The sequence below is a fragment of the Elephantulus edwardii genome, unplaced genomic scaffold (genome assembly GCF_000299155.1).
Source record: "Elephantulus edwardii isolate Elephantulus edwardi_28Jun2011 unplaced genomic scaffold, EleEdw1.0 scaffold00032, whole genome shotgun sequence".
In the NCBI taxonomy this organism is placed as follows: Eukaryota; Metazoa; Chordata; class Mammalia; order Macroscelidea; family Macroscelididae; genus Elephantulus; species Elephantulus edwardii.
This window is the reverse complement of record NW_006399782.1, coordinates 7,990,130-8,061,925: the sequence shown is the minus strand read 5'-3', so window position 1 is coordinate 8,061,925 and position 71,796 is coordinate 7,990,130. Positions and strand designations below refer to the sequence as shown.

Below are 71,796 nucleotides of genomic sequence, written 5' to 3'. Positions count from 1 at the left end.
ATATCTGTGTATTTTTTTGAGGGGAAGTTTAGAAAAATCACATGAAATCAACCATATCAGAAAAGCCTCTTTTTTATTTACTTGTTTTTCTTTGAGTCTATATCTAACTTTTCCCATGCCCCCAGTAGTATCATAAAAGAAATCTACACAATATTTTATGAAACCTGCCAATACATTGATTTCATCCTTTCCTGGAGGCGTTCCTGTGTGTGTTTCATCTGTGCTCATCTGCAGTGGTTGCTCTCACAGAAGGCTCCATGGCTGTCAGCCTGACACCTCTCTTCAACCCCTTCTGTATTAGAATTCCTCTTTCCTGAGTCTACATTTTCTTTCTTTGAATCTTCATCTTATAGAAATAAATACATATATGATTTATATTTTTCAGACTTTGTATATAAGTCATATGAGGATAAAGATCTAAAAGTACCTTAAGATCTTTACCCTCACGTGGCTGATAGTTTGGCTAGGTATAAAATCAACAAGTAAACACTTTAACATCAGACTTTTGAGGACATTTTCCCAATGAATCTTACATTAAAATCTTGTTAGTAAGAAGTCTTATGCCATTTACATACCAGTATTTTATTTCATTTTTTTATTTGTTTAATGTTGCATTCCCTGTCTTTATTTTTTATTTAATAATTTTTAATTGTGATTTTAATGAAAGTTTACAGAAAAGTTGGATTTTTTCATTCATTCACTGTTGCACATTTTCCTCCCTACCCCCAGTTTGCTTTTTTTTTAAAAAAAGATAATAGTCATTCATTATTACATTATTTCCTCCCTTCCCCCCCCTTAACAAATAGGTGCCTAATCTTTTCTTACCCTCTACTGTTTATGGAATCTTCTTTCCAAGCCTTTTTTTTAAAGAATAATTTCTATTTTAGAATTTTCAGCTGGACTCAGTTTTGTTGTTGTTATGTGCCATCGAGTTGCTTGCGACTCATAGATACCCTATGTACAAGAGCTCTAAATGCCGCTCTGTCCTGTGCCAATGTCTCCGTCTCAAACACACTCATTCTCACCACTCCACTCACAGAATCAATCCATTTCATCGAAGGTCTTCCTCTCCTATGCCTCCCCTCTACTCTGCCAAATATGATGTCCCTCTCCAAGGACCAGTTCCTCCTTGCAACATGCCCAAAGTATGTCAGACGAAGCTTCAGGATCCTTGACTCCAAGGAGCATTCCAGCTTCACCTTCTCCAGGACAAACCTGTTTGTTCTAGCAGTCCACGGTATATTCAACACTCTTCTCCAGCACCACAGCTCAAAGGCATCAATTCTCTTTCTATCATCCCTGTTCACTGTCCAACTCTCTGATGCATAGCACGTAATTGCGAAGACTATAGCCCTGATCAGGTGCACCTTAGTCTCCAGCCTGATGTCATTGTTCTTCAGTACTCTTGAGAGGTCACTCAAAGCTGACATTCCCAGTGCAATTTGTCTCCTCATTTCCTGGCTGCTGTTACCAGGAGTGTTGACTGTGGAGACAAGTAAACTAGCACTGTTAACTATCTCAATCTCTTCACCATCCATATTGATGCTGCCAATTGGCCCAGTGGTGAGAATCTTTGTTTTCTTGATGTTGAGCTTCAATCCATATTGAAGACTGCAGCAAGCACTTCAGGTCCTCCTCAGTTTCAGCAAGCAGGGTTGTGTCATCTGCATAACGCAGGTTGTTGATGACTCTTCACCAATCCCAATGCCACATTCCTCTTTGTACAGCCCAGCATCTCAAATGATCTGTTCTGCATACAGAGTGAAAAGTTATGGAGACAGAATACATCCCTGATGGACCCCCTTCTTGATTTTGAACCATGTAGTGTCTCCCTGCTCTGTCCTGATGATTGCCTCTTGGTCTAAGTATAGGTTTCACATTAGCACAACCAAATGTTCTGGGATTCCCATTCTTCTAAGAGTCAACCACAGCTTGTTGTGATCCACACAGTCAAAAGCCTTTGCATAGCCAATGAGGCACAGATTTAGAAGACCTCAATGTTGTTGGCAACATCAAAAGCATTATAGTCAGGATCAAGGCAAACATAGGCCTTCTTCTCTTCATCAGGTCTAATCAAGGTGTTGACCTTAGCCACATCAATGTCGTAAAGCTTCTTTATAGCTTGTTTGCTTTGTTGCTTACTGGCCTTGACATCAACAATGAACACAAGTGTGTTGTGATCTTCTGTCTTCTTCATGGCTGACTCAGTTGTCAGGGGAAACTTGATGATGGCACAGTGGTCAAGCTTATTTCTCCTGGGGGTGCTCTTTTGTGGGTGTTTGGGCTGCCTTCAGAGTTTCATCATCTTAGGCCACTGGAAGGTACATGGCATGCAGATCTTTTTTATTTCTGTGGCTCTGGATTCCCTCAGGACTGTATTCTTGGCCGTTAAGACCTTTGTTTCGGCTTCAGTTTGGGGAGGGACAAGGGGTCCCTTCTTAACTATTGGCTCCATTTCCACAGACAAGACAAACCATTTTTTTTAACCAGGGCAGTTAAGATTATGTGCCTCAAGAGACCTCGAATAAGCAAAACACTTTTGAGAAACAAAAATGAGGTGGGAGGCATAGCACTCCCTGACCTGAAAACCCACTACACAGCAATAGTAACTAAAACAGCATGGTACTGGTACAACGACAGGCACATAAATCAGTGGAACAGATTGAGAACCCAGAAATAGACCCAGCTATCTATGGTCAACTGATATTCAACAAGAAAATAAACCTTTTCAACAAATGGTGCTGGCAAAACTTGACTTCCACTTGCAGAAAGTTGAAACAGGATCCACATCTCACACTATACACAAAAATCAACTCAAGGTGGATCAGAGACCTGGGAGTAAAGCCCAAAACCATAAAGTTCATAAGAGACAAACTGGGATCAAGCTTAGAATGGTTAGTCCATGGTATAAAGAGACTGCCAAATATAACCAGAAACGTACAATCTGAAAAAGATAAAGTTGATGAATGGGCAAAAGACATGGAAAGAATTTTCACAGAGGAAGATACTTGGATGGCAAACAGACACATGAAGAAATGCTCCAAATCACTGGCAATAAGAGAGATGCAAATTAAAACCATGATGAGGTACCATCTCATTCCAGTAAGAGTGGAAAAGTTTAACAGGACAGCAAGTAATAAATGTTGGAGAGGATGTGGTGAGATAGGAACACTTATACATTGTTGGTGGAATTGTAAAATGGTACAATCATTCTAGAAGGCAGTTTGGCGCTTCCTTAAAAAGCTGAACACAGAAATTCCATATGACCCAGCTATCCCACTACTTGGAATATACTCTGAGAAAATGAGAACTGAGACACAAATGGAGATTTATACACCAATGTTCATAGCAGCATTATTCACCATTGTAAGAACATGGAAACAGCCTAAATACCAACCACAAATGAATGGATTGAGAAATTATGGTACATCCACACAATGGAATACTACGCAGCATGCAAGAGCAATGATTTTGTAAATTATTACCTAACTTGGGAGGGACGGAGAGCATTATGCTGAGTGAACTAATTCTGTCCCACAAGGGTAAATATTGTATAAAACCATTATTGTAGAATGATTACAAGTCTCCAAAGGTGGGGAAAAGCAGAGGGATGAGGATGTGTGGTGAGGGGGAGACAATTAATCATGGACTTGTAAAATTTGATGGGTGGGGGTGAGGGAAATTGGAAGATTCTGTTCTCAAAAACAATGTATTCAAATTTTGTAAATCAACTAGTATGAAAAAAAGTCAACTTGAGGAGGGGAAAGGGAGGGAGAGGGGTAAAATGTACAACAATGAATGAATGAAAGTTTACTTTTGTGTAAACTTTTGTTAAAACCACAATTAAAATAAAAATTTTTATTTAAAAATAAAAAAGGTTGTATGCCTCAGTGTCTTTTTCAAGAATAATTACAACCCAGGTGGGTTTTTAAAAATATGAATAAGCCAAATTTTTTTTGTCCTAGAAAATTTTTCTGTATTCCCATTGAACATTTAATTGTGTTTTAGGTGAAGGTTTGCATAGCAAATTAGTTTCCTATTCAGTAACTAATGCCCAATTGTCAAGACACTGGTTGCTTCTCCTACAATGAGCCAGCACTCTCTCCATTTCTACCTTGCCTTTCTCATTTGCAATTCTCTAATTTCTCTGCCTCTCTTTGCCGTCTCTTCTTTCGGGAAAATGTTGCCCATTTGGTCTCCTATAGCTGAGTGCACATTCTTCATGGGTGTAACTGTTTCTTTTTCAAGCTAATTATTTTAATTATTTTGTTCAAACATTCTTCTAGGTGGTATAGCCCTGGTGTGTCCACTTGCCATACAGCAGTAACTTGCAGTTGCTGTGAAGCTGAACACTGTTACACTGATGTGTCAAATGCGTTAATGGTTACCCATGGTGGACAGTGTTGGGTGGAGCTCCCCAATTAAAACAAGCTTGGAAGCAGGAGTGGCATCCACTTCCATAATAGCTTGTCTTTGGAAACCCTATGAACCTGGAGAAAGTGTTACACAAGTGTTGAGGACTACAATTCGATGGTACTTAAGAACAACAACAACAATTATTCAAACGAAAAGTGACCTTTGGGAGTGGCTTCAGTTCCAGGTTAAAAGTGTGTTTTAGGGAAATATTCTCAGGGTTTCTCCAGTCTCTGTCAGTCCACTCAATTTGGTCATTTTTATGAATTTTAGGTTGTTTTTCTACATTTTTATCCTGTTATACACGATTTTCATGATGTACTTGGTTCCTGGATTCTTTTTTTAAATTATTTTTCTTCTGAGTTTATAAATGAGTTGTTAGACCTCATGAATTGAATCACTAATTTTATTTTCTCCCCTATTTTCCATCTCTTTGTCTGCTTTTTCAATTACCTGGGAAAATCCCTTATTATTCATTCCCTTTACTAGTTTTTCCTGCTGTCGTATTTTTAATTTTTAAGAGCATGGCTATGTTATTTTTTTTTTTATAGTATCTTGTTATTTTGGGGATGTAACTTGTTCACTTTTCTCATGAATATACTATCTTAAAATGTTCCTCTTCTCTAATCTGTTTTCACTGAATTCCTCTTAAACTGTTTGTTTGATCTCTCTTTCATGTTAAAGCTTTTCCTCTGATGTCTGTGATTCTTGGCTGTCCATTCATATTTAAGAGGAAGGCACTAAAAATCCTAATTGCGAACTCTTTGTCCATGGACACAGCTTGCTAATGAGTGTGCTTCACTGTAGGACGGTTGCATGGATGGCCAGCTGGCTTATCCTTTCATAATCCATATATCTTTGCTCTTGTTTAGTTTTGTTTCTTCAAAGACTCATCTTCTGATCTCTTGCCTGAGAGTTATAAACCTGTGCCAGTCTCGGAGTAAACTGGAAAAAGCAACTTGTGAACTTTCAATGTTACTGTTCAACATTGTAGTAGAACGTGTAACCAGAGAAATTAGGCAAGAAGTAGAAATAAAACGGCATCGAAACTGCAAAGGAAGAAATACGCTATCCCTATTTGTAGATTGTGTAATATTATATGTAGAAAACCCCTAAGGATAGACAAATGAACAAACAACACAAAACAAAAAACCCACTAGAGCTAATAAATTAGTTCAGCAGAGTTTCAGGGTATAGGATCAAGACAAAGATCCATTTTGTGTCTATAGAATAGCAATGAATATTTGAAAAGGAAATTAAGAAAACAATTCCTTTTATAGTAGCATCTAAAATAATATCTAGGAATAAAATTGGCCAAGGACGTGAAAGACTTGTACACTTAAAAGTATATTACATAGACGAAAGAAATGAAAGATCTAAAAAGATGGATGAACATTTTGTATTCATGAAGTAAAAGTCTACCATGTTACAAAAAGTAATCCACAGCTTCAGTGAAATCCCTATCAAAATTCCAGTGGTATTTTTCCTCCAGAAATTGAAAAGCCTATTCACAGAATCTTATGTGACTAATTTAAAAAACTTCAAACTCATTGCCATCAAGTTGAAACAGATTCATAGCTGACCCTCCATTGGGTCTCCAAGGCTGCAATCACACAGGGGGGATTACTTGTCTTTATACCATGAAGGCTCCGATCGATTAAAACTACAATGCAATCCCCTACAGACTAGGTCACCAGAGCTCCCTATGAAACTAAAAGGGGTTCTGAATCACTGAAAGAGTCTTGGCAAAGATGAACAACATTGAGGGACTCTAACTTTCCAACTTTAAAACTTATTTCAAAGTTAAAGTGATCAAAATCACAGAAGTGGAAGTAGCATAAAGATAGATATATAGATCAATAGAATAGACTCAGAAATAAAACCTTGAGCGTATGGTCAATTAATTTTCAACAAGGTTGCTGGTTCTGTTTAATGAAGAAATAGTAGTTTCTTCAATACTTAGTGCTGGAATAAGTGAACAGTTATGCATTAAAGAAAGAAATTGGACTTATAGAGCTAAAACTATAAAACTCTTAGAACAAAGTAGTAAATAATGACTTTGGCAATAGATTCTTTGATAAACATGAGCAACAAAACATAAAATAGATAAATCTGACTTAATAAAAATAAAAAAAGTTGCATTGTTATTAAGGAAATGAAAAGACACTCTACAGGAGAACATATTTGCGAGTCATACATCTGATAATGATCTACTACTCAGAATTAATAAAGAATTCTTAAAATTCAACAATGAATAAAAAGATGCTAATCCAATAAAAAAATTAAAGAATTTGAATGAACATTTCTACAAAGAAGATACATAATAATGGCCAACAAGCACATGAAAAGATCTCAACAGCATTAGTCATAAGAGAAATGTGGATGAAAACCTGAATGAAGTACCATGTCATGTCCTCCCAACAGGATAACTATAACAAAAAAGGAGCTATGTGTTGGCAAAGATGTAGAGAAACTGGAGCTATCATGCGTTGCTGATGAGAATTGAGAGATGACAGTTTCATGGTCTCTCAAAAAGTTCAGCACAATGACCATATAACCAAGTAATCCAACTTGAAGGTATACACCCAAAAGAATCTGAAAAAGTCACTCTAACAAATACATATATATAAATATTCACAGCTGTAGTATTCACAATAACCAAGAGGCAGAAACAGCCACATATCTACCAATGTTGTTGTGTTGTTAAGTGTCATGGAGTCATAGATGACTCATAGTGACCCTACAAATGAAATATATGAACATTTGTATAACTTTCATAATTTCTCCATGGTCATAGAGTTTCCAGAGGCAAGCCATTTCTGAAGTGGATGCCACTCCTGCTTCCAAGTCTACCAATAGATGAGTGAATCTTTGAAAGTGCTGTGTATTGTACACAAGGTTGCTAGGAGTCGCAGGTGACTCGACGGCAGATAACCACAATATGTAAGTAATTAAATAAAATTTAACCATAAAAAGGAATGAAGTACTGATCCGTGCTACCATATAAATGAGCCTCAAACACATAGACTAAGTGAAATAAGCCAAATGCAAAGGCCACATGTTATATATAACTCCATTTATAAGAAATATCCAGAAATGGTAAATTTTAGAGACAGAAAAGGAATTGGTGATCACCAGGAACAGGAAGGAAGGGGAAAACAGTAACTGATTGCTGAGAGGCACGGGGTTTTCTTATGAGGTCATGGAATATTCTGGAATTAGGAGTGATGGATGAACAACATTGTAATGTTCTAAATGCCAAGAATTGTATACTTTATAAATAATTTCATGAGAATATCAATTTAAAAAAGAGCCAAGTAGTAAAGCTCCATCTCACATTCTTTGAGCACGTAGGCAGGAGGGACTAGTCCTTGGAGAAGGACATCATGCTTGGAAGGGTGGAGGGGGACAGTGAAGGAGAGGAAGACCCCAGATGAGATGGATTGACACGGTAACTGGGGCAATGGGGGTAGGTGTGTCAGAGACAGAGAGACTAGCTCTGGATAAGGCAGGGTTCAGAGCTACTGCACACAGGGTCACTATGGGTCGCAGGCGACTGGATGGCATGTAAAAACAACACATGAAACCCACTGATGATCACATACCTTGTCACTTAATGTGTCAGCAGTCACTGACTCAGCACACACTCTCCTCGAGCCTCGGCTACATCATTTCTTGGGCTGTCTCAAAGGAGTATGTTATTCACTCCTGTGGGCCTGGAGTGGAGGCTGACAGAGTGAAGTTTACGCACTGATTTTTAATCAACCATCTTGTTCAAGTTCCCACCTTTCCGATAGCTGCTTCTTCACAATTTCTAACTTTTCCTCTAATTGCTTTTGGTAGCTGCTCCTGTGTGGGTGCGTGTATCACTTACTCTTCCTCCATCTGCTTTCTGTCGTCCTGCCATGTGGTTTGGGATTTTGCTGATTTATACTAGCCTTATTGAAAAAGGTGATGGAGTTTTCCTGGTGTGCTGGGTTTTGTTTATTTGTTTTGGTTTGTTTGGTTTTTTTAACTCTTAGGGTAATTTTAAGAGAAGGGGCAGAAACGTCTTCATGCCAACAGAAGTCTCTACATTTCTTTGTATTTCTGGTTTCTGTTTCCTCTAAATTTTATGCAATGGATGTAATGCATACACACACAACAGAGATTATGTAAAGTCAAGGCAGCAGCCCAACCCTGCCTCTACCTCTCCTGTGGAGCCCGGTGGGGACAGGATGCTCCAAGGATTTCCTCCCCTCAGCTCCTTGACTCAGTCAGCTCTCTGAGTGGCTTACGACTCATTGCTAGAGACTCCATTCCCACTCGTCACAACCCTGTGGGACACAGCAGAACTATCCCATAGTGTTTCTAAGGCTGCAATCTTCACAGAAGTAGATTATCACATCTTTCTCCCACAAAGTGACTTGAAACACTAACCTTTTCGTCAGCAGCAAAGTGCTTACCCAGTTCACCACGAAGGGTCCTTCCCCATGTGACTCACCCATTTTACTAAAGAGCTCCACATTCTTTGCAGAAAGGCACATTCTTGAGTTCCCTATCTAACCATACCCACTCTTCTGCATGCAGTATGGATTCTCTCGTGCCATTCCCAATGACCATGCTTCCAAAATCACAACCGTTTTATGAAGATAATTCAGAGTATGTGTGTTACCATGGCACCCACATATTTCTAAGGCTATTGATACCATTTCAGACAACAGGGAGTTAGGAGGCCATGACCCCTTTCTACAGATCTGCCTAGCTCCTCCACTCGGGTGCATGAGTGACCATCTCAGGCAGGCATTCTAGGCCCTGCAACACTCCTTAACTTCACAACGTCCATTAGATCCAAGAGAATCTGAGACCCCAGAATTTAACATTTACTGTAGACCCCTGAAGCTCTGAGCTCACGGAGGTAACAGTAACTTAGGCAGGGATGCCATAGGTGTATCAACTTCCACCCATTCCCTGGGCCTGAGTATTAAGCTCCACCTTGATCTGTGTGCACTGACATTTAAGCTGTCTCAGTAATCATGGATTTCAGGACCAGTGGTCCAGGAAAGTTCTTTGCTGTTTCTTCTCTTTACTTCTGGGTTCCTGAGTGCTAGTCCTCCATTCCCTAAGATCCTCCACCATCCCTCCCACCGGCTTCACTGTATTGACCCACAATTAGATTCTGCTGGGAATCTCATGAGAGTTGAGCCAAACAATTAAGTCAGGAAACTGCTCGCTAGGTTTAACACATCCGTCAGCCTCACAATGGCAGCCTGATTTGGTGGGCTGAGGCTCTGAGGACGTTTTAATCCAGCAGAAATGACACTGTTCCACCCCCCGCCCCACAGGCTTGCATGCATCTCCATTTTTTTGAATTCAGCCTCTCAGACACTTCACAAAATAACCCTTATCAATGCCCCCTTGCTGAACTCGCCCAACAATCTTCTATGTAGCTGCAGCGATTTCCTGGATGAGCTACTAATGAGGCTGGCACGCATCTCTCCTGTTGTTCGCAGCATTCTCTGTGTCTCTACTTATGAATGTTCATTCCCGACCTCTTTCAAGAAGAGTTTAGGGTAATAATATATGTCTGCATGAATGTGTGTGTGTGCGCGCACGTATGTCCACAAACAGAAAGACATCCGTTCTCTAGTAAAGTCAAACTCTCCTTGGGTCATTTCCTCCACCCTGAGAAGACCATCTGCTACCACAGTGCGTTGCTAGGACTTAATATGCCAGGCCAAGAAGAGTTCCCCCTGCACAGACAGACATTCACAAAGACAATGTGACTTCTGGAGATTGAATATCATCTTTAATTGGTAAGGCTCAGCATCCACTTTGTTGCTGTAGCAAACTCTGATGTACGTGTCCGTGTGTGTGTGTGCGCGTGTGTGTGATTTGTATCTGTATGTGCCTGAACCAATGAGGGGCCAACAGAGACTCCCGAGAAAGTCTCAACAAACGACTTTGTCAAGCAGCAACTGGAAGACGGTCTCCCGGGAGACATGAAGGCCAGACGCCTGCCTCCTATGATCTCGAGCCTCCATTTCTCCCGGGCCACCTCTTGTGCACTCTGAGGAGGGCAAGGCTAAGCCTGTGCCAGCCCAGATGAAAGGGCTCCTCGGCAAAGGTCAGCTGCCAATCTCAGTTCTCACTGCCTCCGGCAGGAGTGACATCCCTGGGCATAATGCAGACTGCTGGGCAGGGGTGGACAACCTGGGCCAGCCTCGATGCCCTGTGTCACACTGGGGCAGCACCGCCATGGCCCAGCCCTGGACAGAGAATCCAGAGCCACGAGGGCCATTTATTAGTTCATTTCTGAGATAATCAGGACATAGACCAGGCCCTTCCAGGGGGCAGACCTGGCTTGTGATGGCCACACAGGAAGTAACTTCCAAGTTACTTCCAAGTTACAAGAGCCTGCCCTCCCCACTGCCATCTCTACTCTCCAACTCCTCACGTGCCCAGTAGGTCTGCAGCCTAGATATGACAGGGAAGTAGGTCAGCATGATGGTGGGTCACAAGGAGGCCATGAGAGACTTAGGTGAGCTGTAACAGCAGCCACGTACCGGTTTGTAGCCAGCCCTCTCCCCCATGGTCACCGCCAGCCACAGCTTTCTGAAACCAGATGGGACCTCCACAAAGTAAGGCAGCAAGTTCGTGGACTACTATGGAGAGAGAGGACCAAAAACGGCCCCAGTATCCCATCGCCACCTGCTCTGTGTCTTAGGAAGGCAAGAAGCCCAGGTCCCGGGATGGTGGTATCAGCTGTTGGGGAAGCACCGTTGTCCAGGCGAGGCCTCGGGCCGGAAGCTGGGTTTGTTCAGCGGGCTTGGGTAGTAGGTGGTTGTGTATACGTTGGTCTGCTGCAACGGGTAGAAGTTGGCTCTGTCATCGGGGATCAGGTTATTCTTGTTCAGGGTCTGTGGGAGGAGGAAGGAAACACAGAGGAAGGGTGAGGAGTAGGATGAGAGGAGAAGCCAGGGCAAGTAGTGTCAGGGCCAGTCAGAGAAGAGCACGGTTGTTCACACCACCACGGGTCCTGACGGTCCAACCCAGCTCTGACCACAAACCTCGCCCCCTCCACCCTGCCTTCTGCTTCTTGGCCCATTTGAGCCCCTACCTTGAACTCCATAGGTGTGTACTTCTCATTCTTAGGTGTGCCCCCGCCCTTGTAGTGCAGGTGGTTGGGGGTGGTGGGATGGACGAGCGTGGACTCCTGGGACTGTCGCTGGCAGTGCTGACAGGATAGGTACACAGCCAAGGTCAGGAGCCCGGAGCCCAGGAAGCAAGAGACACCGGTGGCCACCAGGTGGATGATATTGAACCCTAGGAGAGGCAGAGGCTGGAAGTGAGAGCTGGGCCATTATAAGGGGCTGAGACTCTGGGTGGGCTGCCTCCCTTTCTCAGATTAAAAAAAAAGAGAGAGAAAGAGGCATAAACAGTAAGAGGAGGCTCTGACATGTCCAGGAAAGGGCTTTGAAGCCAGGGCCAAAGTAAACAGAGAGGCTGGGCAGCTTGTCACTGGGGAGTTCTGTCACTTGACAACTGTGGCATTAGCTAGAGATAGCAATCAGAAGGTCTGCAGCCTGGTGAATCTTCCTTGGATACAGACTAGATGACAGTCTCCTAGCTGGGAGTCATAGCGGATCTGACTGGAGACCCTGTTCCCATGGCCTCAAAGCAGTGGGGACTCCAATCAGGTCTGGTATCTGGAGGAGGTGGTAGAAAACATCCAGGTTTTGGAGTGGGGATGGTCTCTTCCCTGAGGAGTACAAGGAGGATGTCACGGGGTGGGGTGGTTCTCTTTACCTCCACAGCCAGTGGCCTCCTCCATGCTGGACGCTGGCAGGATCACTGCAAGAAAAGCAGAGAGTAATCAGGGGAGAGGAGATGGGAAGGGTCCCTTGGGGGCTGTGTGTGGCTCGGGGAGGAGTTCTGCTGCGCTCTGGTGGCATGGCCCACAGGGAGAAGTGCTAATAACCCAGGGGCGGCATCTCTGGTAGTTCCAGCCCACCAGCTGTCCTGCAGAAGAAAGATGGGCAATCTCCTCCTATGCAATTTACAGTCTCAGAAAACCAGCTTCAGAGTGTGCTATGAAGCAGTTTTGACTTGACAGGAACGAGCTTGAGGGTTGTTTGTTTGTGGTAGGTCAGTCGGCAGAGAACTATGGGATCTGAGCCTTTATGTCCTTTTGACTTTATCCAAACTTCACTGTTGTATATGTTGTTGTGTACCACCAAGTTGGAACCTACGCACAGAGGATCCTCCAGTGGGTTTTCAGAGGCAGTAACAGGGCAGGCTTCAGAGCTGTCGTACATAGGGCAGCTAGAGTCACAGGCGACTCGACAGGATGTAACAACAACAAACTGCACAGGAGGAGACTGCCCATCCTTCTCCCTTGGAACAGCTGGTGGATTCGAATCATGTACCTTTGGGATTGTAGCACAGCTTCTTACCTCTAGGCCACCAGAGCTCTCTCCTGATTTCAATAGAGCTCCCCTAAAATGGTTTAACCCATGAACTAGATGGAAAATGACAGAGGATTGAAGAGAAAGAGAGAGAGAGAGAGAAGAGAGAATGAATGTGGGTATGCAGGCAAAAATCTGAGCTGTCTGTTGGCATCACTCACCCTGATGTTTCTGACACTTCCTCAGAAGTCATGCTTTAGCATGGGGACGAAGGTGGGTCCTCAGGGTGGGAAGGGTTGGCTGATGCAAGGACTTACCAGGAATTTCACTGTAGGGACAGGGGCGACTCTGGCTGCTGTTCCCGGCACAGGAGGTGGGCCCTGGGACCAGCTCCTCACAGTTCCGGCTGCGGCTCTGGGTTCCATCCTCGGTGCACACGCTCCACTCAGACCATTGCGACCAGCCCTCTGTGGGTTGGGATGAGGTTAACCACCCTGGAGCTCTGATGGAGCTCCCAGCCCTGGGTGACACAGCCATTACCTGGGCAGGGCTGTGTGGCGCACAGTGCCTCCTCCGTGTGCAGGCCAAGACAGATGTCTTCACCAGGGGAGGGCGCAGGGCTGGTGCAGGAGCGTGTACGCTGGTAGTGGCCTCCGCCACAGGAGGCTGAGCACGGAGACCACGACGTCCAGCAAGACCAAGCTCCCCGGACTGCAAGGGGGAGCAGTGAGGAAGCAGGGCTCGAGGCCACCTTCCCCCCTCAGCTCAGGAGGGGCCACATGGACCTTAACTTCTAACCCACACAGTCAGTCCCACTCAGCACTGCCCCTCTTCCAGTTGGGGAGTGTCCCCGGCCTCAGAGGAGACAGAAGAAATGCAGGCTGCATCAAAGAACCCAAGATGAGTGAAGCCAATAGCATCTCAAAGTCAAGTTCCTTATCTGGCCAAACTAAATGTTAGTGTTAAATGCCATGAAGTCAATGACAACGCATAGCAACTCTATGAAGGACAGATCTGAAGTCTGTCTTATCCTGCACTATTCTCACTAATGCTTGAGTCCACTGCTGTAGTCATTACATCAATCCATCTTGTGAAGGATTGTCCTTTCTTTCTTTGACACCCCCCCTTTCTCAGCACAACGTTTTTCTTACAAAGACTAGCTACTCTTGATAGCATGTTCAAAGAATGTAAGATGAATTTACACCATCCTTGCCTCTATGGAGCACCCACAGGAGAGAGGAGAATCTAACAGGAAGAGTGGGGAAAGGCCCTGTTCTATGGGTGTAGCTGCTGAATTCATGACAGGAAACTGCTGAACACAGTGGGTAGGAGAAAGAGGTCATCAGGCAAAGAGGTCTTTTGGTCTGGAGGTGGCCTTGACAGGTCTAGAACTCTCTTAGATTGGGCTTTTAGGGGGAGGGTGTTTCTCCAGGCAAGGGCTGATATAAGTCAAGGACTGTTTACACAAAAGATTGCCTGTACATGTATTCACAAAATGGAATACTATGCAGCTCTAAGGAGCAACAATTTAGAAAAATGCTATATAACTTGGGAGAGACTGGAGAACATTATGTTGAGTGAACTAACTCAGCCTTGTAAGAACAAATACTGTATAAGACCATTATTGTGCAAACAGAAAGATAACTAGTAAAATACGTATGTGGCCTCAAGGGTGGTAGCGGTGGGGCCACAGGGGTGAGGATGGGTAGGGGTGAAATCACAGTGTTGCACCATATGGTGGGTGCAGGGAGAGGGTAAAAAATGAGAAAGATCCCATGGAGACCTGAAAAGACAGGGTAATGATGGGCATAGTCCAATGATGATTAATTTTATAAAACATTATTGCATGGGATCAAGAGACAAATTGCACTGAGAAAGTCTGTTGGGGACATCTCCAGAGTACAGAATAGCAACAGTGCCAGTCTGGAGACTAACATGCTCCTGATCCAGGCCATGATCTTTGCAATTAATGTGTTATAGATCAGAAAACTGGACAATGACTAGAGACGATAAGAGAACTAATGCCTTTGAGCTGTGGTGGTAGGTAAGAGTAATGACTATACCATGGACTGCTAGGAGAACAAACAGGTTCATGCTTGAGAGGGTGAAACCAGGCTGCTCCTTGGAGGCAAGGATTCTGAAGCTCCGTCTGATATACTTTGGGCATGCTGCAAGGAGGGACCTGTCCTTGGAGAGGGACATCACTCTTTGGAGGGTAGAGGGACAGTGCAAGAGAGGACTCTGGATAAGATGGATTGGTTCAGTGACTGGGGTAATGGGGGTAGGTATGCCAGAGACAATAAGGTTGGCTTAGGATAGAGCAGGGTTTGGAGTTGTTGTACATAGGATCACTGTAAGTTGCCAGCAACTCAATAGCACATAATAAATACCACAATTCAGGAAATGATTGTATGAAACACAATGTGATTGGAGAATAGTGTGTATGGCCTGTGTATAAACTTTGTAAGCAAACCAATATAAAATAAAAACATTTTAAAAATTACTTTTACATTCTTTTATTATATTGTGTTTCATATGATCACTTCTATACACTGTGTTTTATAAAATCACTCACTATTGTTCTATGCCTACTATTATACCATCTTTTCAGGTCCCCACTGAAACTCTCCTGATTCCTTACCGTCCACCTCCCCACCCCCACGGGCTGCCAAGCTCTGTTAACCTAGTGATCCTCCCCTCCTTCCATCCCTCTTCTCCTTTAAGACTTTTATACACATCTAGTTATCTTTCTATTTTTATAATAATGGTCTTATGCAGTACTTGTCCTTATGAGACAGTTCAATCAGCATAATGCCCTCCAGATTCTCCCATTATATAGTATTTTACGAAATCATTGCACTTGCATACTGCAGTATTCCATTGTGTAAAAGTACCAGTTTCTCAGTCCATTTGTTTGTCGATGTTGTTTTATGTGCTGTCGAGTCACCTGCGACTCATAGCGACCCGATTTACAACAGCCCTAAACCCTGCTCTATCCTGTGCCAATCTTATTGTCTCTGATACACCTACCCCCATTACCCCAGTTACTGAATCAATCCATCTCACAGAGCGTCTTCCTCTCATGCGTTGTCCCCCCACCCTCCCAAGCATGACGTCCCTCTCGAAGGAGTGATCCTGCCTTGCAACATGTTCAAGTATGTCAGATGAAGCTTCAGAATCCTTGCCTCCAAGGAGCAGGCTGGCTTCACTCTCTTCAGGATGAACTTATTTGTTCTCCTAGCAAGGAGTCCATGGTAAATTCAGTACTCTTCTCCATCACCACAGCTCAAAGGCACTAATTCTCTCTCATCGCGAGATGTTGTCCACCTTTCTGAAGCATAGCAAGTAATTGAAAAGACCATGGACTGTATCAAGTGCACCTTAGTCTCCAGACTGACATAATTGCTCGTCAGTACTTTGGAGAGGTCTCTGTCAGCAGACTTTCCCAATGCAATTCGTCTTCTAATTTCCTGGCTGCAGGTACCAAGACTGTTGACTGTGGAGCCAAGCAAACTAAAGCTGCTAACAATCTCAATCTCTTCACCATCTATCATGATGCTACCAATCGGTTCAGTGGTGGGAATCTTTGTTTTCTTATGTTGAACTTCAGTCAATATTTAAGACTGTTATCCTTGACCCTCTGTAGCAACTGCTTCAGGTCCTCTTCAGTTTCAGCAAGCAGGGTTGCATCATCTGCATAATGCAGATTGTTGATGAGTCTTCCTCCAATCCTGATACCACGTTCCTCCTCATAGAGACCAGCCTTCCAGATAATCTGTTCTGCATATAGATTGAAAAGATATGGAGATAGGACACATCCTATGGTCCTTCCCAATTTTGAACCATGCAGTGTTTCCTTGCTCTGTTCTGATGACTGCTTCCTGGTCCAAGTATAGGTTTTGCATTAGCACAATCAAGTGTTCTGGGATTCCCATTCTTCTGAGTCAGCCACAGTTTGTTGTGATCTACATAGTCAATGTAACACAGACATTCCTCTGGTACTTTCTGCTTTCAGCCAAGATCCATCCGACATTAGTTATAATATCCCTAGTACCACGGCCTCTTCTAAACCCAGCCTGCACATCTGGCAGTTCAGATGTGCAGTTCAAGTCGTCTTTGGATTATCTCCAGTAGAATCTTGCTTGCATGTGATATCAGTGACATCGTTTGATAATTTCCACCCTCTGTAGGATCACTTGTCTTTGGAATGGGAACAAATACGGATCTCTTCCAGTCAGTTGGCCAGGTGTACACACAAAAACGATATACACAAATTCTGTATGCAAGCCCAGATAAAACAATTTTTTTAGATATAAAAGAATATAGAAACGAAAAAATAATAAGAGTACCTGGACAAGCCTGGGGGTTGCAGTCCTGGTATTCGGCCGCATCGCCCACACAGGGCAGGCCCCCACTGCGGGGCTCTGGGTTGGTGCACGTTCTCTTGCGGACACGAAAGCCCAGCTCGCAGTCCCGGGAGCAGGATGACCAGGGGCCCCAGGCGGCCCAGCCCCCGTTCACCACGTGGGGAGGGGCGCTCCCGCTGCGCAGGAGATCATCCACCAGGGCTGGGGAGGGGACCGGCCTCAGCAATGAGGGTGCCCCCACCCTGCCTTTCCATCTCACACGATTTCCCCTTTCCTTAAAACCAACTGTTTGCACCCACCAGTAAGCCTCCCTCCAGGCCACCATCACCTCTCTCCACCCCTTTCCACCCTGTGCCCCCACCCCATCGCTCTGGTGTCTAGGAGGGTGGCCGATGGGGAGCCTCAGCGGTGTACCATCGGTGTCGCAGGCTCCAGAGCCGTCCGCTGGACAGGTCCTAGTCTCTGTCCTCCTCTTGCCGAACTGCAGGCCGTGGGGGTCGGGCAGGGGCGCGCGGCACGTGAAGCGGAAGCGCTGCTCCTGCCGCGCCCCGCCCTGCGTCACGTTCACGGGCAGCCAGGGCGTCCAGGGCGTGTTGCGCCGCACCTCGGGGCAGCCTTCAGGGTTGCAAGTCTTGAACTCCTTAAGCACCAGAGCAGGTGGTGTTTTATTACTTCCCAGGCACCAGGTCAGCCCTGCGCCTCCCGCTCTGCTGCCTGGCCCCAGGTCCTCGTGTTCCCCGCCTTGCACCCCCTACTCGCGCTCCCCCACACCAAACCCACCACTCCACAGCCTGGACAGGAGTTGCCGTTCTCACAGGACCGACGCCGAGACTGCACGCCACCCCCACAGTTACTGCTGCACTTGCTCCAGGAGCCCCACGATGCCCAGAAGATGGGCACTGGGCAGGGGGTGTTTTCGTTACAGAACCTGAGGGTGGGAGGGAGGTGAAGGCGCTGTCACCGCAGGGAGCAGGAACCTCCTCCCTGACGAGGTCACGGGGGAATGAGAGTCCACAGGATCAGGGGGAGAATCCAGGCCACTGTCTAGCACCCCCCTGGGAAGTTTGCCCTCTGGAGTGAAGATGTACTCAGAGGCGCACACCGCCTGGCTCACCGCTCCTCTCGGCTCTTGCCCACGCAGATGCGGCCACCGTGGCGAGGTGCGGGGTTGCTGCAACTTCGCTGGCGGACCTGGAAGCCTATTTCACAGGATGTGCTGCACAAGGCCCACGACGACCAGGGGGTCCACGCCCCGTTCCTAGTGGAGACACGGGGGTGGGGTGGGGAGAAGACCCTTTGAGCCCTACCTTCTTCGATCTAGTCCACTTCTGGGCCACTGCATGTTTGTAATTGTCAGGAAGTGTTAGAAACTTTTAGCCTCTAGTAGGATATACAGAGCTCTGGTGGTCTAGTGCATAAGGAGTTGCACTGTAAACCCAAAGCCAAGCAGTTCAAATCCACCAGCTGATCCTGGAGAGAAAGATGGGCAATCTTCTCCTGTGCAATTAAACTGCCTCTGAAAACTGGCTGGAGGGTCCAGCCATGAGTCGGTTTTGGTTCTGATTTGATGGTACACAACAACAATAACAAATGATGGAATCTATAAGGAACTGCAGTGCTCCTTCATCTTTCTGGTGATTTGAATCCACCAGGAGAATCCTCAGGAGAAAGATGGAATGTCACTTCCCAAGGGTTGTACAGCCTCAAACAACTGATGGAAGGTCAGCTATGAGTCAGTTCCAACTTAATGGCAATGAGATATACATATACAATTTGATCCTAAAAACAATCTTATACAGTAGGAATATAATCATTATCCCTGTTTTACAGATAAAAGTGAGGTATGGGCAGTTCCTGTACCTTGCCTCAGTGGTAAACTAGTAGAGACAAAATTTGAAAGTTTGAGTCAAAGTAGACAAATGTGATTGGTTGTGAGGCATGTGGAGCATAGAATGGAGGAAGAGTGTGAGTTTGAGAAAAAAGAGTGGCCAACCAAGAAGGTGGGAATTAAGGCTTTCCATTGGAAAGGTGAGGGGTGACCTTCTCTAAAGATGGGGCTTATTCCTCTAAGTGGCTGTTGTTAGGTGGTGTTGAGATGTTTGTGCCCTTAGCACCGAATACAGCGCTGACATATGGAAGAAGGTTCGTAATACACACTGGAGGAGTGAGTGAGAAAACAAACTTAATTTGCCTGAAATGACCTGGCTAAAACAAAAAACCCAAACCCACTGCTGTGGCGTCATTTCCAATTCATAGTGACTTATAAGACAGAACAGAACTCTTCCAGGGCATTTCCAAGACTGTACATCTTTAGGGAAGCAGAGCAGTTAGTAGATTTGAACCACCCATCTTTGATCTGGCAGCTCATTAGGCCATCAGAAAACAAAGTTATTTGAAAAAAAATGTGAAACACCTCATAAGGATTAAGTGTCACTGCAATCACTGTTTATTGAAGCTCTTGACTCCAAGTAGTGTGCAAGCTGTTTACCCGCATTACCTTATTTAACCCTCCCAATAATTCTCAGCATAGTTACAATGACCTTCACTTAGACCTGATCTGAGTGGTCAGGCGGCTTGGCCAACATCACAGCTCCAGTGGCAAGCCAGAATTGGCATCAGGTCTATCTTGACACTGTCTTACGCTTCAATGTTTACGACGAATAGACTGATAGGCTAAACTGATTCCTATAACAATCCAGCCCTCTCTTCGCACCAAGAGCAAAGGCACAGGTAGAAACTTCTGTCACTAGAGTGAAAACTTCCCCTGAGCTCATGCTTGTTGCATATCCAATCTTCCACACAGCCCTTAAGCAGTTTCTGTCCCTCCATGCAAACACCAGAGGATGCACCATCCCACCTTCCCTCCCCTCCAGTGCAGCCCCATCTCCTCACATACCTGGAGCAGTTGGCGATATGGATGGCTGGCCCCAGGCAGTCACGGCCCCCACAGCGGGGTCGGGGGGAGTCACAGGCTCGGGCTTGACACAGACAAGAGCCTGAGTTGTCTCCATCTAAGTGCTCACATGGTTGCCATGGTGACCAGGGACCGAAACCCCCATCTCGTGTCAGGTCTCGCACCTGTGGACACATGTGGGAGGCAGGAGACCTCTGTCACAGAAGCAGAGAAGGCACACAATCCCAGGGGACTCTGAGAATGCTGGTAGGGAGTGACAGCCTGAATGGGGTGGAGTGGCATGGGGCAGGGGGCAGGGAAGGGTTCTCACAGGACACGCTGTGATGTTCTGGGTCCAAAGGCTCATGTTGGAGCTATCCTCAAGCGTGCTGCACCGCTGCTGCTTTCCGTCCCAGCCGCAGTAAGGGTCCCGTGCCCCAAGGCAGGCCCTGCCAGACAAAGGTCCCGAGACTAAGCCAATAGGCATCCTGGCCTCACCTGCATCCCAAGACACACCTGGACAGTCCTCTTTGGGAATCCCTTCCCATCAATAATAACATGCCAATAATAATAATAATAATAATAATAATAATAATAATAATAATAAAAACAACAACAACAATAATAACGAAGCTCGCTCTGATGGATGGCCTATTGCTAAAGAGTTGTGCTGCAATCCCAAAAGCAAGAGGTTTGAATCCATCAACTGCTCCATGGGAGAAGGATGAATGATCTCCTTCTATGCAATTTACCGCTTCTGCAAACCTGCTGGAGGGTCAGCTATGGGTCAGTTCCAACTCGACGGCACACAACAACAACACCACTACTAAAACAGCCACAATTAAGTTTGCTGAGTATTTACAGCATGCCAGAAATTAATTTACCAGCATGAATTAACATAACAACCCAATGAGGTAGATACTATTACTATCTCCAACATGGGGAAACAGAGAGCTGACCAAGGTTTCAAACTGCTACCCTGTAGTCCACACCTTTTCAAAAAAATGCATTGCCTTTCCCAAGTCTGAGTGCTCACTCCGGAGACACAGGAGTGGAGATGGGCAACAGGAACTCACAAGGTATTGCCCCTCCCACTGCTACACCCTAAATGTCATTCTTCAACTCTGCCTGCCCATGAGAACAGCCAGAATAGCCTTTTGAAAGTAATGATACCCCGGCCCACCTGGAGGAGAATCTCAGGAGGTTTAGGTGGGTTCCAAAAAGCTCCCCAAGTGATTCTAATGGGAGGCAGAGTGAGAATCACTGTGCTCCCCCCAACCTTTCAGTGGAGAAAAGAGTTACCAAGGGGAAGGAGGAGACTTCCCCAGATCACATGACTCTATGTCTCCTAACGTCAGGCTCGGCTTTCTCTTCATGTTTTTGTCTCCCAGCTGGACACTGTGTCTAATTCCACACGATGAGTGAATGAACGTGGGTCCACCCCTCAAAACACAGGGACATAACCTAGGCCATCCACACTGCTTGCCCTGCTTGCTCAGTGGATTAGTGTTAGAACAATAAGCTGGCCAGGAAAGGGGTTGATGTTCCAGGCCGCCTTCTCTGGCCTTAAGGGCTGATCAGGAATGGGCAAAGCGTGTGAAGATTCATACACCAGCAGGAGCTCAAATATCTCAATTTACCATTGTCTCAGTCTACAATTTCCCTTCTTCCTTTATCCTTCTGAGTTACTAATTGTATCTTTCAGGTTTTTTTTAACAACAAAAATGAACCTCTCTACTGGTGGTATCTCAAGAAGGAGGGAAAAGTCCACAGGAAATGTCTGAATTAGGAGTTGTTGTCCACTGCTAAGCAAAGAGCATTAGATGCTGGAGCTTGATGGAGGGCTCTCACTCCACAGAGGGCCCAGTGCCGAGCCCAGTGTGCACCTTGAATCCATCCCCTCTCTGCTACTTCCTCCCTCTTCTGATCAAGCCCTGTTTCCTTGTAGCAGTACGCCTGGTACAGAGGGCCCAGGAGAGCACTGAGGGTAGAAGCACAGACATCAGAGGCTTTGGATGAGAGAGGAGGTAGACTGCAAAGAGAGTGAGGAAAATAGCAGAGGTGGGAGATATTGGAGGGGTGCAAACTATCATGGAGTTTGCAAAGGACCTTCTATGAGAAAAAGAGGATTTCTATATACTAGTAAAGGATGTCAGGGACTAAAAAGCCAGAGGATTGCAGCTTTAAATGTGGTCTGGATATTTTTTCCTTGAAACTTTGAATAGATGTTTCCCTGTCAAGTAAGTTCTTTATTTTTAGTAGAGCATGTCAATCACCAGAGAAAAAAACGGTGATGTGAAAAAACTGAGACAAAAAAGGCAGAGATGCCCATGTCTCCCCAGGAGGTCGAAGAAGACAATGCTGAGCCCTGCTTGAGTCCAGCCTGTGTCCTGACATAGGAGGTGGTGCTTGGGGCCTCCGTTCCTGAGGGCCTCACCAGACACTCTGGCCAATGCAGGAATCCAGAATACCCCTCTGTAGCCCAGAAAATGGTGCCTATTTTATTCACTCAAAGGTAATTTATATGAGTAAAATAATAGGGATGTGTTCACATTTTCATCTAACTTTGATTTGGGGGTATATTATGAGCAGAATCTTCCCCAGAGGTCATCATGAGAATGAAAGCAATAGGTGTACGAAAGTAGTCCCAGCAATGTGGGAATCTTAGATTCTTCTCTATTCTCTATTCTATTTGGACCACGCAGGCTGCTAGAAAATGCAGCTGATCAAAGCCCATAATTGTATTTCTTCCTTTTAGCTTTCACAGAAGGGTATCAAACTCTAGAGTGTATTTATTTAACATTTTATAAGCAATTGGAAAAAGGTTAGCCACCGATAGTGGTTACTTGTTTTTGTTGTGTGCCATTGAGTTGGAACCAACACACAGCTGACCCTCTAGTGGATTTCTGAGGCTGTAAATCACAAGAGCGGAGACTGCCCATCTTTTTCCCTCGGAGTAGAGGGTGGATTCAAACCCCATGTCTTTAGGTTGTCAGTGCAAAGCCTTATCTAACAGGCCACCAGAATACCCTAGTGATTAATAGTAAGAATAAGATTGTAGCCATCAAAAACAATCATCCACCTGCAGAGAAAGTGGGTAAGCACAGAACATTCGCATCACCTTCCACAAGGCAAAACCAGAAGATGCTGGAGGAGTGTAATTTGCCTCATGCTATTTCTTTCAGCTGAGGCCTCAAAAGTTCTAGAGCAGCAGTTCCCAGTCTGGACAGCATATTAGAATCTCCTGGGGAGCTTTTAAAAAGCCCAAACAAACAAACCCTGCCTAAGTCTTGGCCTTTTGGACTGCAATCAGCGCAGACTCTGGAATCTTTTACAAACTCCCCAGGTGATTTTAATGACAGCTATTGAACTGCTGTGCCAAGGCCACTTTTGTGAGGATTCCCAAGCCAAGAAAAGTGTCTTATCTTTCCAATTCACAGCAGAATAGAGGGGAGAAGAGAAATACCAAGTAGATGCTGCTGAGCCAGCCCTTCTCAGCTTCCCTTGCTTCTTCAGACTTTCCAGCTCTCAGTTAAGACCCAGAGAAGACACAGGAGACCGGATTCCTTCAGGACACGCCTGCCCAGCCCCACCCCTGGCAGTCAGTCTGAGGGGAAACTCCCAGGGCCAATGCCTGATCCTCTTTCCAGTACATAACTAAAGAGGATCCCTGTTCCTCCCAGCTCAGGAAGAGCCACATTACTACTTTTAGACAAAGGCTACTTCCAATCTTGCCTAGCAGGATGTGCTCTGAGGCACATGAAAGCTCCAAGCAGAGACATAAAAGGTATCTCTGACTACAGGCATAGCAGCCCTTTTGGAGGTCTTCTCTTAAAAGGAGTCTTCAGACAACAGAACATCACCATGTTGTCTTTTTTTTTTTTAAATTGCAGAGTCTTAAGCAACCATTATAAAAGGGTACAGGTTTATTCTGTGAGCTTCGAGGCAAGATGGAGATGAACGGTAGAAGTCGGAAGCAGGCAGATTCCAGTGCCTTGTAGCAATAGCTGCCTCTCCATGGGAGCTGTCCCGGGTATAAGACCTTGCAAGTCAGGCCAGTACTTAGATGGGTCCAGCACTCTGTCAGGGACGGAGGTTGGGAGGAGACAGCCACTAAGGCACTGTCCAAGGTTCTGAAGGAGAATGGGTGATTCCTGCACTCAGAGGGCAGGCAGGGGAATCTGTGAGTTGAACTAGAGGGTCCCCAATTCAACTCAAACTCATCCTCCCCGGATGAGTTTGGTTCTCAAGCTCTTCCTCATGTGATTCCTGTTCTCTCTCTGGTCAGACCCAGGTTCTGTCATGCTCGTGGGGCTGTGGGTCACCGGAGTGGAAGGAGGGGGGTGGAGACACCCCTGGATTCTGAACAGAGGAAGCCTGCTTCTTTTGCTTGCGACTCTCTTGCTTGCCAGCTTGGAAGAAATGAGTTAAAAAGCATGAAATGTCTATCTTAGGATAGACAGCAAAACCCTGTGATGACATGAATTCTGATATGATGTGATTAGCAGTTGGCTCCCAGACTCCCCAGAGTTCATGGCATGATGGCTGCACCTGTCTGCTCTTGTTACTTTATTAACCTTGTAATAATATGACCCCAAAGACGATATTTTCTTATTCCACCTGTAACTTCATGGCAAGGTTTGCACTCTACATGAAGAAATCTGATCCCAAAGCCACAGGGACTAAAAGTATTAGACTTCAAATTCTTCTCTAACCTTCCTGCTCTACCTGACTTACACAGCAGCCACACTACGCAACCTCTCCGTCCTTCCCCTACAGAACCTGGGTCCTAGGAAATGTCCCCAGCATCTCTCCTAACTTTTGTCCAACTGCAGACTTTGTTATGTCATATCTGGCCGAAGCAGACACTAGCTCACTTCAGTAGGAAAGGGGTAATCATCATGTTCTCTGCTCTCTGCTCTTTTTAAAGCACCTCTCCCCACTGTCTTTCTACTCTCCTACTCAAAGATCATTTTGATTCAAGCAAAAATCCTCCCTCAACTCACTCTCCAGAGCAGCTTCCCATCCTTCCCCTCCACCAACCCCCTCTCAGGGCAGAGGATCAGATGAATGAGATATCAATCACATGCAGAAGACCCCTTTGTGCCTTGGCCCCCTGAGAAGCCTGGGATACTGTGTTTGCCTTCAAAGATTTGCCAACTCTGCGAGAACAAGGCAGATGGAACAAGTTTAATGACACTACAAGAATAAAAGAAAAGCACAAGATATGAGGATATATTATCAGCAGGTAGCCTGTGGTTCATTGCCAAGCAGTGGTGTGTGTAGACCATGTCACAGATTCTGAGACTAGAGAGTCTGGAGGCTCCTAACAGTATATGTGGAGATTAAAAAAAAAAAAAGACATTAAAGCCAGTTGCCATACAGTCGATTCCCCTCATGGCAACCTCATGTATGTCGGAGTAGAACTGGACCCTCTAGGACTTGACAGCTGAATGTTTTGGAAGTAAATTGCCAGGTCTTTCTTATGAGATACCCCTGGTTTGATGCAAATCTCCCACTGAGTCCATTAACCATTTGTCCATCCAGGAACTCTGAACAGGATACTAGTTATTGCTTACGATCTGCTAGACTAGGCACTTCATATTATTCTCCATCCGTACAGCGACTGTCTGAGTGAAATAGCATTTGTCCCATCACAACTGGCTGCCATCTTCCTGATAAGAAAGCAGAAGCTCAGTAGATTAGCCAACTTGCTCAAGACTGTACAGCTAGTAGATATCTGAACTGACGTGGAAACCCAAGTGTGTGTGATTCCACCACCCACACTGCCTCTATCTGTACGTCAGCTATAGACCAAGCCGAGGTTTCTCTCCCTGTCATGGGAAGCTTTGAGGGGAATGAAAATGTGTTAGGGCTCCCTATCATTGAAAGCTTTGAGGGGAATGACAATGTGTTAGGTCTAAACTCATCTTCCCCCTTCTTACACCAACAACTCTGAAAAATGCTCTAACACGGCTGGTCGTAGCATATGTTTGGCTGACGGAGCTATGTGTTGGGGCTGAAGGGAGTCTGCCAGAACAGCACCCCACCCCACATACACTGCCATACCATGACCATGGACAACTCAGTCCTTACCCTCCTCCGCCCCCAGGCCCAGTACACCCCACTGAGGTTGGAGGACAACCCTTGGCAGCTGTGATATCATTTGTCTCCTAAACCTTGATGACAGATGGGCACAGCCAGGGGGAGTTGAGTTGCAAAGGCCACAGGAGCACATGCCGCTGTGGCTATGCCAGCTAAAGTCAGCGTTTTGATTATCATGCAAAAGGGGGTGGGGGGAATGAAGCCTCAAGAAGCACCAAAGGCCTGTGGCGCATTTCCATTTGGCTTTGGACTCCGTTTTTGTTTCTCCCCAGAAATACCAGCACCACTGATGCCAAATTGTGAATCTACATGAAACTACCATTACCAAGCGGTGATTTCAAGCAGTTGGGAAGCAAATGCAACTTCCCCACATGGTTCCTCAGCTCCAGCCCACTCTGCAGAGCTCTTTCTGGCCCTTCTAAGGAAGAAGGGAGGATGAGTGGCAAAAAGTTAGCCCTGACTTGAAACCTCTGCTCCATCTGCCCTCACAAAGGGGCTGCTGTTTTTATGAGAGGGTACTAAAAGCTAAATGCTTTGGTCTGAAAGATAAGGACCTTTCTGAACTGATGGGACTGACGTTGACAACAGGAATAACACCTACCCTTTGCCAAGCATATACTCCCCCAGGCAGTAAGCACTTTATGTAGATTACCCCAATTAACCTTCACACAAAATCTTTGCAAGATGTTTTATGCGAGGAAAGCCATAGTTAGGAGAGGTTAAGTGACTTGCCTAAAGTCACACAATTGGAGAGGAGGCCAGGATACTATGCAGCCTAATACCAAAGCCACTTGGCTTAAACGCCATCTCCCAGGTGATTGGCTGGAGTGAGCCGAGGGGTGGGGACGGGAAGGGAGGCCGGCCCACCAGCGGCGCCAGCTTACCTTTGGCTGCGGTAGGCGGCGCACCTCTCCAGCGGGACGCGCAGCACGCCGTCGCTGAGCCCCACGAAGAGCGCGCGCGCGCTGTGCAGGATCCGCAGGCTGCGCAGGGGCTCGCGGCGCCCGGGCGGCAGCACGTGCAGCTCCTCCAGGTAGCAGCCGCGGAGGCTGCGGCTGCCGGTGGACAGCGCCTTCAGGATGGTGCCTGACTCTGCAGGGACCAGACGCAGGGGGCCTGAAGGCCCAGATCTCGCAGCCCTGCCTCTGCTCCTTCACCTCCTCCCCACCTGGATCCCAGGGTGCCCGGTTGGCTCACCTGTGCCAATGTACAGCACGTGGTAGAGCGTGTCTTTGGCCTGCACAAGGTCCACCACGAGGTGTGAGAAGCGCACGCTGTCCTGGGTGACACAGGGCTCCGGGGTGACGGGCTGCACAGCCTCGCTCATGAGGAACAGGCGCTGAGCGTCCTGCAGGCTGCGCTCGGTCAGGTTCTCATTGGGGCCCACTTCAGGCAGAGTCCCGCACTGCCACGGGGAGGAGGGTCAGGTGAGCTCCTGGGGCTACTGGGCCACAAGCTCCCCAACCCTTCCAGATTGGAACCCAGGCCACAGGCAGAGTTCATTTCTCCAATCCTCTCTTCCCCCCAAAAGAAGTTCCCACTGGTTCCTTTATGTCGCTTTCTGTGGAAAGATATCCCTTCTTTGGGAACTAAGAAAGATTGAAGCCTTGGAGATAAAGCGTAAAGGGGCAAAACAGGCTGGCTATCTAGAAACAACATTTGAGTGTGGATAGAAGTTCCCTGAGAGTTACAGTGTTTCACCTCTCTCCACATCAAGCCTCCTGCTTTCTAAACCAAAACTGACGGGGAAGTCCCATTAATTGAGCACTTGCTACATTTTGTCATAAGTCAGACTTGACCCATGGCAAAATGTAGTAAGTGCTTAATAAACAACAACAACTACCATATCCGCGCTACCTGGCAACCAACCCTGCACACATCTGCTGGGAGGATGGTGTTACCCTGGAACTCCTAAGAGAAGAGGTTGAGCGACTTGCTCAAGGCCACACAGACTGGGCCAGATCTGGGTCAGAATTGTGGCCTGTGTGCCCTGAGATCTTTCTCTGCTCCCTGCTGCGAACAAACTCAACCCCGTTTCAGCCCCTTTGGCCTCCCTGACTGGACACGCTCACACCATTGGTGGCTGCCCTTAACCCTTCCCACTGGCATAGCCTCAAGGCATCCATACCTATGCTGGGAAACTCCAGCTCAAGTCATCAGACCCTGGCTCTTAGTTCTCTAAGTCAACACTGAGACAAGTTGTGGTGCCACCTCCCTGCCTCCCTGGTGGTGTGGGGGTCACATTTAATGACTTCCATCCTCCCATCCTCCCTCCTTTCTCCTCTCATGCTCTCAGGTTACCACTTTCTTCAAGGAGCCACCACCGACCCTTGAGATGGGTACAGACCAGCATAAATTACTTTTGGCATTTGTCTGTTCTGAGCAGTCGGGAAATCAGCTTGTGTATGAAAGTCAGGGAGAATAAATATAATTGAGAGGGGAAGAAGCAGAGCATTACCTGGAAATTGGGGATGGGGTTGGCGATGGGGAGCCAGGCAGCCCTGGGGTTGTCTTGGTAGCGAAAAGGGCCATTGAAAGCCTGGGAGATGGCACTGAGGTTGAAGGCGCAGACAGCAGAAGCTGCAATGCTGTTTCTGAAAGGCAAGAGAGGGCAGGATGCAGCCTTTCCCGTAGGCTTCTGCAATTGCCAGCAAGGGTTGCTGTTGAGGTGATTCCACTCCGTGGGGACCCCGTGTGTCAGGGCAGTACTGTGCTCCACAGAGTCTTCAGTAGGTGATTTTTCAATAGTAGGTTATCAGAGGCCCTGGTACCTTTCTCTTAACTCTCACAGTCAGCTCTCCCATCCCAGCATGGCACAGCTCCAATGCTTACTAAGCATCTCTGATGAGCCTGTTCCCTTCTGCACTATGGGCTGTCACAGGAGGCCTGGACACATCCTCAGAGTCTGGAAACCCTGGGGAAAGGCCCGCTGCTCTCTCCCCTGCTGCCACCTCCTCTTATTGATTGAAAGGTTAAAACAAAGTTAGACGTTTTCAAGCATTTTAGAGCCATAGCAAGAAACAGATACCATAACTCAGCACTATGTGTGTGTGTAATGATTTTCATGAAACACCCTTACTAAGTACATTATACTCTGATTTTTTCCATCTTTTTTTTATGCGCACATGAATGTGTATTTTAAACCTGATTGCCACAGCCCTGCTTTATAGGGGAGCACACAACACAGGACCCCAGTGACCTTTAAGACCCCTGTATCAGTCACAGAGTTCCCTTTCTTAGGAGTCTGGTCTGAACAATTTACTGAGATGACACTACTTTCCCAAAGCCTTCCAGATCTGCACTCTGCACTGACTCCTTCCCCTAATTGTCCACCTCTCCCCCCTCTGCCTGGTCTCTGCTCTATAGTCTTTTATCTGGATGCTGCATGGCTCTACTGGCTGGTTTCCCTGAAGCCTGTCCTGTCTACCCTAATCCATTCTCCACACAGCAGTCAGAGCAATCATTTCAGAATGCGCATCTGAGCCGGTCACTGGAATGCTTCAATCCCTTCAATTACTTCCCTTTGCTCGTAAGATAAAGATCAAAACCTTCCACGTGGTCTAGAAGGTCCTTCAGGACATAATCCTCTCTATCTCAACTCCTCAGCCTCCGCTCCACTCCTCACAAGGCCCCTTCCACACTCAATAACTCTCTTCTGAATAACGCCAAGCATTTCTTTCCACTTCCCTTTGCACATTCTCCCACTTTCTTTGTACATTTTTTTTTCTCCCCTCAGGTTTGAAAACTCTTCTACTTTTGTTAATTTCTGCTTCTGTTGTTTTCTTGGCTGTGCAATGGAATTCAACTATGTGAATAATAATAAATCATAGATAACATTGAGAAGAATGAGAATCCCAGAGCACTTAATTATGTTCATGCAAAGCATGTACACGGATCAAGTAGCAGTTCGAACAGAACAAGTTGGATACTGCATGGTTTAAGATATGTCAAAGTGATAGCCCTCTCCCTACCTATACAATCTATATGTAGAGAGAATAATTCAGGAAGCTGGATTGTATGAAGAAGAACATGGCATTAGGATTGGAGGAAGATTCATCAACAGTCTACACAATGTAGATGGCATAACCTTGCTCAAAGAAAGTAAAGATCCTAAGCATTTACTGAAGAAGAATAAAGATTATGCCTTCAATATAAGTGACACCAAGAAAACAAAAAATCCTCACAACTGGACCAATAGGTAATTTAATGATAAATGGAGAAAAGATTGAAGCTGTCATTGATTTCATTTTCCTTTGCAGTCACAATTGACACCCATGATAGCAGCAGTCAAGAAATGAAAAGACTTGTTGCATTGAGAAAATAAGCTGTCAAGGCCCTCTTCAAAATGCCAAAGAGCAAGGATGTCAGTTTGAAGAGTAGGGTGCACCTAACACAAGCTGACAGGCAACTTGATGACAGATGGAAACAGATTGAAACTATCAACAACTTAACCTTACTTAGATCCAATCAGCATACTTGGTACCAGCAGACAGGATATCAGAAGACATACTGCATTAGGAAAGTCTGCAGTCAGGGACCTCTCTAAATTCCTGAGGAGCAACAATGGCATTTTGAGCTCTATTGTGTGCGTGATTCAGGTCATGGTCTTTTAATCACTCCCTATGTATCTGAGAGCTGGATAATGAATAAGGATGACAGAAGAAAAATTTATGCCTTTGAGTTGTAGTGCTGGAGTGTACGGATTGAACTGCCAAAAGAACAAACAGGTATGTCTTGGAGAAAGTGCAGCTAAGTACTCCTTGAAGGCAAAGATGACAAAGCTTTGTCTCAGACACTTAGGGCATGTTGTTAGGAGACGCTAGTCCCTGGAGAGGGACATCATGCTTGGAAAGGTGGAGGGTCAGTGAAAGAGAGAAAGACCCTCAACCAGATGGGCTGACACAGTGACTGCTGCAATGGGCTCCAGTATATGAGAAATGGTGAGGATGGTTCAGGATAGGGCAGGGTTCAGGTCTGTTGTTTATACGGTTGCTATGGGTTGCACTTGACTCGATAGCACTTAACAACATACAACAACGACACAAGCCATAGTATTTTCATAGTATTTGTATGCATGTGAAATTTGGGCAATGAGTAAGGAAGACTGAAGAAGAATAGACACCTTTGAATTGTAGTATTGGCAAAGAACATTGGATACATCATGAATTGTGGTATTGGCAAAGAATACTGGAAACATCATGAGCTTCCTAAAGAACAAACAAATCTGTTTGAGAGGAAATGCAACTAGAATGCTTTTCAGAGGCAAAGATGGTGGAACTTTGGCTCACATACTTTGGGCCTGTTGTCAGGAGGGGCAAAAAAGACATCATGCTTGGAAAAATCAATGAAAGAATGGAAGTCCTTCAATGAGATGGTCTGACACCGTGATTGTAACAATGGGCTTGAACAAAGTGAAAAGTGTGAGGGCGTCACAGAATAGGGTGAAGTTTTGATTCGTTGTTCCTAAGGTCGCTATGAATCATAGCTGACTTGACTATACCTAACAGCATAGTAACCTTGACCATACCTAAATTAGTTCATTCCTATTTATTCTGTAGTTATAATGGCCTGTGAAAAATGCTCTGGAGGTACAGTAATAAAGCTTTTACTCTCTACCCAAAATGTCACTGATTTGAACACACCAGTTGCTTTCTAGGAGAAAAAAAATGAGGCTATCTGCTTTGTTGTTGTTAGGTGCCGTCGAGTCGAGTATGACCCATAGCGACCCGATCATTAATTCCTGACACACCAGAGCCCCTACAGCAGTCACTGTGTCAATCCACTTGTTTGAGGGTCTTCCTCTCTTTCACTGACCCTCCACCCTTCCTAGCATCATGTTCCTCTCTAAGGAAGAGCCCCTCCTGGCAACATGCCCAAAGTATGTGAGGGAAGCCTCATTATTCTTGCCTCCAAAGAGCACTCCAGCTGCACCCTTTCCAAGACATATCTGTTCTTTTGGCCGTCCATGGGATGTTCAGTGCTCTTCTCCACACCACAGCTCAAAGGCATCAATTCTTGTTTGAAGCAGTTGGATTCCTATCATGGAAACTTGCTTACAGCAATGGAAATCTTAGGGAGCCATTCTATTCAGTCCTATAGAATTGCTGAGTCAGAACTACTATGACAGTGGATTTTCAGCTTATGACTTCCTCCAGGAAGACTTCAGTGATTAACACTCCTCCATCCTGACACAGACTTGCTTGCACATTGCTGTTCTTCTTTTTGAGCACTCAATAAGCACTTGCTTAATAAACTATTTACGATCACATCAGTGTCCTCATTTTCCTTACTATCACTGCCTCCAGCTGTTGCTGCACACCTTTTGGTGCTTGTGTGGCCTTAACCCTGGTGAGCCAAGTTTACGGCTCATGGTCTGTAGGTTGTGCTGCGTGTCTGTATGCCTGGCTTGATTGGTTTCTCTGCTCCTGCTTCCCAACCTTAGTCTCACCGCCTCAGACTGTCCTTCTTCCAATGTCATCCAATGTCTGCTACGTGATGCCCAAGGTAAGTAAGTCCATCGATGTTTCTGATGTGTTTAAAAATATCCCTGCACAGAGTCCTGTACAAAACAAGCTTTCCTCACTCTTCGCTGCCCATATCTCATTCTCTATAGTAAGGTTATCTGATTGAGATGATTGTTGTGTACCAACGAGTAGGAACCAACCCACAGCTGACCTTCCAGCAGAGACATAAATCACATGGGAAGAGACTGCCCATCTTTCTGCCACAGAGCAGCTGGTGGATGTGAATCACCTATCTTTGGGCTGGCATCACAGTTCCTTATCACTAAGCCACCAGAGCTCCCCTAATCTGACTGGGTTAGTCTTTATACAGAAGAAGGCTGTCCACGTGGAGGCTCATGATCTTGGTGAACAGCATTTCTCCTCACACCCGAGTGACGTGAACCAAAACCCAAACCTAACCTGTGCCGTCGAGTCCATTTCAGCTCATGGTGACCCCATGTCTTCAGAGGAGGCTTGTTCATAGCGCTTTCTTGGCTTAAATCTTTATGGGAGGCTAATCCCCAGGACTTTCCTTTGTGGTGCCCCTGGGTGAGTTTGAACTGCCAACCTTTAGGGTCATAGTGGAATGCACATTCTTTGTGCTACCGCAGGGACCTTTAGAAAACCTATTGGGCTCTAACTCTCAACTTTGAGCTGCACAATGATTGCTGGGAGACCCCAATGATTAGGTTGAACAAATCATGGTCACCTGAGGTTGGGAGGGACTTGGAGGCCAATCTCTCTGAGCGCCCCTGATGGACCCTTCCAGGGTTGTTACCTCTCAACCAAGCATAGTTTACTCAACCCTGCAAGCCCCTCCTTCCTGGAGCTATAATCCATCTCCTCTGAGTCTGGCCACAGCTGGCCTAGGCCTGCCCGTCACAGTGACCCAGAACAAGGCTCTGTCCTCCAGAGGCAGGAAGCCTCAGGCAACTCCGTGTGAAAGGCTCTACACACCCGGTCAGCAGTCGACCTGGCCAAACACCACCCCCCACCCCACCCCCGGGACCAGGGACTCACACATTGGTGGTGAAGACCCCGTAAATGAGGTCCTGCTCAGGCAGGTGGAAGGCACTCTGCAGCTCGTTGTAGTAGAAAGGGACCTCGCCTGGGCGGGAGCAGTTGAGCCGGGCCTTCATGAACGTGGTCCACGTGTCCTCCAGCAGGAAGCGGCCCCCCACGTCGTTTTTGCACACGCGGGCCACTCGAGAGTATACGGTGCGCCCACAGTCATGCTCCACTGCGTTCTCCCGCAGGAAGAAGTATGCAAACAGCCCGATATCATAGGCTGCCACGAAGTTAGGTTCTGAAAGAAAAGGAACAACGAGAGGTGGGGGGGGGGGCATGTCAGCAGGGAGAAGGGACGAAGGTCAGGAGGAACTGACCACTTCTGTTTTCCCAGATGGGCACTCTAAAACCCCCACCAGCTCGGTGACCTGCTTCACACTAGTCCAGTTCCTCCTTCTAATACTAAGTACAGTTATAATTATAGCAAAACTAAGCCAAACCTATTACTGCCAGATTGATTTTGACTCAGCAACTAGAGAGCAAAGTACAACTGCTCCAAAAAGGCAGACTGCGTCATCCTTCTCTCACGAGGTATCTGGTAGATTTGAACAGCTAACCTTTGCCCATGTCGCCATGGCTCCCAAGTTCTAATAATTGTTATTGTTGTGTATCATAGAGTTGGAATTAACTCATAACTGACTCTCTGGCACGTTTTCAAAGGCAGTTAATCGCACAAGAGAAAAATACCCATCCTTCTCCACAAAGCAGCTGGTGGCCTCGAACTGCGTGCCTTTGGGACTGTAGCACAGCTTCTTGCCACTAGGCCACCAGAGCTCCCTAGTTCTAATAATAGTTGATATTTATTATTGAGACCAATTTCTGTGTTTCAGATCTTATTATAAATGTTTTATAGGAATTAAACCTTTTGATCTTCATAATGACCTATGATGGGCTCTGGTGGTGTAGCCCATAGAGAATTGAGCTTTTATCCTAAAGGCAACGCCTCTCTAGTGGTTCAAATCCATGAGCAGCTCCAAAGGAGAAAGATGGGCAGTCTCTTCCTGTGTGATTTACAGCATTTGAAATTCTGCTGGACAGTCAGCAATAAGTTGATTCTTGACAGCAACAAGAATGAGAATGACCAGATAAATTGCGAAGTAAATACGATTATTATCCCCAAGGAAGTACGATTATTATCCCAAAGTAAATACAATTATTATCCCAACTGAGGGAGAGATTACTGGCACAGCGAGGTTAAGTAATTGCTCGAAGTTATACAGCCAGTTGGTAGAGTACCAAGGATTCCACACTGGATGGACAGAAACATTCACAGTGCCCTACTCCTACTATCTTTTTCCCTCCTATAGCTTTTTTCCCCCTAATAAATTCCTAACTCTTTCTCTTCCCTCAGAGTTTGTCTTTCCTGTTTTCTGGATCCTCTCGTGGCACAGTCTGCAGGGAATTGTACTGCTAAGCGAAGGATGATGTCTTTCTGGTGGTGTGAATCTAGTAGCTGCTCTGAGGGAGAAGATGGCCAATCTTTTATGCAGTTTTACAGTCTCCTAAACCCTGCTGGAGGGCCAGTTATGAGTATGTTCTGAACTTGAAGCCAATGGAAGCTGATAGGTGAACTGGGAGCCAGGGCATCTGTGTTCCCCCCCAGGCCCCCCACTCGATGCTGTAGTTCCTGAGCAAACATCTGCTCTATTCAAGGTCTCCCCTTTGTGCAAGTGTGAGCCCAGGCAGGAGGAGGCCTGGAACAGGGTCAAGCGAGTTTGTCCAGGCCATACCCCTGGGGCTGGACCCTCCTTACCATTGAGCCACTTGGAGTTGTACTGGGCAGTGCGCAGAGGTGGCCCACTGCCCAGGCTGCGGTAGATGGCGGGGTCCCGACCTGAGAAGTCTATGACGGTGGCCGCGTAGAGCTCCCCCTGGGAGGAGATGACCGCTGTGGAGTTATGGCGTGGGTCGTAGGGACAGCGGGCGACGCCATTGATCTTCTCGATGATCCTGCTGAGGTTTCCCACCTGGGGACAAGGAGTGAAAGGGGGAGCTTTTCTCTGAAACTGTCACTTCTTTCAAACCCAAATTCCTGCTCTCTCCTGGGCCCTGGTATCTCTGGATTACTTCCCTCCTCCAGCTTTCTCACTGCCTACCCTGCAGCTCCTCTGAGGGACAAGGGGGGGGGGTGGAGAGAGAGAGAGAGATAGAGAGTCCCTCCAGGAGATCCAACTGCCTCTGGCCTTGTTTCCCAGGCTGGGCTGCCCAATAAACACAGGTGGTTGTTGCTGTGAGGTGCTGTCCAGTAGACTCATAGTAACCCTAGCAACAATAGATCTGACCCCGGTCCTATCCTGTGCCATCCTCATCATCTCTGACACACTGGAGCCCAATGCTGCCGTCACTGTGTTAATCCATCTCGCTGGGGATCTTCCTGACCCTCCACTTTCCAAGCATGATGTCCCTTTCCAAGGTATAACCTCGCCTAACTACATGTCCAAAGTATGAGAGACAAAGAAGCTTTCTCGTCCTCGCCTCCAAGGGGCACTTCTGTCAGCCAGGACTCATCCCGATCCTCTGAACAACACATCTGAACCTTGCCCTAGCCAGTGCCCTCCTCACCATCTCTGACATGCCTTTTGTGACAGGACCTGTGTCAGTGCACTCCAGGATCTTTCTTTCTCTGCCTCTCCACCTTTCCCAGCATGACGCCTTTTTCCCAGGACTGGCCCTGCCTGACAACAGGCCCAGAGTATGTCAGATGAAGTTTCACCATCCTGGCTTTCACAGAGCGTCCTGCTGCACTTCCTCAAGACTGGTTAAATAAGAATTTCCGATAAACATGAATGCTTTCCAAGTAGAAGTATATTCCAAATATTTTATATATCCTTATGCTAAAATACCATTTGGTCCATATCTGAAATGTAAATCCCTGTTTTATTTAGCTTAGCTTTTGTTTGTTTTCAAGACTGGCAGCTCTACGGCAAGGCTGTGTGAATGGAGGACAGGAGCCCGTAGTATCCTTTGCTTTTATTTTTTTTTCTTAGTCCCCTTTTCCACCTGCTCCACCTCTCTGCTGGAGCATGAAGCACCCCCACCTGTCTGCTGGAGCACACGGGGGAAAAGGCATTGGTCCCACACATGAACACCTTCCGGCCAGCGACGATCAGGACGCGCACGTAGTTCTGACACTCCTCCTGCGGTGGAAAGGGGAAGTGGGAGAGGGGCCACTCTATGTGATCATGGCCCTGGGTGTCTTCATCACACATCACTGCACCGCAGAGGCCCAGGAATATTCTAAGACACTTCCCTCTGCCCCAGCCCCAAGCAGCTCCTCCAGCAGCACTCAAAGGAGTCCAGGCTTCATCTGAAAGCTCTGAAGCCATGGGAGAGAGACACCGTCAACAGCCTTGTACCCATCCTCTCCCCGCTGCAGCACCCATCTACATGCAAGGGCTATGAGGGCAGGGAATTTATGCCCATGCTGTGCCCATCCACTCCAGCCCAGCCCCGGGGTCAGCAGACTCTCATACCTCGGTCTTCCCTTTGCTTTGGCAGGAGCGGCGCGTGTCCTCATTGGATGCCCATTCAGTGGCCTGTGGAAGGAACACACTGCATCACAGGCCATGCACAGCCAGGACAGACACATGCTGGGCTGCCCATGTTGGGAGCAGACAGGAAGTTGTGAAAGGGTTAGGGACAGCCTGCAGATTAAGTGCCCCTCTCACAACATCCAGTTCTGCCTGAAGGGGCCTCCAGTGGTCCTTACCGAGGAACATTTAGGGAACGGACACCCCCCTCACCCAGGACACCTCCCCACCTTTATGAGGGGAGACAATGCAGCACAGGCCTCAGATGACAGACAGAGAGAAGGAACAACAACATTTTTGTGCCCCATCATCCCCACCTGGCTGTATGCACTGATCCTCCTCTCCCCAGGTTCCCCAGGGGGCTGGCAGAGGCCAGGGACCTCCATTTCCACCCCAGGCTCTGAGGGGGAGAAGAGTAATGACGGCTTTCCCTCAAGAGGCGAGACACTCGGAGGGAAGGAAGGCTGGATTTTGTGAACCGACCCATAGCTGACCCTCCAGGGGGTTTTCAGAGGCAGTGAATCACACAAGAGGAGGCTGCCCATCCTCCTGGTGCACAGCTGGTGGATTGGAAGTGGGTGCTTTTGGGATTGCAGCACGGTTTCTTGCCACAAAGCTGAGGTCTCTAATGCTGCCTCACTCGCAACACAGAGGTTAGTGCTCACAACAGAGAGAATAATGACATTTTACTGAGAATCGAGGTCAAGTTCATAGACAGTATAAGCCATCCTCTCCTGCCCCAGTGTGCAGGGTGGTGTTAAGGCCTCCTGCTTGGCTCTTGGCCTGGGACTCACCTACTCTCCTCTCTTACTTTCTGATTCCCATGGCTTCCTCCTTCTTGATTTACTTGCTTAGATACAGAAGATCTATTTCATTCTCCCACTGGACCCCTGAAACACCCCTGGCTGGTGTCTTGTCTTTATTAACAGATGAAGGATCTTCGGTTCTGACTTGCTTAAGGTGACAAAGCTCATGGGTGGTAGAGCAGGGAACAGCACTAACATTCCAACACTCCTCTGACACTTGAAGGGGTGTGTGTGTGTGTGAATGTGTGGTTTTTTAAAATCTTCATCCCAGTTTCAAGGGTCTAGGACGTCCTCTGCCTAACACCACCCCCCCATCTCAATGCTGTCCACACTTCCCTGCTTCTTGTCTTTGTAACATCACTCGGGTTCTGCCGTGGGTTCATCTGTTTGGGACCCAGCATTCACTCAGGACCCAGCAGCCAGTACTACGTTCTCAGGTACCATTGCATTAGTAGGAGGGCGGGTCCCCACTCAGCAGCACCCTTTTGTTCTGTCCATCGATTCTATGTCTATTCTGTAGCATCTCAGCTCCCAGCCTGTAAGCAGCAGCTAAAGGATGAGCGATACCCTTCATGTCTGTGCAATGTCAACAGCCCTGGCGCGAGGCTCATTATGTATTTCTGGCTCCTATGTATAAACATGAACTGCCTACCTGTCCTGGGAGAGGGAGCCCCGAGCAAGCAGCTCTGCCATCCAAAAGGGAAAAGAAAACACCTGCTTTTATTTCCTAACAAAACTCCTTCTAGCTGTTTAGTCCCTGCTGCAGCTTGGAAGGGCTGGTGTGCGGGAGGGGAGGAAGGGCTGGGAGGGAGAGCAGCATAACTCACCCCCTCATCCCCCAGGCTGCAGCTGACTCCAGAACCCCGAGAGTCTGCAGCGTGGGGTAGCGGATGCTGGCTAGGGCCACCCCTGGCCACAGGAGCTGGGTGATGGATTTACCCATGTTCTCATCCGACCTGTGAGCAGGTTTGACCTATTCCACAGCCCCAGGCTTGGAGGTCAGGTCCCTGCTTCTCTGTGACTTTGGAGAAGGACAAATAACTCCTGGGAGTTCACTCACCTACACAGGAAAAAAATCGAGCCATTTTCACAGTCAAGAGACTGTCCACTTGTAGGCTAGCCAGATGTGAGAGGAGAGAGGGCAGTAAATAAGACACTCTGAGCTACTGGGGGCAGAGAACAGCAGTGACTTGCATACACCGCTCTGGTAACTCAATGGTGAGGAGTTGCCCTGTCAACCCAAAGGAACCGTTTGAATCCACCACTGCTTCACGGCAGAAAGGTGGGAAATCTCCTCCTTTGCAATTTACTGGCTCTGAAATCTGTTGGAGGGTCAGCTATGAGCGATTCCAATGTGACGATACATAACAGTTCCACACACTGCAGATACTCTCTCTCTCTCTCTGCCACCGCTTCCTCCCTCTGTCTCTCTCTCCCGCGCCCCCACCCCCCATGTGTTTGTGTCTCTGTGTGCCGAGGTCTCTGAGCACAGGGGCACAATGAAGGGAGCACGCCTTAATCCTATGAGGTGGGAACCACATTTTTAGGGAACAAGTGTCAACAAAAAAAGAAGTATTAGCTGCAGTTACAATGAGGTAAATAATGTGACAGGCATGTGCCAAAGGCTTGTGCCAAACTTTTTCTCTTTTCCTTAAAAATGCCACTGAGGCAGGATGCCTTTTGTTCCCCTTACAGGGGAGTAAACAGACCCAGAGAGGCTGAGCAATTGGCCCAAGGTCACACAGCTAGTAAGATGCAAACAGATAACTGACTCCAGAGCTGAGCTCTGGCTGCGACATCCTGCATCCTCACATCCTGCATCCTCTCCTCGTGATTAGATTTCTCAACAGAAAAGTTAAAGCATATGGCCTGAAGAGACTATGTATATTTATAATGATAACAGCACAGAGCAAGATTTTTCTGAGTCATTTTATTTTAAAATTCTTTTTATCAAGGTAATAATGCACATAGTTTAAAAAGTTAAATAGTATGAAAAAATTTATTAAAGGAAAAAAGTAACCAAGCCTTCCCATACCCCAATCCCATTTATTCCCAAGATAACCACTTTGAACTCTTTTAGCTGTTCCTCTGCTCGGGTTGTTTGTTTTTTTTTTTTTTGACCCGAATTCTCAAAAATATACATCAACCTCTATCTTTCAGCTTCTTCTTACAGAAGTGAAGATTTTCTTGCTTACCCATCTATCCCCATTCTTTCCCACCTTGAAACATACACCCATTTCTCTCTTCTCTTTCTATCCTTCTTATATAATCAGTTAATATTTTGCATTTAAGTTTACATCACTATTTACAGTATTGGAATATGTTTAAAAAAGTCAATGCTACCATGATTCCACTGAAAGCCAGACATCATTTGTTGTAGTGTGAGCCACCAGGCAAGGAAAAGGAGACCTGGTGGTGCAGTGGTTAAGTGCTTGATGCTTACCAAAAAGTCAGTGGTTTGAACTCACCACATACTCTCTGTGGGGAGAAAAGACCTGGCAAACTGTTCCGATAAGGATGACAGCCCAGGATACCCCAGAGATCTCTTCCCGTAAAGATTACAGCCTAGAGTACCTGATGGGCCAGCTCCACTCTGTCCCCTGGGATTACAGGAATCCGCTCACACACAACAACAATAAGAAAGAAAGCACGATGCCAAACAACTTCTGCCCTAATACTCTTGAAATTTTCCATGTAAACTCACTGTAAGCACACTTTAGACATTTAAGCAGACATATTTATTACACAGTGCATGTGAAGGAAGAAAAAATATCAGTGAAATTAATTGATGAAATCTCCTTAAAGTCTCCCTGAATGCAGAATTCTCCTCTGAATCACTTTTTTACTCGAAGGATCAGCAACACCCCCACCTCCGTCCACAGGGCCTCCTTCTTTGAACCACTCGGGTTGTCCCTGATCTAGCAATCTCTAAAGAGTTTCCCACCCTGGTTCCCAGGATTTTCTTTCAAGTGTTGACTCCCTTCTCTAAGTTTAGACACTGGCACTTTCTTGGTCTCACCAGAAGGTGTCCACAGAAGGTTTTTGGTCAAGCCAAGACAAATCCTCTCTCTCCTTCCTCAGCATCCTAATATGGTTGGGGGACCAAAATGTCAAGGGTATGGTGTTCTCTAGTCAGCATGCCAGGATTAATGACCCAGTTGCCACACAAGCAATGACAACTATACCACAATTGACATCTGCTCCGTGGGGGCCGTAAGACGCCCTTGACTGATGATTTCACACTCATTAAAATGTGCAGACAGATGACACAACCTTTCATGCTGAAAGTGAGGACTTGAAGCACTTGCTGCAGAAGGTTAAACAGTGTAGCCTTCAATATGGATTGCAACGCAACATCAAGAAATCAAAAATCCTTGCCATTGGACCAAAAGGCAGCAGCATCATGACAAACAGAGAAAGAACTGAGACTGTCAGTGACTTCATCTTACTTGGATCCACAATCAATACATTTGGTATCAGCAGTCAGGAGGAGTTGTATTGCACTGGGAAAATATGCAGTCAGAGACCTCTCCAAATTATTGAGGAGTAATGATATCAGTTTGAAGACTATAGTGCATCTGATTCAGGCCATTGTCTTTTCAGTCACTTGCTATGCATCTGAGAGCTGGACAATGACTCATGACCCAGGAGCCTTCCAGACTCTAGGAGCCTGTGGAAGCATGAACGACGACTCCTCCTCCTCAAAGACCTCAACCACACGCTGACTGCTTCTCCTCACAATGGCCTCTCTGTTCTGCAAAGGCTGTTCTTGTGGTGTTGTGTTTTCAAAGAGAGCCTTTTCAGGGCACCTTGAGGTTACAACGTTCCTGTGGGACTGCCGACTCCCACCTTCTCTTGCCTCTCTTGTCTTCCTTGTAAAATAAGGGTCGGTGACTGAACTCCTTGGCTGTGCTGACTTCCTAACTCTGAGGAAGTCAGTTCACTTTTGTTCCTCGGGAGGCCAGGCCCAGCAGTCAGCGTGGACGGAGCTGAGGTCGGTCGGCGTGTGCTCGCCACAGGAAACCACTGACTCTGTGAGCCACAAAGGCAGCTCCAGCCACAGGGTAAAAAGTTTTATCTTGTGAACCCCAAAGCACATCAAAGCTAGTGGCCAGGTGTAGGGGACAGCCGAGGAAAGCAAGGCAAGTGTACTGTGGGACCAATACAGCCTTTTATGGCAAAAGTTTCTTGTATCCAAACCAAATCAAAGCCACTGTTAAAGGCTAGAAGTGGAACTGCCCCAGGGTGTTTCTGAGGCTGTAAATCTTTACCAAAGCAAAAGCTTCTGCTTCACCTTTTCTGTTCAGGGTGGATGAGGGATTTGAACTGCCAGCCTTCCAGTTATCAGTCCATTCCTTATTCTACTGCATCACCAGGACTCCTCAATTGTGCCCACAGAGAAGGAAAAGTGGCTTTTAGACCTTTTTTGTTTTCATCTCAAAGGACTCTGGTGCTTGTTTTGCGCAATCTCAAATGGTCCCTTGCTCTTGCATAGCATCTATTGCAACACTCCCAGGAAAGCAGTCAGGGTGGGATCGTGGCACCTGCACCCCTCTACATCATCTCACCAGCATGAACGGGGACCTGCCATCGGCCTCTTGAGGTTGTACTGAAGGCAGGAGGCATCCTGTGACGCAGTTGGTATATTTATCTTGCAGCAGGATAGTTACGGTTGCCCTCAGTCTTGAGAGGTCTTCAATTCTGCACAAAGCTAGTATAAAAAGCTTTTCTCCAGAAAAAAAACAAAATAAAAAATGTGCAGACATTAGAATCAATGAAATCCACATATTCTGATGAGCTCTTCTTCTTTGACCCAGTTTGTGTTTTACTTGGACTGAATAACTGTCTGGGTTTCCCCCCATGCCTATTTGTTTGTAAATTCACCAATTTCTTTTTTTCCCCCAGGTGGTGGTGGGCCAGGGGTAGAATTCTTTCCTTTTTTATTTGATTCCCAGCCAAGAGTTTCAGAAGAGCTTCCCCACAAAAATAGGCATGGGAGAAAGACCACTGATCTACAGGCAAGAAGTAGCTAATGGAAACCCATGGATCACAAGGTATCTGATCCATGACCCATCGTGGAGGTGGTGCCAACTCTGAGGTGGGGACTGACTTGCTGGCAGCTATCAACCATTTTCCCCAAATGCCCAGCAGGTCTGACAAACTCCTTTCACTATAATGTTCCAAGTACATGGGCAAATGGAGCTTTCATAGACCAACAGGTAAAGAGGTTCAAATCTACCAGCTGCTCTGAGGGAGAAAGTGTGAAATCACTTCCCATGTGATTTACAACCTCTGAAAACCCACTGGAGAGTCAGCTGAGAGTCAGTTCTGACTTGAAGACAATGAGAGTGAGAGACCCCTTCCTCCTACTCACCCCTTATCATGCTGTGTTAATTCTTCAGAGAAGCAAAATCATGGAAAATTATATGTGTACGTTTATATATCCTATCTACAGAAAAAAAATTATCTCAAGGAAATAGCTCATGGTCTTGTAGAGGTCAGTAAATCCTAGCGCCATGGGTTAACATTTCAGGAGAGAGACCTCTTTGGAGGCTGACGAGGTCAAGGTCGACATTGGTTTCATTTGAGGTGATGAGCCAGGCAAGATGAGACACAAAGCTCGCTAATTTTGCCACAGAGTTTACATACACGTTCAATACAAGCTACACCCTTCTGGAGACTTCTACATCTGACCAGGACTGAGCATATCCTTACACTGTTGTTATTGTTGATGTGTGTCATTGAATCAGAGCCAACCCATAGCTGACCCTCCAGCAGGTTTTCGGAGGTGATTTTGCACCAAAAGAGACTGCCCATCCCTCTCCCAGGGAACAGCTGACAGATTAGAACCATGTGCTTTTGGGATTGACGCACAGCTTCTTAACCACTAGGCCTCTGGAGCTCCCTTACGTTAACCTCCTTACATTATGTCCACACAGAGAATCCTTACGTTGTTTTTGCTGTGGATGGTCCAATTGAAACCGACCCACAGCTGAGCCCTCCACTGGGTTTTCAGAGGCAATAAATCACACAAGAAGAGATTGTCCTTCCTTCTCCTGGTGAGCAGCTGGTGGATCAGAAGTGAGTGCCTTTGGGATTGCAGCACAGTTTCTTGCCACAAGGCTGAGGTCTCTAATCCTGCCTCATTAGCAACACAGAGGTGTGCTCACAACAGGGAGAATGACATTTTACTGAGAATCGAGGTCAAATTCATAGACAGTATAAACCATCCCCTCCTGCCCCAGTGTGGAGGGTGGTGTTAAGGCCTCCTGCTTGGCTCTTGGCCTAGGACTCACCTACTCTCCTCTCTTGCTTTCTGATTCCCATGGCTTCCTCCTTCTTGATTTACTTGCTTATTTTAGTAGAACCCATCTCCAATACCTCCCTAAGAAACAGAGTGTGATAGATCAATTTTTACAAATCCTTGCATGTCTGATTTATTCTATTCATACTTGGGTGATAGTTTTGATATAGAATCCTAGGTTCAAAATGATTTTCACTTAGAATTTCATTTCTCCTTTGTCTTCAGGATTCCAGCGCTGCGACTGAGAACTCTGAAGTGACTCTTCATCTTCCTCCTTTGCAGCGACTAGTTTTCTCTCTTTAGCTCTGAGGATCTTTGCTTTAATAAATGTCCTGAATTTCACAATGCACCTTAGAGATGGAGGTCTCTGTAGCCCTTTTGATGTGAAGATTTATTCTTTGTTTGCACACATTTCCTTATCAGAGTTTGTTCTTAATTCTCCTCTCACCTCTCTCCCTGTTTTCTTTTTTTAAACTCTTTTAAATCCAATCTACCGTTACAATGGCCCTTGTGCTTTAGTTTTCTGATGTTTTTTTCTTGTTTTTTACTTCTTCTTGTTCTAATTTCTAGGACATTTTCTTATTTCTCCTTCCAATCCTTTGATCCCATTTAAAAATTTTTCCCAAATGTGTTCTAGCTACTTTATTTTATTATTATTATTATTAGTTTTAATTGTAGTTATGGAGGACCTGTAGTTAAGGCACTCAGCTGCTAACCAAAAGTCTGGTGGTTCAAACCCACCAGCTGCTCCATGGGAGAAGGATCAGGCAGCCCGCTTCTGCCTAGATCTACAGCCTCAGAAACCAATAACAATATTAACATCCATATTTTTAATTTCTTGTTTTGTTGTTGTTATGTGCCATCGAGTCGCTTGCAACTCATAGCGACTCTATGTACAACAGCCCTAAACTCTGCTCTGTCCTGTGCCAATCACACTGTCTCCGATACACTCATCCCAATTACCGCAGTCACTGAATCAATCCACCTCATAGAGGGCCTTCCCCTTCACCCTACCAAGCATGATGTCCCTCTCCAAGGACCAGTCCCCTCCTTACAACATGTTCAAAGTTTGTTAGATGAAGTCTCAGAATCCTTGCCTCCAAGGAGCAGCCCAGTTTAACCCTCTCCAGGATGAACCTGTTTATTCTCCTAGCAGTCCATGGTACCCTCAACACTCTTCTCCAGCTCCACAGCTCAAAGTCATCAGTTCTCCTTCTATCCTCCTTGGTCATTGTCTAACTCTCTGACGCATAGTAAGTGATTGCAAAGACCATGGCCTATATCAGACGCACCTTCATCTCAGAGAGACTCCATTGCTCTTCCAAATTTTGGAAAGGTCCCTAACAGCAGACATCTTCTAATTTCCTGGCTACTGGTGCCAAGAGTGTTGACCGTGAAGCCAAGCAACCTAAAGCTGTGAACAATCTCAATCTCTTCACCATCCATCCTGATGCTGTCAATTGGGCCAGTGGTGAGAATTTCTGTCTTCTTGATTTAGAAAAAGAAAATACATAAGTGCCGAATCCATTAGCTTTGTTTTCTAATTTTTAAAAACATTTTTCTTTTTTTTTTTCTTGCACTGATTCTGGTTCTCACAACTTCCTTCATTCTGTTCATTTTTTTGTTTTGGTCTTCCTCTTTGGAGACCTGGTGTTCTCCAGGATCTGGTGATTTCTAGCTATTTGTTTATGTTTTATAAACAGCTAATCATATCCTACTGAAGGGCTCAGGGCTCTTTGGAGAAATGAATGATTCCAAGTTGGGAAGAAATGTGCAGGATGAGTCTAAACTATCTTGTTCTTTTAGAGAGTAAGCTATCTAAAGCAAGGAGGGTTCTGTGAAGAAGATCCAGTAGTCATCATGCAGAGGTGCTCACTGACCAAAGGTGCAACTGTTGTGAAAAATAATAATGGCAGTGGATTAAAGCACATAAGAAACCACTTAAATCTATGAGTTGTTAAGTGCCATCAAATTGAGCACAACTCATAGCAACCCTATGAACAAAAGACCTTAACCTTGTTCTATAACTATTGTCAATTCTCTAAGTTCATAGAGTGTCCAGAGGCATGATGTTAGGAAGTGGATACCATTCCTGCTTCCAAGCCTGTCTTAATCTGGAAGCTCCACCAATCACTGTCCACTATGAGTAACCATTATGGAATCTGACACAGCAGTGGCATAGCGTTCAGCATCACAGCAACCCCAAGTTACCTCAGTACAGCAATTGACAGACCAGTGCTGTACCACTTAGAAGAATGTTCGTCCCAAACACAATTAACATCAGGCCTGAGGACCACAGGCTCACACATGAGCCTCCAAACTGGAGACTTTGTCAAGCCCCAACCGACAATAGTGATACAAATTTTAAAAGCATTGACATTAATTGAACAGTGACTAAGCCTATTACCAAATCAATTCACTGATTGAAAACTGGTAAATATAGACAATTTACCCAACTTTTACCCTGACTTTCCTGTTTCTTTGGCTAACTAAGTAGTAGATAAAAAGGAACTTTGTCTTTGAGACATTGATCCAGATAATACATGAAGAATGAATGAGAATTAGGATTTTACTGTAATGCATCATTTGTGTGCTGTCAGGAGACACCAGTCCTTAGAAAAAGATGTGGTTGGAAAAGTAGAGGATCAGTGAAAAAAGGGACATTCCACAATGTCCACAACAAAGGGTTTGAGGGGCTCAGGAGGATGGCGCTGGGTAGGCAAGGCTTTGCTCTGCTGTTCACAGGTCACTTTGTGTCATAGTCTATTCCATGGCACCTAACAACAACAACAACATACAGCAATATTTGAAGAAATAATGCATTTAGGATATGATCATCAGTGACTACTAACATCAATTAACAAAAAGAAAATCAGACATTATTTTACCTCCGAAAGGGAAGAGTACAATGTCACCCATGAAGTAACCAGGTCAGAATCTGAATGTAATGAAGCTTTTAAAATCTAATAATTGGTTTGCAAGAAACATAGGGGAGTGTGGAAACAAGTTATATCACCTGGATTGCAGTCATCAAAATTCAGGCCTTGGCAAACTCTCTTGGAAAAATGATCGTGTTTCTTCAGCAAACAACTTGAGAAGAGAGGAAGCATTATTTAAGACATTTAACACATAATTGAAGACACTATTTACAAGACATGTCAACAAATTGTACCATGCAGTCCTTATTTAGATCTTGATTCGAACAAACAAAACTCTTTTTAAATGTATTAGACATTTGGAGGAGTTGAAACATTAGGTAGATATTTAGTGATATTACCAAGTTGTTATTATTATTTTGAGGACATTTTGGAGCAGAATTCTCGTCTTATAGCAATGGATGCTGCAATATCTATAGACGGCATGCTGTATCTGAGGTCTGCTTCAAAATTATCCAGAAGAGGGTACAGGTCAAACAAGACTGACAGTGAACGATACTTCTTAGGCATTTAAATTGTCGAGAACGTTAAGTTTATTGTACTGTTCTTTTTGTAGTATACAATTTTACATGATAAAAGTTTGCTTGCTTTTTAAAGGATAAATTATTTACCAGTTGACTGGAAATTTCATGGGTGAGAACTGAAAGCTTCTCCTAGAGTGTGTGAAGTGGGATGGTGGACCCTCTATGTCTTATTCTAGAAGTGCTGTTCTCCAGAGTCATTGAGTTTCTCCAGCAAGGACTCCTTCAGTCTCTGGCCTGTGGAAGGGGGCTTCTAGAATGTAGAATCTGACTGGTTCCCTTTGTTCTAGTCCAATACCCCATCAGTGTCCTTCATCATCCCTCAAAACTAAAGGCTCTCCAGCTGGACTTCAGGAAAACAAAATTCCTCTATTAGACAAGGGGTTAAGCTGGAAGGTGGGCTGGGACAGGAGACCTGGGTTCCCACCTCCCGATGTAGACAGTTTCAGTCCATCTCTTCTCTTTGTCTTGTACAGCATCTTCATTCCACCAGAGCTAATATCCAGTTTCTGAGTCCTGGCTAGACAGTGGCTTGCTTCTTCTGCCATAAGCTCTTCTTTGAGGTGGTCAGTGGGTGTTCCTTCTGCTCCAAGTCAGTTGTGATGTTGCCAGCCACCTCCCATCTTTCCAAAATCTGCTTAATCTCTTCTCCACTGACATCTTTTCTTTCATTCACTACATTGCTGTGGATCTCTGCCTTTTTTAAATTTTTCACTGTCCTTTAAGTGGAGTGTTGAGACGGAGTGGTGATAGAGATACACAATCAGACTGCCCCACAGCATGCTTTAAAGTAAGGCTGTCCCAGAAATTCCAGGGCACCAATCCCTGGTTACATAGTAACTGCCTGGGTTCTGAGCTATGGACGAGAGCAAGGGAGAGACACCCAGGAGCCTGGATAATCTCTTTGCAGACTCACCACCTCCCCTGGACACCTGTGAGTCAGAGATGATGGCTCAACATGAAAACATCTTCTGAGCATTAAGTCCAAAACTCAGCGGAGTTTAAATTTCAAACAGCGCTAGCGCTGCCAGATTCCAGCCCAGAGGAAGCAAAGATAAACTGGAAGAGGCTCAGGAATCAGCCTCAGTGCCTGTCCAGGCCCAAACAAAGCCCTATTGTGTGGCCTGGTGCGTATGTGCAGAACAGCCCCCATCGCGGCACTTGCAGGACATCTGGCAACCCGAGATCATAAATCCGTTGCAATTAAGCCTTCAGCCACGTCATCCCCTGGAACTGCTCTGGCAAAAGGTCGCTCATGAGCTCTTAATTGCCAAATCCAAGTTTGCACTCTGGTGTTCATCACATGGGCCCCCTTAGCGGCCCCTGACATTGCTGACCAATTTGCTTTCTTTTCTTTCCCAAGACGAGTTTATTAAGTTACGCTGATGAGTAAGCCCCAACCACACACACACACACACAGAGAGAGAGAGAGAGAGAGAGAGAGAGAGAGACAGCTCTTAGCTGCTTCTTCCCTTCGTTCAGTGCTTGGAGAATTGGGGGGAAGGATATTACATTTCAATTCTCCTTAAGGAATTGTTGCTATTAGGTGCCACTGAGTTGGCAAACCAAACACAAAGAGAAAACCAAACACACAGCCACCGAGTTGACTGCAGTGAGTGACCTTGCAAGGACAGAGCTGAACCTCTCCACAGGATTTCCAAGGCTGGGAGTCCTTACAGAAGCAGCCACATCCTTCTCCTGCACGGTGGCTGGTGGGTTTAAACCACTGACTAAACACTTTAACCACCATGCCACTAGGGCCTCTCTTAGGAATATTCATTTACATAAAAATTTTAGCCGGTACTTAGAAACCCCTTTCATGGACTCTGATTTGCATAAACTGTTTGCATTGAGAATTTTCTGTAAGGGATGTTAATTATTTAAACCATCAATGAAGCTTTGGATCTTAAGTTTGGTGAAATCAGGCCCTGGGGCCCCAAGGAAGAGGCCTGATGGCCTTTTTAATGAAGCGTTAGCGCCCGTGTGCAGGCCCGGGCTGGCTGGGAGCCTAGCTCTGCCTCTCCTGTCCGCGCAGCCCATGGTTGGCATTCGGGGAGCCACTTTTAATGGCAGATGCTGACGGTGTCAGATTACCCAGTAAATAAGCAAGGGAGGCAGAGGTATTTGTAGTAATCAGTAGTGAACAGTTTCACTACTGAAAAACATGTGCGAAATTGTTCACTACAGGTTAGTCATTAGGTGTAAGTAAGCCTGCGCTTACTTTGCTTATCAGGCAATCGGCCTCTGCATGCTGAGGGCAGCAAACCTCTAAGTAGGGGCCTAAAGCCCAGAGAGGGAGATGGTGGGCACCGACTGAAGCCAGGCTTATATGGCCTTACCACCAGATCAGACGCTGAGGTCTGCACTGGTGGGGGAGATGCTAAATGACCGGCCTCATCTTCACTATCTTGTGCTCTCTTCCCTGTTGCCTGATGGTACCTCCTAGGGTGGGAACATGGACATAACACAGACTCCCCTAAATTCTGTTGTGAAGGAACACTCTAAACATCTGAGGTCAGCTCTCTAAGAGATACCGTGGGCAAGATAGCAAAACCCATTCCTGGTGCTCTTGTGGCTGTTTGCAGGGTCCTCCGGAGATCCCTGAAGCTCGGTTCCTGCCCCTAAATGTGAGTTATAGCGTTAGCAAAAGACACCGCACCAGATAGACACTAAGATGGAGAAATCAGAGCCAGGTCTCAAGTCAGAATGTCCTAATATCTGATCAGCTTCCACGAGATCCGGGGAGGCCAAATCTGCTGGGCAGCATCAAGCCTGGCCCCCCAGAAAAGGCCTTCTTCACTTCCAAGAGCAGTGGATCTGGTCTGACTGTCCTGCAGCGCCAGGCTGTACCACTGACCATTCAGAAAATCAGATCATCTTAAGGTGAGACTTCGGTATCACTGGTTTACACACACACACACACACACACACACACACACACACACACACACACACCTAAACTTGCTTGGTGACTCTAAAGGGCAGTCAGTGTAAAACTAGGACCCTAGTTAGTATTCGAGCTTACGGTTCCCAGCTGTGCAAACCAGAAATCTAGCTGTTGCCAGATCCTCCAGGCCTGCCAATCTCCCCACCTCCAGAGGACACCTTCAGATGGAAGACAGTGTGCCAAGTCCCCCTGAAGTTGTGCAAGGTGGTGACCTTGAGTAATTCTGTTACCTTAAGATTCTGTACTCTTAGATAAGAGACTTAGGGGAAAGTGAATTTACATTAACAGAGAAGAAACAATTCCAAAAAGGAGCGTCAGAATGGCTACACAACGTAATTCATGGATTAGTGTATGCTCTGCTCTGTATATTCTCAACAGCATCACCGAAAAAAGAAAAGACATGATGAGCTGAGTCTTCTCTCCATCCTCAGAGCTGCTGTCCAGTTAACTCCTCCCCATCCTCACCTGGACCATTTCAACTGTCCCCTGCTACTCCGTTCTCTCACGTCACCTGGTGATCTAAACGCCACATCTGTTCATGCCACTTCTCCACTCAAAACTCTTTAGTGTGTCCCCATTATGTTAAAAATAAAATATGGACTCGGCATGTGACAGTTCTCTCTTATAGGGCCTTGTTTTCTCCTTACCGCACTCACAACCCTTGAGCTAGCCACCTGGAGCTCTTCAGCCTCCACACCATTCCACACGTCTGTGTCTGCAGTCATTCCTCCTCTACCCCCACCTCCTTGGCCACACTCTCTCTGTCTCTCTTTGAGCTCCAGCTCAAGGCATCTCCTCTGGGAAGTCTTTGAAGACCCTCCTAACCCTGGAGAATTCCTCCTGCTTCTGAGCCACAAAGCACACACCCCTCCCTGCATTATCTCCACAGCATATCCATTCTCTCTTTGAACATCCATTTCTTCATCCCTTTGACCATTTTATGGGTCAAAAAGACCACTAGGTATTAGGATTTTTAAAAATTACTTTTCTGTTATTGTCTTAGTGTTCTCCACTCCTGAAACATGGTCTCTAGCTGCGTGTGAGCAGGCAGCCCACCCACATCATCAAAAGCTATGTGAGCCATTTCTTCTTCAGAGTATGTTAGCCGATCCACAAGGGGATTGCTAGTTTTACCATTAAGCTCCAGAGCAGCTGCAGAATTTGGGAACCTCAACATCAAGAAAAAAGAAAGCAGATAAAGTAGCATGTGTCTTTTGGGGTCAGAGGTTTCTGTGCTAGATGTATCTTGCTGTCGATTGAGAAGCTATCTGAACTAATTGAGGGATTGTGTCTTTCTGTCAACCTGGGATTGCTATTAACTTAACCTGGATTTTCACTGTGATCTCCTTTGCCTTCCCCCCTCACTTCTTTCCCTAATAAACTCCACAACTATGAGTAAAAAGAGGTCTTGTAAGATCTGTGTGGTCATTTTTAATGAACTTCAGATCCAGTAATTAGGAGAAAAGGGCCCAGCAGAGGTGGGGGCACGTCTGACCTTACAGAGATCGGTTTTATACTGTGGATATTGTTGATGGGGACAGTTCCCCTTTGTGGAGTTAGCAGAGGTTGGAATCAGCCATGCCCATGTCACCTTTGCTCCTTTTACAGCCATCTTTGCACAGCATAGGAACTAAAGGAAAAGTCAACTGTTGACGTCAGACCATGACCCAGGCCACTTCTACTATGACTTTGAATTTTTCTGTGCTAACATTCCCCAGACTCCGAACTGCTGATGCATTGGTTCATTTTCTGTGGGTGCCAACTGGAAAACAGACTCTTAATTGACCGCTTATGACTGAGCCCAAAGGCCACAGAATAATGCCTATGGGAACACTTCCTGATTTGCCCCAGCCCAGACCCCAGGATGTGTCTCATGTTCCCCAACCAGGAAAGAGATTCTGGTATGTAAGCTCCTTGAAGTAAGGGACTGGATCTGATTCACCTTTAGATCTCTCATGCCTAATGCCATGCATAGGACAGGGCCTGGCCTTGAATGAGTATTCACCACATGTCTGCTGGACAGATGAGTGTATAGACATCTAGGTTTGTTGTTAAGGATATGGCTAGAAGGATAGATGGATAGCCACTCATCTGTTCTTTCAACTTGTCCTGTTTCCTCATAGCCTCTTCCTTCTGAAGGGTTTGCCTTTATTTCTGTTTTCTTATACCTCACTTCTGGACTCCAGCTTAGAGCTGCAATGACCCCTGGGGATAAAGCCAGTTGCAGCTGGAAGAAAGGAGGTAAGAATGTCCCATCAACTCACTGGTTCTATGCATCACCCATTCTTACTTCCTGGCTGTACTAGGAGTCCTGGAGAGCAGAGACCTTGCTTTTATTATATTCCCTCAGCCCCCAAATGAGCTTTGGTGCACAGTAAGTGCTCAATGAATGCATGATCCCTGGGAGACCAACAAGCCCCACCTCATCCTCCCAAAATGAGAACTGAAGCCCTTCTTTCCTGGAAGGAGGTGGATGGAGAAGAGACGCCCTTCCTTTCTCTAGAATGTGAACTGCTCACCCTCTGCAGAGGTGGTCTGGCATCTGTTTCTCAATCTGGAATAAATGTTCTGGATCAAGGAGTCCCATTAAAACGCCTCCCTGAGCACTTAGGGAATTAGGCTAGGGGAGTCCTCCTTGGCAGCAGATAATAAATCGATCACGGCTCAATGAAAATGCTGAGTTGGAAGGCGATCACTCAGCAGAGTGAGAAAGGAAGCGAGGGACACTCTTTCCCTTGAGGCCTAACCTTTGGGCTCTGGACCTAGAAAAACCAACCCTCCCATCTGCCTGGTATGGTTCTAGTTTTAGAATGGAAAGCCCTCCAGCCCTAGGAGCCCTCAGTCCCAGGAAAATGGAGACACGTCCCCTGCTCATCACCAAGGTTTCCAGTGTCCTTCCGAATTACCAGCTCCTGGGCACCTGCATGCGCATACGGGCTGCTGGCCCCCACTCCCCAGATATCTCCCAGCAGTTACTGTGACAGTCAGCATCTGAGTCAGCAGTCAGTGGAATCGGAATCTCGGGTCTCTCACTGCCCCCAGTACCTGGGAAATCACAGAGGAGGGAGGCGGAGAAGTCCCAAGCAAGCGTCCTTACCTGAAGGAGGGAGGCATTGGCAAGGCTGAGTCTGAAGAGGTAGTTCCTGTGGAAACAGAAGTGAAATCAGGAGCCAAGCCGGTTCTGAAAGAAATAGCTCCTTGGCTAGTGAGGCGCAAGACTTGAGTACTGAATCTTCAAAGAAGCCTGCTGGGGGGCTGACTCCTGGGGAGGAATTGCATTCCAAGACAACACTGGGAGCAGAGGTTAGAAAACTCTATTGTATACATGAAACACAGCGGCATGAGGCTGGATGATTGGCCCAAGTCACAGACATGGTCAGAAAAAGAACAGGGATGAAAGCCCAGGCTTACCCAGCCCCAAAGTCAGTGCTACCTCCATGCCTGCCACCCCGGGAGGCCAGGGAGAACCCAGCACATCCCCAACTGAAGAGTCTGCTCTGTTCAACTTAAAGCCTCACCGGGCTCTTGCAGGGACCCAGTCATGTCATCTTCCCCCTCCCACTGCCTCTTTCCCCAGTCTGTTTCTTTCGTCTCTGCACAGACCCAGCCGTCTCTCCTGGTTCCCAGTGTGGGGTCCTGGACCTCATTGACCTCCTCATCTCCTATAGTTCTGTTACAATGACTCTGAATCAACCTTTTCTTTGGGCCCAGATCTTCCCTTGGCCACTCTCCTGGTCCACTGTCTCCCCTCCTGTCCAGGTTTTGCCATTCAGTACCTCATAATCTTCCCTCACAGTCCAACCTACACCAGGCTGCCAGACATAACCTTCCTCAAAACACAGTTTTCATGAAATTGGCTGGTTGCTCCAAAGTCTTATATGATGCTGATGGATAATTAAAATATCAGATACTTCTTGAACAAGAAAGTGTCAAAAGCCCAGTGCTGATGGGTCAATTCCGACTCATGGTGATCAAATCTTTAAGGGAGATGATACCTATCTTTCTCTTAAGGTGTGACTGCTGGATTAGAACTGCCAACCTTTCAGCTGGCAGCCCAGCACATCATGCACTCCACTGCCAAGACTCCTTAATGACGATGATGATAAAAATATCGTCCAATTCTTGAATAGTAGAGTGTCAGGCACCTTTGAAAAGGCTGGTATGCCACCTAGAACCAGAGGTCATTTTCCATGGCTTTGAGGGCCCCCGAGGATCACAAAGCCACCCTGCTGGAACACAGCAAAGGGGTTTCAGCTTCGTCAGGTCAACTCTGCAGCAGAGATAGTGAGATTCCAGTTCGGCCACCTGCTGATGAGGCCTTAAAGGGTCTTAATTTTGGCATCTCTCCTTCTTACCTCACAGGAGTTTGGAGAAGGCGCAATTCAAGCAGATAAGATATTCTTATTGTTGTTATGTACCATCAAATCAGGACCAAGTATGAGTTGATCCTTCAGTAGATTTCAGAAGCTATAAATCTCACAGGAGGAGACTGCTCACCTTTCTCCCTCAGAGCAGCTGGTGGATTTGAACTGTGTGCCTTTAGGTTGGCCGATTAATTCCTTACTCACTAGGCCACCAGAGTGCCTACTGGTTCCTAGTTTTCCCTAAGACTTTTTCTCTTTCTTGGGTGCATGTATTTTCTTTGGATTTTCCTCTTTTGGTTTCTGAGATTTTAGGAATGACGACTAGAAAATGTTCTGGCCTATCTCACGTCACCCCCCATCTTCAGACCCTTAGGGGCGCTTCCCCACCTCAACCTCCTGGCTTAGGGACAGATGGACTCAGGCTTTGCCCCAGCTGTCTGCTCAGGTAACGCAGGCATCTGCTCACAGCTTTAAAAAATTAGGGAAAACATTGCATCACTTAATTCATTTTTATCCCATCAAAAACCATCCATCACAACATCACAGTCTGCTCTTCTGGGAGATGAGAACAGAGAGAAATATCTTTTAGCCTGACCCGCCCTAAATCCCTTATGGAAGGAGGCGGAATATGAATGAATACAAAATTTCCAGCCTGACTTCCAGAGGCCCAAGGGGGTCAGAAAGAAGAGAGAAGACAAAAAAAAAAAAAAATCAGGCTTCAAGGAAAGCGACCAAGTGAAAGAAAGAGAAACTCAGGACAGCCTATGTTTGTTCCAAGGAATGGGAGTGGCCAATCCAGGATTATCTTCCTCCTCCATCAATTATCTGAGGACAGAGCCAGGTTCAAGGTCCCAGGAGAAGGTACATTCCCTCTGCTCGTGAAGAGACCTCCAGAAACACAGCACAATAAACACTGTTTACAGCTGCACTGCGAAGAGCAATGTGATCACAAGGAAGTAACTTAACCCTTCAGAGACCCAGTTTCCACATCCATAAAGTGGGAACAATCACAGAATTCACTTCCTGGTCCCCCAGCTCTGGCTCCATAGCTGTGACAAGTGGATGACTGACTAAATCCATAACAGTTCCTGTTAGAGGCACACGTGCACAGTTAATTCTCTCTTATACAAGTTCCAAACTGTTTACAGCCCAAGCTTCACAAATGCCCTGCTGTGTTAACAGCAAAAGGACTACAGCCTAGATTTTACAGATGAGGAAACAGATGCTTAAAGGTTAGTATCAGCTCAGTCCACTTGTTCCCAGGCTAGGGCTCTGTCCTTGACTAGTCTCCTTTCCACACATAAGAAGAGTTGGAGGCACTAAGGAAAGTGCAGAGGATGAGGACAGTGAGACACACGATGAACCCAGAAATGGCAACATGTGACCACGCTCTCCCCAACCTTAGATCAGCTGAATCAGAAACTTTGGGCTGGAGGGCTTGTAAAAAATCCAGTGCAGTCCAGGTTGATAGCTGTGATATGGCAGAAGGAACTTCAGCTCTGAGGTTAGAGACCCGTGTTCTAATCTCATATGCTTCTGTCATCTTGTATGTGATCTAGAAAAGGTCACCTTCTGCTCTCAGGGGCCTGTGCTGTTTTATGTCTAAGATTAGGGCAACTGTGTGTTAGACCAAATAAAAAGCAACCCCACCACCATTGAGTCAAGCTTTACTCACAGCAGGAGGAGAATGCCCAGATCTCTCCCACGGAGCCACTGATGGATTAGAACTACTGACCTTCTTCTAGTCAGCAGCCCCACATATAACATATGACACATATGCAGTGTCATAGCGCCTTTAGATCAGCGATGCTTGGACTTCAGTGTGCATCAGAAGTATCTGGAGGGCTTGCTAAAATATAGATGTATCCACACTCAAGGCTTTGAATCCAGTAAGTCTGGGCTCTAGAGCCAGAGAACTTGCATTTCTAACAAGTTACCAGGTAATGCTGGGCCTGTCAGTACTGCTGGTCCCAGAGCTGTGGTAGACCACCTCTAAGCCCCCTTCTCTACCAGATCTTCTACTCCACTCCATAGGGAGCTCTGGTGGCTTTGTGCTAAGGATCTGTGCTGTCAACTCATAGTCCTGTGGTTCAAATCCACCCACTGCTCTGTAAGACAAGGATGGGCACTCTCCTCCCGTGTGATTTACCACCTCTGAAAACATGCTGGAGGGTCAACTATGGTTTTGACTCGATGGCACACACCACCACTGCTCTATTCCACACACAGGAGCCCTGATGGGGTGGTGTGTAACACATGGGGCTGCTAACCAAAAGACGGGCAGTTCAAATCCGTCAGCCAGTCTTCAGGAAAAAGATAGGTAGTTTCCTCCTGTAAAGATATACAGCTTTGGAAATCTGAGGGAGAGCTGCTGTAGAAGCTGTGCTGCAATTCCAATGGCATGTGGTTCAAATCCAATTTCCTCCTCCTGTGCGATTAACTGCCTCAGGAAACTCACTCAAGGGTCAGCTGTGAGGAAGTTCCAACTCCACAGCAATGAGATGGAAGTTGTGTTTTGTTTTGAGAGCTGGTGGTGAGTTCAAACTGCCAACCCAAATTCGCAGCTGAACACTTAACCACTGCGCCTCCAGGGCCCCTTCAGGATTTGGTGAGTAGGTCAGGCAACAGGGAAGTGAGGTGCTTCATAGAGGAGCACACAGTTGATGCCCAGCTGTACCCGGGTGCAGGTGAGCAGCTGACCAGCAGGGGGCTCCGGGGCACCTTGTCTGTCCGGAGCTCCCTAAGAAGACTTCAGCCAGTGAGGTCCTGGCAGCCTGGCAGGGATGGGGACAAGGCTGGGTGCAGGCATGGAAACAGGGATGGGAGCAGTGAGGTCAGGAAGTGGCCAGTGGGTGTCCCTGCTCTCAATTACTGTCAACCACTAAGGCGTGTGCTTTGTTGAAAGCCAGAGCCCTAGGGATCAAACCTCACCTAGCCACCAAACTCTTCCTTTTGTGGGGACACACACTGAGACACAGAGAGGGCTCGACAGGGGTGTAAACACAGATCGGCTCACCAGTGGGAAGATCCCCCAAATACCAGTTCTGCCCATCCATCCTGGCCCCAGCCCTCCTTCCACTTGATTACCTGGCTCCCACAATGAGCTGGTTCCTGGAGGGATCCAGAGCAAGCTGGGAGAAGTCCCGGGCTCCGGGGTAGGTGAAGTTAGAGACCCACGGCTTCAGATCTGGGGGAGAGGGAGGCAATGACTCATTATTGTCTGTGCAGGGCTCCCAGCTGCATCAATACCACATCAGAAAACAGAAGGCATGAAGTGGGGGGCAGTGGGTAGAGGCACCCTGGAGACCTGGGCTCTGGCCCTTCTCCACCTGTAGCCAGGTATGTGGCCGAGATGGGTGGGCAGTGAGGACATCGCAGCTCCTCCTGCCATAGTGCTCAGTTACCCATGGGGAAACCTGAATTGTCCTTGATTGCCCCCAGGCCCTCAGCAACCCCCCTAGAAAACACCAGCAAACCCTGTTTGCTCTACTTCCAACTGTCTCTGAAACCCATTCACTTTCTTCTCTCTCCACATCCCCATCTAAGCCACCATCATCTCTAGCCTGGACTGGTGCCAACAGCTTCCTAGCTGTTCCCCTGGCTCCCACCCCAGCCTGCTTCTCACATGGCAGCCAGAGAAACCTCTCTAACATGCGAATACGGTGACGTCAACTCTCCAGCTTAGAATCCTTCAATCACTCCCAGCCGCTCCCAGGAAAAAGTCGCAACCTCCTGTGGTTTAGAAAGCCGTTAGGTTTTGACCCCACTTTCTTCGCTGGCACATGCAGGATGCTCACTAATTATTTAGTGATGGAGGGGAAAAGGATGCTTCACCTTTTAAATTCCGTCTCAGTCTCACCACCCCAGCATTAAACCAGAACTCTCCCAGTGTTCCAGTGCACTTCCTGGTGGCCCAGGAGAGCCTGCAGACCCTTGGACTTCTCTCTCTCTGCTAAGCCCATCCTTCACGATGCCTCCTCCACAGTCCTATAACCTCTGCTATCTCAGCCCCCACAGGGCTACTTAGAGCATGGGGGTTTGCCTTCAGGGAGAGATCTATTTCCTTGGATCCCCAGGCCCAGCCCAGCACCCAGCAGTGACTAAATGGATATATGGATAATCCTTAAGTCCCTTCTGCATGAGGAGAAGCAGATTTTCAAGTAGGGCTCCACCGAGTTGGGAGACAGGGAGGTAAGTGGTCAGAGTGTGTCCTCTGTCTCCAAAGAAGGTTCTTGTCTGCTGAGGTTTTCACAGGGATTGGGTGAGACAGAGAGGGGACTCCACAGCCCTGCCTTGGATAGTGAGAGAGGACTCAGGAGGACACCACAGGGAAGAGCACCTAGTTAATCTCCTCTTTCATTCCAGCTGGAGACCTACTTTTCAAGTCTTGGTATAGAACCCTTAACAGCCCTCCCTCAGCCCCTGACTAGTGGGTGGCAAGGGATTGGCGCCAGTAATGGCAGAACCACAGGGCGGAGGAACTTTCCCATCAGTGAGGCGCAGTCGCTTCTCCTCAGTGTATTAGCCATGCACTGGCTGAGCGAAGGCCCAGAGGGGCGTAGGTATATGCAAGAGAAACCGCGCGCGTGCGCGCCCATGCTCGTGCGTGTCTCTGTGTGTGCGCAATCCAAAGGAAATAAATCATTGCTCATTATCCCTCCACTACAGAGTAAAAGCAGCCCTTCATTTCAGCACGACAGGCAAACACTTAATCGCTCCCTGGAGAACTGGAGGTTTTGCGAGTTGGATGTTTTTCAGAAAACTGTGATATGCACGATTAAAAAAAAAAGGAAGAAAGAAATTCTGCAGCAAAATGAAGCAAACCCTTGGGCCTGCCTCTGCCCTTCCCCCCAAGTCTGGCAAGCATGGCTTACATGCCTTGGTGGACTGGCGGCAATATCGGGTGGATCTGGAGTAGAGATTGGGCGGGTTTTATCTGACCTCAGCACCTTCTCTGAAACCTGGGTGCCTTAAAGACTAAGTCAACAGTCTTCTTCCAGGAAGTCTCCCTTGATTAAAACCCGTCTACCCAATCATTATTTTGTTCCTCATTCTCTCTTCCCTCTCTGCCCCATCCATGTGGTGCGTGACTGTTACTTGGATGTGTTTAAGTTTCTTTTTCTGCAAGTGTATGGTGGGGTGGTGAGGGGTGTGCTTTGCCTGGGTGGTCCCCAACATTAACGACAGGCCACATTTCCATTGCCTCATTCTTTGCTAACGTGGGCATCTGAGGTGAAGGCAGCTGGATGAAGGAAGAGGTGGCACTTCTCGTCTGTTGCAAATTCCGAGAGAAACCCCATTTGGGGACTTCTCAGCTCTGGGGTCTATTCAGGGCATTTCAGGAGGAAAAAGAAGAGAAAGAAATGTGACAGTAGCTGGGATGACAATCTGTTGGGGAGGGGTAAGGGCAGTGGAAGGTGGTAGCTCTGCTAGTTTCTGTCTCTCTAACCCTGACAGGATGGACATGGGTGAGAAAATGAGGTGGTCATGCCAGCAGTGATCTTGGGGGGTCAGGGGTGTTGGGCAAGGAGCCAGCCTGCTCTTTAAAAACAGGCAGAGTGAACCAGGGGAAGCAGTCTTTAAAACACCAAGCACGTTCTGAGCTCCGTGCACAGCGGAGGCTGTGGACGGCGGCTTTAAGAGAAAAATGACATTCTCCATGACGCGTCTCTGATTTTAATTATAGTCAATTCAATTACCCACTTTGTGGATTAACCACTGCCAGTGTTTCACTGTAGCTTGACTTCTCCCTGCCTCCTGGCTTGGTAACACCACAGCACATGAACCAATTTGAGGGCCGAAGGAAATACAGGTGGGACCTTTAGAAAAGAAGCTTCCTGAAGGCAAAAAAAAAACCCTTATCCAAACAGAAAAACGTCTGTTTGTCAGTTTCTGCATCTGACAGAAATCCCTAGGGTATTTAGAAAATATCCACAGATCAGTCAGGTGTCAGGGGAGAGGGAAACACACAGCTACACGGTTAGGAGCCTACAGAGCTTTTAGAAATAGTGTGACATCTGACGGGATCTTGGAAGTTTGATACTGGATTTACAGCAATTTCCCTGGGATGGAGCACTGACAACCACCCAGCATGAACGCATCCCTACTGTGTGCTCAGCAGCACTAAGGGGTGAGGAGTAAAGAATACAAGAAGGTCCTGGACCAAGATCAACAGAGCTGAGGACTGCAGGAAGTGCCAGGGACACAGACTGAACAGGAGGGGATAATGGAAGGTCCTGTCACCCCACAGGGCCCATAGCGCCCTGTTCTGTGCCTGGCGCCAAACAGAGCCAATGAAAATTGGGTGAATGAAGAGGGAAATTCAAAGCTAAGGAGATGGGGAATAGGGGAGTTGGGGAGGAGGCACAAATACATAGCTGAGGAAGGAAAGCAGAGATGAAGCCAGCAAACCAGGAAGAACTGGTCAACAACCTTTGTTAGCCTGGACCTCAGTCCTTAATTGGGGAAGGGGCAGTGTCATTCAGGTAATTAGCAACAGAAGATCATAAATGTCCTCAAGGTGATGGTTGTATAACATGATGAATATAATCAATGTTAGTGAATTATGCATGTGAAAAATGCTGAGTATGTATATATATATATATATATATATATATATATATATATATATATATATATATATATATCTCCAATAAGAGGAACCCCAGCATAAAGCAGCATCTTCCGCCCTATCCCTCATTCTTATCCTTCACTTCTACCCAGTTTGCCCCATGCAGACCAGCCTGGCAGGGAGCAGGGAGTCCTCTGTCCCCAGAGTCACCCAGAGGAGCAGAGCCGAGAAAAGAGCTCCTGAGAGGAGACATTTCACCAGAAGCCATCACAGGGGTCCCCAACATGAGGCACACAGCCCTAAGAACTCCAACTCTGTGCCCCCACCCGGTCTTCTGCCCAGGGACAGCCACCAGAGCTCTGGGAACATCGGAAGTCTGAGGGTGTGCACTCGTTTGTAGACTTAAAGACATTGCTAATTTACTTTAATCCATTTAAGCCTTCAAAGCCTCAGATCCCAGCTCAAACAAGACAGCTCGGAGAAGACAGTCAGAAACCTCTCTCCCAGAGATAGAAGTCAGCCCACAGCTGGGAATCCTACACTTCTAGAACACCCCAAACTCCCCACCCCAGCAAGACTCAACTCTCATTCATATTCAATCTCCTAAAAAGAAATCCCACTCATTTCAGTCTCATTCTTATTCTTCTGCTCAGGTATCCATATTCCCACAGGGAGGGGTGGCATGTCTCCTGCTCAGGCAGCTGAGAGCGGGCAGAGGACCCCCCATCAGGGAGACCTGAGGGGTCTCGCTCTGTCATGGAGATGGTGGAGGGCTGGCTGAGAGACTAATCTTGAGGTCTGACTCCGACCACTCTCTCCTACTCTTCCTCAGGCTTCCTACCGGTTAAAAGAGCTGAGTGTCCTTGTCCTGCTTGCCTCCCAGGGTTATTATGAGGAGCACGCAGACAGTGTTGGTCCGATTTAAGAACGTGACCAGGGCCTCCTGAGTCTGTCCGTGCGGATTCCAGCATGTGCACCTGGGGAGAGGATTCTGAGCTACAAGTTCATAGTCCAACACATACCATCAACATCACCTGGATGTTCTGTGTTTGTGCTTTGTTTAAGATGCTCATCAAGTGTACATACTCATTTTAGGGATTGTGATAGAAAATTCACACTTCCCTCAGAATAGGCCCAGTAATCCACAAATCCTAGTCTGGCATCACCTTTAGGGGACACACTTATGTTCTCCCTTTGTAAGCAGAGAGAATTCATGAACTCTTTTCCTTGGGGGTTTCAGGGCTCAAAAAGAAGGCAAATGCTACAGTTGTCTTGGGGTTAAAACAGTTTTCTGAAGGCCACCAAACACTTCCTAATGGTGAGTCATTTTCCACTCAAAGAAGCCAACAACTCTGAGCCCCTGCTTCCTGAAGATCAAAACCAACCTCTGGTCCACCTCTAACCAGGTTTCCACAACTCTGTCCTTCAGCAAAGATGCCACAGAGAAAGATTGCCTCTCCTCCCAGGTAAACACGGATGAAAGGTGTGAATAAATCATCTGGAAACCAACCAACCCATCACAGCACATCCTGCTTAAAATATCTATCCCCGGAGGAAGAGTCTCAATACCTACAGGGAATGAACATCCCAGGGACTTCAACAGTCAGAAAGACCCTGCTGAGGTCTGGCCTATATTGTGCAGGTCACAGTCAATGTAAAAAAGGACAGGTGTGGAAGCGCCTCTCACCTTCAAAGGCCACGATGGGGTGCTCCCTCGGGGTGCATAGCTGCTGTTCACTGCGGGGTTCACTGGAGACATCCTGGGAGCTGGAGAGGTTTAACACCAGCAGTGTGAGACTGGACAGCAGCAGGGGGACAGTCAAGGGTCCCGGGACCACCATGGCGGGGCTCCTCCTCAGCGCTGGCTCCACGAGGTGGGCTGGGGAGAAGAAGACTAGCAATGTAAACACTCAGTCTCACCAAATTGCTCCTACCATTAGCGCGCTCTGATGGCACTGTCTTTATGGTTATCAAGGGCCCCACAGTGGTATTTCTGTGCCAAAAGTAAACTCATAGCTTAGTTATGTTACTCAGAGTATACGCTGCTCTAATAAGGCAAACGTTATAGATCATATCTTGAAAGCTAATTTTCCTTGTAATGGTATTCTGGGCAAAACTGACAAATTATGGAGCCTTTTCTATTATGATCCCAAATGGTTTAAAATTAGTTTTTATGATAAAGGTGGTATCTTAGGGACCATTTAATAAATGGAGTTGGGATAAATGGGTAGTCATTTGTAAAAAGATAAAGTTGGACACACTAGCCCCTTATACTAGGAACAACTCCAAATGGGTAAAAGATTCAAATGTCAAGAATAAGGCCATAAAAATACTAGAAGAAAAATGTAAGCAAAATCCTTTGTAACCATAGAGTGCAGAGTTGTGATTCAAAATGCAAAAGCCATAACATGAAAGAGAAATTTAACTCCATCAAAACAGCAAACTTCCACATCATCCCCTAAACCAAGAATACAAACAAGCAAACAAAACTTCAAGCAAAATCAAAAGGCAAATGACAAGTAAAACAAAAAAAAAGTGAAAATCATATCACAATTGGCTAATGCTACTAAAATATAAAGAATTATTTTTTTTAAATAATAAAGTTCAGAATTATCCAAACATTGGTATAGTTATAAGACTGACATCTGTTACCTCCAGTTTACAAAACTAGTTACTTTGACTTAGAATTTGTCCTCCTCCCTCTTTTTTTTTTTAAGAGCATTTTGAGAATTTAATGTTAAAATACCAGTGATCGTTCAAAGATATGTATGCATCACCTGGATTTAGTAATAACATTCTCATCCTCACCCAGATATTTAATATATAAAGAATTCTTAAGGATCAAGAAGGAAAAAGGAAGAATCCATTACAAAAATAGACAAAGAATGTAACTACAAGTGGGAATTAAGAAAATGGATGATATTTACTCTCATTCATAATAAGAGCAATGAAAATTAAACTTAGACTAAGATACCATTTCTCATCTATCAATTATGTAAAAATTTAAGCTGATGACAGACTTTTTGGGGGAGGCTATGATGAAAGGGACTCTCTAATGTATTGTTGGTGGATGAACAAATGGTACAACTCCTGTGGAGGGAACCTAGTGAAAGCTGGTAAAATTATGAATAAATTTACCCTTGGATCTAATCATCTATTATCTGGGCTTCGTGGCTGACACAAACAAAGGCTGGTGCTGAAACCTACCAAGAGGCGCCTTGGAAGAGAAGTCAGGTGATCTGCTTGTGAAAGGGCACCTTGATACCCTATGGAACATGGTTCTACTCAGACACAAAGGTGTGTGGACCTTTAACTTAAGGTGGAAGTAACTTAATAGCACCTACTTTCTGTTTAAACCAGTGGTACTCCAAGTATGGCTCACAGACCACTGTCTCACTCCAAATGTTAACACCACCATGGAAAGTGTAGAAACTTGAAAGAGTGTGACAAACTTTTACAGTAATTTAACAGATCAACTTTATGTCTATTAAATCTAATAAAATACTTTGGTTATATTTTCTTTGTGGAGTGGTTTGTTGTGTTTTGGTTTTGTTTTTTTTTTTTAATTCATTTTCCTAGTGATTCACTTTTACGGAACTTTACATATGGATCCAGCTGTGACAGGCTCTAAACTGAGAACTTTTTAAAAATGCTGTGCAGACACCTGAGAAGCAGCAGTTCATCGCAGTGGGACCTGGACATGAGCACAATGACTATATGCAATAAGACTATTCACTATGGCATTCTCTGAGGTACAGAAGATGAGAAATAGCCACCTAAGCCCGCAATAGGAAATGACTTAAATAAATGATACCTCTTCATAATGGAGTTTGATTCAATGGAAAAGAAGAATGAAGGGTGTTCTCTAGGTTCTGATATATAGTGATCTCTAGAGCTTATTAAATTCGGGGGGAGAGCAAGGTATAGGATAAATGCTGGCTTGTGTGGAAAAAAGGGTGGTTGTTACCAGGACCTGTTGAGTTAATGTTCTGTTCACAGAACAGAATAGAATTCCTCCATAGATGCCCTCAGCTGTGATCTTTAAGGGGGAAGATGGCCAGGTTTTTATCCTAAGGAGATGTTGGGTGGGTTGGAACACCACTGAGTGCTTAAGCATTCAGCTACAAAAAACAAACAAGTAAAACAACAAACCACTGCCTTTGATGACACAGGATGGAGGAAAACAAGCATTCCCAAAGCTGTAAATCTTAAAGGAAGGATCTTTCTTGGGTGGAGTAACTGCTGGATTTGAACAGCTGAACACTCAATAATTATTAGCATCTGAACTTTTAACTTCCATTCCACCAGAGCTGCTCCTTTCCTTTTAAAATGAGGGTAGAAAATATATATATGACAGAAAGCAAAGAATACCAGAAGAATGTCTATCTGTGCTTCATTGACTATGAAAAGGTTTTTGACTGTGTGGATCACAACGAGCTGTGGCTGACTCTGAGAAGAATGGGAATCCCAGAACATTTGATTGTGCTAATGCAAAACGTATACCTGGACCAAGAGGCTCGTCAGAACAGAGCAAGGAGACACTACATGGTTCAAAATCAACAAGGGGTTCCGTCAGGGATGTATTCTGTCTCCATACCTTTTCAACCTGTATGCAGAACAGATCATCCGAGACGCTGGGCTATACAAGGAGTAATGTGGCATCAGGATTGGTGGAACAGTCACCAACAACCTAAGTTATGCAAATGATACAACCCTGCTTGCTGAAACTGAGGAGGATCTAAAGCGCTTGCTGCAGAAGGTCAAGGACTGCAGCCTTCAATATGGATTGAAGCTCAACATCAAAAAAACAAAGATTCTCACCACCGGGCCAACTGGCAACATCAGTATGGATGTGAAGAAATTGAGATAGTTAACAGTTTTAGTTTGCTTGGCTCCACAATCAACACTCTTGGTAACAGCAGCCAGGAAATCAAGAGACGAATTGTATTGGGAAAGTCAGCTGTGAGGGACCTCTCAAGAGTACAGAAGAGCAACGATGTCAGGCTGGAGACTAAGGTGTGCCTGATCTGGGCTATAGTCTTTGCAATTACGTGCTATGCATCAGAGAGTTGGACAGTGACTAGGGATGATAGAAAGAGAATTGATGCCTTTGAGCTGTGGTGCTGGAGAAGAGTGTTGGATATACCATGGACTGCTAGGAGAACAAACAGGTTTGTCCTGGAGAGGGTGAAGCCAGAGTGTTCCCTGGAGTCAAGGATTCTGAAGCTTCGTCTGACATACTTTGGGCATGTTGCAAGGACGGACTCCTTGGAGAGGGACATCATGTTTGGCAGAGTGGAGGGGCAGCGAAGGAGAGGAAGACCTTCAATGAGATGGATTGATTCTGTGACTGGAGCGTTGGGAATAAGTGCATTTGAGATGGCTAGGTTGGCGTAGGATAGAACAGCGTTTAGAGCTCTTGTACATAGGGTCACTTTGAGTTGCAAACGATTCGATGGCACATAACAACAACAACAACAAATATATATATGTGTGTGTGAATAGATATACGTGAATAGATATATATGAATATATGTCTATATATGGATGGATAGATAGATAGATAGATAGATAGATAGATAGATAGATAGATAGACAGCGAGAGCGTGCATGAACAGAAAGTGATGCTACCTAGCCAAAGGTGGGTGATTTAATCTGTGGCCCTCAGGCCTGATTTTGGTTTTGGTCAAACGTTCTTCTAAATGGTACAACACCGGTTTGTCCATTTGTTATACAGAGGTAACTCATGGTTGCTGTGATGCTAAACACTGTGACACTGATGTGTCAAACGCGATAATGGTTACCTATGGTGGACAGTGTTTGGTGGAGCTCCCTGATTAAAACAAGCTTGGAAGCAGGAGTGGCATACACTTCTGAAATAGCTCGCCTCCAGAAACCCTATGAACTTGGAGAAACGATGAAAATTATACAAGTGTTCAGGTCTTTCGTTCATAGGGTTGCTATGAGTCATCTACGACTCGATGGCACTTAACAACAACAACCACAACAATATATACATATATATTTGTCGTTGCTTGTATTAGCAATACCATATACTAGAAAACAAAGATCCTCACCACATACCCAATAGTTAACATTATGATAGACGGAGAAAAGATTGAAACTGTCAATGATTTAATCTTGTTTGGATCAACAATCAACACCCTTGGTACCAGCAATCAGGAAATCAGGACACATACTGCATTGGGCAAACTGGCAGTCTGAGACCTTTCCAAAATACTGAAGAGCAATGATGTCAGTTTGAAGATTAAGGTGTGCCTTATTCAGGCCATGGTCTTCTCAATCACCTGCTATGAATCAGAGAGAGCTGGACAAGGGTGAAGGATAACAGAAGAAGAATTGATGCCTTTGAGTTGTGGTGCTGGAGAAGAACACCAAATATTCCATGAATTGCCAGAAAAATCAGTTATGTTCTGGGAAGGGTGCAGCCAAAGTGCTCGATGGAGGCAAGTGCTCCTTGGAGGCATAGGGTCTCTGAGTCGTACTCGACAGCACCTAACAACAACAATGTACTGGAAAAATAGCCCAATTCATGGTCTTTTAATCACCTCATATGCATGTAAAAAGTTGAATAACAATAAAAGAAAGGAGAGTTGATGTGTTCAAACTTTGGTAGACAAAGAATACTTAATATGCTATACAGATTTCCAAAAGAATGAACATACACATCTTTGCAGAAATACAGCTAAGATGTTATTAGATGCTAGAATAGCAAGGCTTCAACCCACTTTGGCTATGTCTTCAAGGAAGCTCAAGTGCTAGAAAAGGGCAGAGGATCCCTGACGGCACAATGGTCATTTCTGGCAAAGAAGAGGGTCAATGAGAATGAGGGGACTCCTCCCTGAGAGGGACTGACCCACAACTGCAGCCAAGGCCCGGACACACAAATCATGGTGTAAGACCACTAATAACATTTCTTTCTGTTGTGCATGAGGTCAGAGCCAACTCAATAGCAACAACAACAAAAAATAAATAGCAAAGTTATTGTCAGGATTTCTCAACATAAACATTTCTCTACATTTTCATTTTTTAACTACAAAAACATGTTTGCTTTTCAAGGAAATGTTTTAAAACCATTCAAAACCTAGTCTTAGTTCCTCAAACCCCCCAATATGGCGTGGTCTAACAGTGTCCCTGACTTGCAGCCCCGATCAGCTTCCACCTCTCTCTACCCAAACAGTCCATGTGTCACACCAAGCCCCGCGGGTCCCACATCCCTCACAGGCTCCAGACTGAGAGACCCCTCTCCTTCAAAGGATAGAAACATCTCTCTGGATTAGGATAACCCAAGTTCAAATCTTAGCTCTTACTAATAGCGTGGCTTTCATTTTCTCTAAAAAGAAGAGTTTAAGGAGATCAGGGATTCCCATCGGGATCCCTGGGATCAGATCAAGATTCCTCCCACTTGGAAGCCAGGCCTTAACAGCCAGATTCCAAAGGTGACTCTGATGAGTCTCTCCAAGAACCAGAGCCAAGGAGTAAGGGCCTCTAAGATTTCTTCCAACTCTAAGCCTTATTATTTCCTCTCTATCTTCTTCCCACGGTCACTCACTACTTGACTCCAGATTTTGGAAACTGTGGGAGGACTATTCTCCTCCTCCCTCAGTTTCCTCCATACACAGATAATGAGGATAATACCAATTATGGAATCACTGAAAGGCTTCAAGGAAATAATCAATGACGTGCCTAGCTAGTGTACCCAACACAGTCCCTTCTTCCAGGCTATACCTCACTGCACCCACGGGAGATTAGTCCCTGGAGCACCTTTTTGCCTTCTCTTCAGGCTCAAACACCCACATTCTTTATCTGGACCAGAAAAACCTAACTTTCCTTCCCTCTTGTTGTTGTTGTTAGATTGAGTCATAGTAACCCGATAAACAATAGATTTGAACCCTGTCCAATCTTGTGCCATCCTCACAATCTCTGACACAGTCAAGCTCACTGCTGCAGGCACTGTGTCAATTCACCTAAGTGAAAGGTCTTCCTCTCTTTCGCCATCCCTCCACCTTCCCAAATATGATGTCTCTTCCAATAAACAGCCTCTCCTAGCAACATGCCCAGAGTGCCTCAGATGAAGCCTCAGCATTTTTGCCTCCAAGGAGCACTCTGTCTACACCTTCTCTAAGACCTGTTTGTCTTTCCCTCTTGATAGAAGACTTCTGGGGGGAGGTGGGGGTCAGCCGGTAAGATAACATCAAGAAATAAAATCTCACTCATAGAGAATTTTCCTCTGCTAGGCTTAGTCCTGCCTGCTGCACGGGCCTTAGCACTGCTGTCCCATCCTTGGTGCCCACTCTCTCCCTTTTCCTGGACTCTCTGAAAGGGGCCAGAGGGGATAGAGGAGTCAGGTTAGGGCAACTCTTCTCCAGCAGGTTTTCAGAGGCTGAAAATCACACAGAGAAGACTGTCCATCGTTCTCTCTTGGAGCAGCTGGTAGATTCAAACCATGTACCTTTGGGTTGGCAGCACAGCTCTTTACCACCAGGTCACCAGGGCTCCCTAGCTGTGTGACTGGAGGAAAACAGTCAATCTCTCTATGTCTTAGTTGCCTCATTTGCCAAATTACGAATGATAATAAACCTGTATCTTCAGATAGTTGAGAGAATGAAATGAGTTAAAAGGCCTAAGATACGCCTGGAAGACAATGAATGTGTTAATTAGTGTGAGCTATTCTAATGGTTAGTTAAATCCTTGGCTGCTGGCTGAAAGGCTGATGATTCAAACATGCTCAGTCTCTGTGAAAGGAAGACCTGGTGGTCTGCAGCCACATAAGCTACAGACTAGGAGACCCTAAGGGGCAGTTTTTCTCTGCCACAAGGGGGCACTAGGAGTTGAACAGACCCTATGGCACCTAACAGAAACATCCTAGAAGATGGGTAGGGACAGTGAATTTCCTTTCACTCTTTGATGCCAGAGTCTTCCACTTGTCCCTCCAGATACACTCTGTCTTCCTCCTGCTCTGTGCCCAGGATGGTGTTAAAGGCCTCCCTCATCCTTTTTGGCTGGGTGGTCTTGGCCCCTCTAAAGAAAGCAGCTGGGTCTAGTGCACCAAGCACTATCACATATGGCTCCCCAAACCCCTTCCCATACCTTTAGAAGCAGTTCCTTTATTAAACTGGCCTGCTATTTCCCAATCTGACGGTGCCATCTGTTGCCTGTGGGGACCTTGACTGACATGCCGCCTAATTAACAATATTCAGTGCATACGCAAATATCATGCTTTTAGACCTGGGCTGGGGCTTTCCCCCACCAACTGTATGGCCACCTAGGGTGACAAGACGGTTGCTCTCCTTTCTTATTCCCAAGTCTCTCCCTGTTGCCTTCCCAACTCTCCTTGCCTCCCTAGTTCAGGCCTGAAAACCATCCCCATGTCTGCCCCCACAGAGCATCTTTTTAGACTTGAGGCCTGGATGTGATCAGCTCTGAGCTCCTGGGGCCTGAATATGGAGCACATTCTAGGGCCTCTTGCTCCCCCTAGACCCCAGGACCTATAGTACCTGAGGAGCCTGCAGAAGTTCCAGTCTCATTATGGTTTTTATGTAAATATATCCTCTGAGTCCCTCCTGATTCGATAATTGCTAGATTAATATCACTGTATCCACCCGGACCCAGCACAGCACACACTGTGGCCCAGAGAGAAGGGAAAGGAAGCATGAGGCATGACTGGGGCAGCGCAGGGCTGAGGGCACGACCCACGTCCTTGACCTCCTGCGCTCAGCTACCTTTCCTCCAGGAGAGGGAGCTGCAGAAGGATACACAGACACACACACACACACACACACACACACACACACACACACCCCACCCACACACACACCCCACACACACACCCCATTAGAACCGCACAGGCATGGAGAGCCTGCTCCACAGGGAACCTGAGTGCTAACGCCGGAGATGGCAGGAGAGCCTCCACTCAGATCCAGATCCAGATCCATGTTCCAGTCCTTGTGTGGCCAAGAGGCTCATTTGAGGACCCTCTGAGGGACCTATGCCTGTTTTGTTATCACCTTTTTAAAATTAATTTTAATAAACATTTACAGAGGTTTTGGATTTCCATTCA

At 46.2% G+C, this 71,796-nt stretch overlaps 1 protein-coding gene across 2 annotated transcripts; it reads right to left on the bottom strand.

Moving 5' to 3' along the window:
- Nucleotides 1–11,153: 11,153 nt before the first annotated feature.
- Nucleotides 11,154–63,556, bottom strand: SEMA5B (sema domain, seven thrombospondin repeats (type 1 and type 1-like), transmembrane domain (TM) and short cytoplasmic domain, (semaphorin) 5B). 2 transcript variants are annotated; one of them, XM_006884230.1, is made up of 21 exons: nucleotides 63,403–63,556; nucleotides 58,232–58,331; nucleotides 53,878–53,923; nucleotides 37,210–37,272; nucleotides 36,775–36,873; nucleotides 35,490–35,703; nucleotides 33,689–33,974; nucleotides 28,624–28,759; nucleotides 27,363–27,570; nucleotides 27,050–27,257; nucleotides 20,392–20,509; nucleotides 20,064–20,245; nucleotides 18,282–18,425; nucleotides 17,948–18,095; nucleotides 17,582–17,807; nucleotides 17,150–17,368; nucleotides 13,341–13,511; nucleotides 13,118–13,267; nucleotides 12,202–12,246; nucleotides 11,513–11,718; nucleotides 11,154–11,312 (listed from the first exon to the last, which is right to left on the bottom strand). In XM_006884230.1, exons 1-21 carry the CDS (start codon nucleotides 63,554–63,556, stop codon nucleotides 11,154–11,156), a joined length of 3,282 nt encoding a protein of 1,093 aa, XP_006884292.1. The 2 variants fall into 2 exon arrangements, with proteins under 2 accessions (XP_006884292.1, XP_006884293.1); XM_006884231.1 differs by having other exon boundaries at nucleotides 13,341–13,408; nucleotides 17,155–17,368.
- Nucleotides 63,557–71,796: the final 8,240 nt, after the last annotated feature.

Bases quoted from the DNA above. Each gene is read 5' to 3' on its own strand.
- SEMA5B (XM_006884230.1), bottom strand. From the start codon at position 63,556: ATGGTGGTCCCGGGACCCTTGACTGTCCCCCTGCTGCTGTCCAGTCTC. The intron at 36,874-37,209 runs GTATGAGAGTCT...TTTCCACCGCAG, and splicing joins AAAGCAAAGGGAAGACCGAG to GAGGAGTGTCAGAACTACGT. The intron at 11,719-12,201 runs GTAAAGAGAACC...TGCCTCTCCTAG, and splicing joins GGAGGCCACTGGCTGTGGAG to GGTTCAATATCATCCACCTG.